This window comes from Perognathus longimembris, chromosome 1 (assembly GCF_023159225.1).
Source record: "Perognathus longimembris pacificus isolate PPM17 chromosome 1, ASM2315922v1, whole genome shotgun sequence".
NCBI lineage: Eukaryota > Metazoa > Chordata > Mammalia > Rodentia > Heteromyidae > Perognathus > Perognathus longimembris.
The window spans coordinates 145,294,736-145,366,824 of record NC_063161.1 but is presented as its reverse complement, the minus strand read 5'-3'; the positions used below and the strand labels follow the sequence as shown (position 1 = coordinate 145,366,824).

Below are 72,089 nucleotides of genomic sequence, written 5' to 3'. Positions count from 1 at the left end.
CTCAAGTTCTCGTTTCTATTTGGCACCAACTGAGCCTCATGAGACGGCAGGGTCATGATCTTCCTCCACAGCTCTTAAGATCTGGTGACTTGCCAAGAGCCTCAAAGACATCATCAGCTCTGAGAGGGAGGTAAAGCATCACCCAAGAAGACTGGGGGGCCTCCCTGAGCCGCACAGGTGACTCCCCCGCCAGACTCTGACCTGAGTGTTACAGCAGAACGTGGGGGCAGGATGCCCATCCGACAGGACAGCCTGCAGGGTGCGGCCTTATAATGTCTCTTTCATCACTTCAGTTATTTGTGCAAAACCACTCTATTAAAAGATGTCTACTCCACTGGGGAAAATTATGAGCACATTGACTTTCTACTTCCAGAAAGTTCTTGCTTAGGGCTTCCTCGGCATTGATGACTTTTCCCCTTTTATTACCACGTCATTAATTTCTCACAACCTGCAATTTGGAGATGAAATCTGCCTTTCCTCCCAATTTAAAAATCAAATGCCAGGTAACAACTCAGAAAAGAAAAGAATCTTACCTCATACTGTTAAGTCAAAATAAATCCCATTTTCATTAAAAAAATAAAATAAAGTGTGAGGGTAAAGTAAACCAGAAAAGCGGTGAGAAAAATTATCAGTGAATATTTGTAACATTTTGTGTAGTGATGCACTGTCTAAACATGGCACTGGAGGTACATGCCACAGAGGGGGAAAAATGGATGGATTTGGCTATAAAAACATTTCTACAGAGGGGAAAAAAATGGATGGATTTGGCTATAAAAACACTTCTAACTTCTGGAGTAGAAAACTGGAGCTAGAGAGCCAAGAGTAAAGTCATGAATAATTTGTCGTGGTGGGTCTTCATGTGCTGTTTTAGTATGTGTCGATTATCTTTTGAAATAGTACTAAAATGTAAATTTCCATAGTCAGCACCTAAATAAAAGGCAAAGAGAAAATGTACTTGTGACATCCTATCTATCAGAACATAGGTTATTTATTTAATATATGGTAAATACTTTTAAAGCTCACACAGGCCTTTGTACAGAAAAAGGATGTGCAGACAGACAGACAGACCAAGGCTGCTCAGTGCCCTTTCTTGACAATGCCAGGACGTGGATCATGTCTTCTCCTTGCCTCAGTTTCCTTCTCTGCAAAATGAAAACAATGCTTTTTTTTTCCCAAGGAGTGAAACTGAAAAAGATTATACACAAGTTTGTTGTCGGGAGAAAATAAAAACTTACCTCCTCACACAGTTACATGAAGTATTGGGTAAGAGAATTTAACAAATAGCAGCTCCTGGAAGTACTAGTGCTATCACTGCTGCTAGCCTAAAAGACACACACCCACCAGTTAAAACAAGGGCAAAGACAATTAATAAGCCTGTCACAAGAAGGAAAGGAAATGGTTAATCAACAGGTAGGACACTCAATCTCATTAAGGCATCTTTAAAAAAAAAAAGATCTTACTTTCTACTACATAACTGCCAAATATTTCAAATAATAGCAAGATGTTGACAAGGAGTCACTTGGATGGGTGCAAAAATGGCATTACCTTCCTCAATGGTCAAGAGGTAATGTGCACCCAAAGTCCTAATGCTTTTTGAGGCCACTGCCCATGGTCCCGAATGAATGTGGTTCAAAGGGGAATTTTTGAACCCTGCAAAGGTACAAAGGTGAAGCCGTACAGTTGTCCCTCTGTATCCATTAGTTCTCCAACAGTACACTCAAGCAACCCCAGATCAAAAATGTTTGGAATGTTCATCTAAACATATGTAGACTTATTTCTGTCATTATCCCATAAAAATATAGTATTTAGATTGTTTTAGGTATTGTAAGAAAGCTAGGGATGCTTTAAAGTACATGGAGAAAGGTGTTTGGTCCTAAATTACTTTATTTAAGGGTCTTAAAAACCTGGCTGATTTGGAATCTTTTCCTGGGATACTAATAGCCAACCCACTGATCCCAATCATAAACAATCCCAAGGCTTAACATCAATATGTGCCGCTTGGGAGATAAGACGTCTTAGATGCATTTTCAACTTAGGAGATTTCCAACTTATGGTGGGTTTACCAGGATATCACCTACCAGAAGCCCAAGAAGACCTGTGTTTTATATCTGGGAATGTGTTCCAAAGAGGGAAAGAAAACCATAAATATTCACACACTCTGCAAAAGATGTCCATCAGAACACAAGGAAAAAAAATAGCAGCCATCTAAAAGGCTAGCCTCCGGGAAAATCATTAAACACAGACAACCTGGTTATGATTCATCTTCAGTTGACACTGTACAATGATCAAAAAACAAAAATATTTAATGGCACAAGAGATTTTCATGATATTATTAGTGATTAGAGGGAGGTTATAAAACAGTTTACACAATCATTGAAATGTTAGATAAAACAGAAAGGTATGTACCAAAATGTTCTGCGTAGGTTATCTCCAGATGGCAAAATTATAGAAGGTTGTACTTTGTGCCTTATTTATCTAAAGGACTTCAGACAAATGCAGATTTTAGTGGTTGTTAAAGCAATAAAGTTTTAAGGCAATTGCTTTATGAAGAGGAAAAAAAAATCTCACCAGAAAAATCTCCTTTAACTGCCCCTCAGACACAAAGGACTTCTCAATCTCCTCTCGGTTTTTTTATTCATTGATTCACTTCTTGATGGTCATAATCCTTATTTACCATGGCTAGGAGAGCTACAGAAAGTAGACTTCACTGAGAGCTATTTAGATGTTTTTCTTCAGTTGTAAGAAAGCCATGCAGAATTCCTGCTCCCCTCTTCACGTGTGTGGATACGGAGGGACGGAGGACCCTTTCCAAGCTGTCTGGCCCCACTGTCCTGAGAGGATGGCAACCAAGACCTAAGCAGGAGCTGGAGAGGCAGCTTTCCTTCCTCCATGGGCTCCTTCTCTCAGGCAGAGGTTAAAGGCATAGAGTTGCTTGCATTTTCAAACATTCTACACCCTGTGTCAAGGGCTCAAGTGAGAAACTGAAAGTCACATATGGAAATTTTGGGCAGAGCACTGAATGAAAATATATTGCCCAACATGCCTCCCTACCCTTTCTCCACCCAAACATAAGCAACTTTTATTTCAGAAAAAAAAAAGAAAAAAGACACTGGGACCGGTAGGTGGGGGAGGGGGAGGGGATGATGGACATAAAATTGGAACAAGAACCAGGAGTAGAATGCAAAGAGAAAACATCTGTCTGCAGTTTCCTAGTACAGAGTGGGGAACACATAATCCCTCCCCTTTCTTGCTTTTCTGGCCTGTTGAATTGCTATGTGACATTCTATGTAGAATAACTTTTGTTTCATTAAGCCTCTCATGACACAAAGCATTAAAACTTCCAAATCAAAAGGTGGAAGACGGCTCCTATTGGTGGAGAACTCCATCGGTGGAGAACTCCATCAGTGGAGAACTCCAGCTGAGTCAGGACAGGATCCATCACTGTGCCTGGAACCCAAACAGCAACCTCCCTTTCCTCATCCATCTAGCTCAAAACCAAGATGTGCCCAGCACAGAGCACTCAAAGTCTCTCCAGTGAGCACCTGGGAAATCCAGAGAACTCCCAAAATGTCCAGTGGATAGATTAATCAACACACTAACTCAGACATAATAAATGATAATCAACTAGACGCCAGCACAAAGACCTCTATTATCCTCCCCACTTAAAAAATAAGAATTAAATTAAAAAAAAAAAAAAAACCTGAGGCCGCTATGTTAATGAACTCCTTCAGGGCTGATTAGTGAAAGGCAGCTACCTGGTACTGTTGACATCTCCCCACCTGTCCTGTCACCCTGCTTGCCATTCCTCACTCCCACCTACCTAAGCTATGCGTTGTTTTCTGAAGGCACCAGGCCTCTCCTCCTTCCTCCTTGGTGCCTTTTCTTTCCCCCTCTCTGCCCCTTTGTTCAGGCTGTTGTCTCTACTCAGATCACCTTACCCTTGCCTGGCTGTCTGGTTGTCTCTTGCAGTGTCACCATCAGCTCAATAGTCATTCTCCCAGGAAGCCCTCCTCCACCCCAAACTCCTCAGATGAAATTAAACCCAGGCCTTTTCTCAGTGTGCCACAACCAAGCTCCTCTCTAGGTTTAGTGAATACAGTTCTCCTCCATCTGAAATGATCTTGACTCACATGTCCTCACACATACACACATGCCTACATGCACACTCACAAGCATGTGTGTACACAAACTGCTCTTCCCCTAACCCTACTCTTCCTTGCGTAGCCTAAAAGACAACAACTCCAGAAAACTTTCCCTGACTCATCCCCATGGCCCAAGAAAACAGTCCCTCTGCTGGGAGGCCTCAAGAAGATGCAGGAGATGGGGCGCCTGCTTCACACCACACCCGAGTACTGCTTCTCCTTCTTTCCACATCCAGCCAAATGCTTTCTGGATAGAAACGGCCTCAGCCCTGGCTCACAGCCTGGCTCACAGCCTGGCTGTGCTTAGTAAATGTTTGTTGAGTAAGTGAACGCTGTCCCTGCCCACTTCCTTCTAGCCTGCCTAGAATGTGGAAATTAGGCACCAATGTCTGAAATTGCCATTGAAACTAGAGTCCTCATGCTCTTCTGGCAGGAAATGAAGCATCTGGAGAGAAGTAAAAGAAATTCTTGCCATAAGCGCTTTTGAAAATGGGTATCACTTGTGGGGACACTCGGCTCCGAGCACTTCTCCCGCCGGCAGGAGGAGCAGGAAGCGTATCCGGGGTGGGGGGCAAAGCCGAGATGAGGTAGAGCCGCGAAACCGCCTGCCGAGCCCCCCCTTAAGTTTAAAGCAGGACTCAGGACACACAGGCGATTTCGGGGAGGCGTCTGGGGAGCTTTCCGTTTAATAAAGGGGAGGGGAATTACATTTATAGCAGTGATGACGGTGGGAAGGGGAGGGACTTGGATTGCCTAACTAAGTATCGATTGGCTGATGAGCTGTCCGACCAGGGCTAACGTCATGTCCCATAGGACCGTCCCCCCTGGGCTCGGAGGCGCCATTGTGGCACACGTGCTTACAGACGGAAGGCGGGGCTGGTTTAGCCACCTCTTCGGGTTCTGGACCCGGCAGAGGGTAGGAGTGGCTAACAGCCACGCTGCCCCAGGGCGGGCGAAAGGGGGCAGTCTCTCAGGACCGCTCCCCTCAATGCCAAGCCGATGTCCCAACAATCACTGACATAGATAATACCATTTTTACAAAACTAAGAAGTAGCCTTGGTGGTGAGGCGGGAAAGCATTCGTAGGGAAAGAACAATAGGAATGAAAATCAGAGCTCCAATCTTTTCTATTCAGTCATCGTGGAACAGAGTAATTCACTTATAGGGAACTCTTTCAAGACAGAGCCTTTAACTACAGTGGTTTACAGTCATGTATTCCTTACTGTGACCATATGGTATCTGTTTTTGTTATTACTGTTTGCCTTGGAGAATTATATTTAATCACTTCATATTTGCAGTGAGAAACAAACCTTATTTGCCATTCTTACAATAGCCCATTTTGAAATCTTAAAGACTTCGCCATATAATTTAATCCAATTAGGCATCATGCTTCCTTTGGAAGATATTTGTAAGTTTGTTCTTCCTGGATGCATTGTACTTACAAATTGATTTATTGAAAGGTAGAACCTCTTGGTACAATTACTTAAAGAGAATATCATTTTAAAATAAATAAATAAAAATATTATATAAATTCAGACTTTAGGATTGCCACACCAAAAAGGGGGGGGGGGGAGGAAGAAAGAAAAGAGAGACAAGGACATTCTCAAAAAGAACAATGAGTTCTGTTGCCACTGGAGGACCTGCTTAGCAATAATGTTAAATACATACTTGAGAAGCAAAAACTACAGCTCAGAAGGCTGAGTCTACATAAAGAAATTTACAGTGTTCAAAATGAATAAGTTAGAGGAAAAAACATTACTATGTAAGACATCAACGAACTCAATGCAATGATCAGTCATGTTAATAGCATGTCTCCTCGAATGAGGGAATGAAAATGACACTTTAGCACTTTCCCAAGGTCCCAAACTCTGATGGGAACATAAGAAAACCATCAGACAAGTCCAAACGCAGGATTTCTACAACATCCCTGACCAGGACATCTCAAAACTGCCCATGTCATTGAAAGTAAGAAAAGTCTAGGAAACTGTCAGAGCCAACAAGAACCTCAGAAGCCATCATGACTAAAGGTTAGTAATACTATATGCTGCACAGGATTTTGGAACCCCCCCCCCAACCCAAAGTCATTAAGTAAAAACCAAGTAGTCCTGGATGCCATTTAGATTCCCACCCCCACTCCCATTCTACTTGAGGTCACTTTAATCACCCAAGGGTTAGCCTTGGCCCCAGAGGGTGACATTAGCCAAGATGAATGTGCTTCTTTGCTGGTTCAAAGGTTCATGATCAACTCTAGCCTTGACTGAATTCTCACTCTCTCCTGAGCTGAATAAAATATTTTATGGCTGGTTGCTACACAGAACTTTTGCAGCCATGGAAAACTGAAGCCCAAAATTATGGGTTCATTCCATCTGGAAAGATGTTTCATGGAGGAACCAAGAAGGATAAACTGACATGTTGACCTGAAATCCCTTTATACAACTACTGAAAGATAATAAACTTGTAATGAAAAGGAAAAGAATCATGAAAGAAAGGAATCCAGGAATGACTTTTCCCCAGATAGGAGGAGCAAAGGGATTCCATCACCCAGCCTTTAACAATCACCTCCAGCTTAATGTACCCTTGATATGATGGAATGGAACCTTATCACTTCTAGTACTTATCTTTGTTTGTCATTCTTCCCTGTCCTAGTGTGGAAAGCTAGTCCAGGGTAGTAATCAAGCTTTTGGGACCCTGGCACTAGTCTTTCAGAACCCTCTGCCTCTACTTACTTGGTCTTGTGACCTTGAGCAAGCCACCCAACCAGCTCTTACACAGACTGGCCACATAGTGAGAATAACAGTGCTTATCCCAGAGGGTTATGGTGTTCAAGAAGGTTGTAGGTAGACATTTCTTACAACCGTTCCTCCTGTACATAGTATATACTCAATAGATGTTTTGTAGGAGTAGTACCGTTAGGAGTATTTATAACCCTCAGGTGAATTGGCCAACCCAGAATGTTTTCCCTGTTCTGCTTTGCCTGAATAATTTCTTTTTTTTTTTAATGTCACCATCTAAAGTCAGACATTGGTGGCTCATGCCTGTAATCCTAGCTACCCAGAAGGCTGAAACCAGAGAATCATGGTTCACAACCAGCCCAAGCAGAAAAATCCTTGAAAATACTACCATCATTTAGTCAGCAAAAGAGCCAGAAGTGGAGGCAGATCTTGGGGACAGAGCGTCAACCTTGAATGAAAAAGCTAAGGGACAGCACCCTGGCCCTGAGTTCAAGCCTCAGTAACAACACAAATACCCCCCACCAAAGTAACTATTTACTTCGATTTAACAGATTTTATACAAAAGAACGTAACTCATTCACACACTGAAGTCCGCATTACCTAAGCCAGTCGTTTCTACCCCATCTATGATATGTATCAACAATTTGACTGTCATTGCTTTGTTTAATCTGTTCCACAACACTAACAAGTTCTGGGATACAAAAACAAGAGGGAAGATTCCGAAGCATTGACTAGATATTTTATTCTAAGTATTTTACTCTAAGTATTTTATTCTGGTCATTTGCCACATTACTGAAAACATAATCAAAGGGGAGAAAGGCACACCTGGACATTTTTCCCATGATAAATATATGCCCAGAAAAAATTCAAAAACACACACACAAAAGAAACATTACTTCAAAGGCCCTTCTCATTCTCCCTTGCTAATAAGGTTATTGAGTGTGAAAATCTGTCAGGTACCACACAAAGCTTTAGGTCATTCAGTTCACCTACAGAAAGCTTCAAAAGAAATAGCCAGGATCCTAAGAAGAAAATAGGAAACACTAGAAAAGATAGGAGCATTGCTCATCCTTTGGAGAGTAGAGGGCCAAGCCAAGAAGAACTGCTTTGTTGAATGGCAAATCCTTTGTACACCTACTTAAGGATAAATAATTTAAAAAGAAGAAATACCAAAAAAATGGAACAGAGCTAAGGGTAGGATTAAAAATTGTTGAGCGCTTTCCTCTTATCTTAGTAAATTGTAAAAGCTTTCCCATGTCCTTTTTGTCAATCCAGTACATGAATTATCTATGCCCCAGTGTTGTCTGGAGAGGACATAACAGTTCAGCCTGCAATGCATGTCATTAGCATGTCATTTGCATGTCATTTTGCTACCATATCTCAGTCCTGAATCTGTCAGGCACTGGTGTCTATTTTTAAGTTATTGAAAAACTAGCTAACTGATCCAAATCAAGCTAGTTGTAGCCCTCAAAGATGATCTAAAGGCAATCATTTTAATCTCTGACACCTCAAATGAACGCACAGGTCACCCCAATATACTCATGACTCCAGCCTTCAGCCTAAGCTGACCTCCTCAACTTGGGAGCAGACAGGACATGTGCAGTTCGTTCTCAAGTCTTAATTTTAAGAACAGTCAGAATGGCACTGTCTCCCCTCAGCTGCCACCATCTAAACAGAATACAAGGAGCTTAGATCCAAAATATGTTCAAAATAAACTCCTCCCCCCCCCCCAGACTTGACACAACATTTCCTGCACCTCACATAGGGATAAGTCAAGGTAACCAAAAATGTGGCATATTGTGATCTCAGGGTTTTACATCTCATGTTTAAAAATCCAGATTGCAGTGCAAAACCATGGGCAAAAGGAGTAAACCCTTTCCTAAAGCCTGATGTTGAAAAACGAAGTGTGCAGACCTGTGAGCACAATGCTTACTTGAGTTGTGCTGCTGCTATTGTTGTTGTTGTTGGTGGTGGTCGTGGGGCTTGAACTCAGCCTGGGTGCTGTCCCTGAGCTTTTTGCTCAAGGCAACCACTCTTACCATTCTGAGCCATAGTGCCACTTCAGGTTTTCAGATGGTTAATTGTAAGTGAAGAGTGGCACATACTTTCCTGCCCAGGCTGGCTTCCAACCACGATCCTCAGATCTCAGCCTCCTGAGTAGCTAGGATTAAAGGTGTGAGCCACAGGCACTCGGCTTCATGCTTCTTCTTTCAGCTGGAGGTGAAGCAGAATTAGGGACACACTTTCACAGGGCCACAGACCCTGGGTGAGGCTGATCCTGTTCTTTTTACCCATGAATCAACGCTCACTCTTCATGGTTTTCTAAGCCAACACTGGTTGTTCAATGGGGCACAACCTCCTCTATAAAGAGGCCAGGTCCTCAAGCTCTTCCTTTCACCTGGATCATTTCCGATCTTCCATAAAGATGCTTGTTAACTCCTCCTAAGAGCCTTTTCCTTTGTGTTCATCTTTGGCACTCACATAAGATGCAGTATTTTTCCTTTGCCCAACAGCTTGGGACATGATTTTGGTACCATCTCTTTGTATAGTTACTTGTCTTTCACACTAGGTTATAAATTCCTATAGGAAATATCTAACCCAAAGATCCAATATATAACCCAAATATCAAAGTCACAACTACAAACACTATGCCCCGCTCAAGATCTAGCTGAGATAAAGCTTGAACCCCTGTCACTCCTCTAAAGGCAAGGCCCATTCTCAGGAAACAGATAGTGCCATTATGCCCATTAGGACATATGACTGCAGATTTCCACTGCCTGAATCAATTTCCTTTGCAACTTATCTTTCTGGCACACATTTTCTCTCTTCCTTAAACATTGATGCAGACGTAGAGCTTGATTTATTTGTAGTAATGTGCTCACAGGCTGGCATTAAAATCTAGAGACTGCATTCCTAGAGATATGGTAAAGCATGGAAGATTTCCTGAGTATTTGAGGCCTGAGAGAAACAGAGTAGTCATGACCTTCAGTAGTCAAAGTGTCTTACATCTGCATACCTGACTTTCCCTTAGGGTTTCTTTCCTATCAGAAAACCACAACAAGGTGCCAGAAGGAGGAGGCCCAGCTTCAGGAAAGGCCCAACGTATGGGATTTCTTTTTAACCTTGATCATAGTTATAGTTATATATCACAGACTGGTGTTGTTGGTCTTGAAAGAAGGCATCCATTATCCAACTTTCAGCTTCCATATACAATCATTTTCCACAGAGCTCAATCCATGGCATGCATGTCTAAATATAAGTCCACCCTACATGTAACAAGAAGTAGCAATTTCCCTATCAGAAGACCAATTTCAAAAAAAAAAGACTAAACTGAATATATACACTTCTATGAGTACATATGAGCTAGTCATATTTCTGTTCACAATACTTGGCCATTAAATAATACAAACACATCTAAGATAACAGTATATAACCCGCTACCAATACACAAGTATTACACAAGTACTGCTACCAATACACAAGTACCAATACATAAGTACTTGTCAAAGTCTTTTTGTTTGTGCCAGTCCTGGGGCTTGAACTCTGGGCCTTGGGCACTATCCCTGAGCTTCTTTTGCTCCAAGCTAGTGCTCTACCACTTGAGCCAGATGCTAGTTCTGGCTTTTTCTGAGAGTCTCATGGCCTTTCTTGCATGGGGTGGCTTCAAACCATGATCCTCAGATCTCAGCTTCCCAAGTACATAAGATCACAGGTGTGAGCCACCAATGCCCAGCTGTCAAAGTCATAGATAGATAGATAGATAGCGATTTTTTTTTTTTTTGCCAGTCCTGGGCCTTGGACTCAGGGCCTGAGCACTGTCCCTGGCTTCTTCCCACTCAAGGCTAGCACTCTGCCACTTGAGCCACAGCGCCGCTTCTGGCCGTTTTCTGTATACGTGGTGCTGGGGAATCGAACCTAGGGCCTCGTGTATCCGAGGCAGGCACTCTTGCCGCTAGGCTATATCCCCAGCCCCAGATAGCGATTATTTTACTAAAATCTTTAGCATCTTTGTCATCTCTAGAGCCAGTTTGCCTACCAGTCTTGCAGAGTGTCTCATAAACATTTCTGCATGAAGTGTATGAACTAATTTATGAATTACTTACACAGACTGAGTTTTCACTTGCCTTCTTGTAGATATTGGTAATCTTCAAAGCATAAACATTTACTGTTATTGTTTTATGAAGCCATCTGTTAAAATTGATAAAGGGAAGTACAAACGGGACTACAGTTCAGGCTGACCCAGGACATAGGGATAATAACCAATGCAAAGAGAGGCTAACAGAGTGGCTGAAGGGGCCGAGCACCTGTCTAGCAAGTACAACACTCTGAGTTCCTACCCAATTGTCATGAGGAAGACCAATAACTTCCAAGAGAATTCAAATAAACAAATAAATGAATGAAGTCCATCTGACACCCGCATAAGAAAGTCAACAACTTTGACCAAAAAAAAAAATTCAACAAAAAAAATCCATTTTGTCCTGAAAAGAACATGGAAACCTTGGAGCTGAAAATCACACATATATACATATGCATTTTTTTTAAATTTAGTGGATATCATCACTAGACTAGACCATGGAGAAAAAAATAATATTAAACAAGCATAGAAGACATAGTTAAGGAATTATTACACTCAGAGAACAACATAGAAAAAAATGAACAATTATGATCACAACATAACACTCCTGGGACACGAGACCCAAACTATGAAACTAAAGAGAAGACCAAGATGTAGACTAAAGGCACAAAAATTATACTCAAAGTGAAGTGAGCCAGACCCAAAGAAACATGGACTCTATGGTCTCCCTTATTGGGAATAATTAGTACAGGTTTAGGCAAGTCATAGCAGAGCATCACAGAGCCCAATAGCTATACCCTTATGAACACATAAGATGATGCTAAGTGAAATAAACTCCATGTTATGGAAAAGATTGTTATATCACAGTTGTAACTACTTTCAACATCCCATCTGTATCTGTAGCTTCTATTATTGATAATGTTCTTGTATCACCTTCCTGTGGTTGTACCTACACTATCTCTGTAATCTTATCTGAGTATATTGGAAACTGTGTATACTGGTATTGGAATTAGGAAATTGAAAAGGAATACCAAAATTGAGAGACACAGGGTAAAAAAAGAGAAACAACTACAAAAGCAATACTTGCAAAACTGTTTGGTGTAAGCGAACTGAACACCTCAGGGGGGGAAAGGGTAAGGGGGAGGGGGAAGGGGGGTATGAGGGACAAGGTAACAAACAGTACAAGAAATGTATCCAATGGCTAACGTATGAAACTGTACCCTCTCTGTACATCAGTTTGATAATAAAAATTTGAAAAAAATTATACTCAATGAAATTATAACCAAAAATTATCATATTTGTGGAAATAAATGTACATCCACTTTTGAGTAGCCAGTGGTCTTTAAAGAAATCAGGGAAGAGCTGGGTATGGTGGCTCATGTCTGTAATCCTAGCTACTCAAGAGGCTGAGATGTAAGGATCATGGTTTGAAGTCAGCTCTCAGTAGGAAAATCTATGAAACTCTTATCTCCAACTATCAAAAAAAAAAAAGCCAGAATGGAGTCATGGCTCAAGTGATAGGGTGCCAGCCTTGAGCCCAAAAGCTTAGAGATAGCACCCAGGCCTTGTATTCAAGCTCCAGAACAAGCACAAGAAGAAAAAAAGAAAAGAAAAAGTCAAGGAGGAGGAATTAACACATTTCCAGAATCAAATGAAAATGATACTATAACTTACCAAAGCTTTTGGAATTAAGCAAAGGGATTACTGAAATTTTTGTTTGTTTGTTTGTTTTTTGGCCAGTCCTGGGGCTTGAACTCAGAGCCTGAGCACTGTCCCTGGCTTCTTTTTACTCAATATTTTTCTCTATATATGTGGTGCTGAGGAATCAAACCCAGGGCTTCATGTATATGAGGCAAGCACTCTTGTCACTATGCCATATTCCCAGCCCCTGAAGGAAATTTATAGCTATAAGTGACTATATTAAAAAAATCAGAAATTGCAAATCTACCACAATGCATCACAATATATTAAACAAAGAACAAGTCAAACCCTAAATTAGAGAACACAAAGAAATAATAAAGAACAGACATAAGTTAATGAAAAGGAGACTAACAGGATGATACAAAGGATCAAAGAAACAAAGAGTTGGTTCTTTGACAGATAAACATTGAGAAACCATTAGCCATTCAAATATACATACACATATACACACATACACAGATATAGACACATACACATATGGATATAGATATATAACCAGCAAAAAATAGACTAGAGGCTTGATGCAAGTGGGAGAGTTCCAGCAAACAAGCAAGAATAAGGCCCTGTGTTCAAACCCTGGTACTGGTAAAAAAAAAAGTATACTGATGTCAAGTTGCCACAAGCCAGTTACACAGAGTTCAATTCAAAACCATTTCATAAATGTGATAATACCTTTCCATCTAATTAGAAGTCAAACCTATCGCATTTTATTTTATTTTTTATAATTTATGAAAGGCGATGTTAGGCACTGGCAGACTTCTGATTGGCTTCTTCAAATCCAGTGTTTTAAATTCACCAGTCTGTTGGAATTTTATTGTTGAAATTCTTTTTGTATATATACCTGTTAACTAATCTGTAAATTGTAATAAATATATTTGTAAATTGCAATAAATATATTTTGTAATAAATATATATATGTAATAAATATATTTATATCATTAAAAAATTCATACTACTTATCACTTTCATTAAACTTTTTCTTATTCAAATGTAAAGAGTGTTGAGTGGCTTCTCTTGCTCTCTAAAATGAGTTAACTTCATGTAATCAGTCTCCTGACTTTTCAGACAGTTCTCAACATGACCAACATTTGAAAAGCTAAATTAACCAAACATTGAAGGGGAGCTCAGAAGCCTGGCCTGGCCCAAGCAGCAAGTTTATGCTGGAATGTGGACAGAGAGAATTTAACAGGACAGCTTGAAGAGGTTTGTGGACATTTGGGCATTTCCTTTTAGGCAATGGGTAGCCACCAAATATAGTTTTTAGCTAGTAGCTCCAAAATTAATATTGAAATTTTACTCCCAATGCAACTGTGCACACGAGTGAGGCCTTTGGGAAATGACTAAATTATGAGGGCCCCACCCTCACTGATGCAGTTAGTGGGCAATTTCAGCCCCTCCCATCTCAGGATACAGTGAGTACTGAGGATCCAGTATTTATCTCTAGCAAAGGACTTGACACAGAAGGCACTGCCTTAGAAGCAAAGACTGAGCTCTCAGCTGCCAGTGCTTTGATCTTGGACTTCCCAGTCTTTAGAACTTCAGAAATGCACCAAAAAGGAACCCTACTACATTGTTGGTGGGAATGGAAACTTGTTCAACCACTCTGGAAAGCAGTGTGGAGGTTCCTCAGAAAGCTAAACATAGAGCTCCCCTACAACCCAGCAGCCCCACTTTTGGGCATCTACCCAAAAGATTACAAACAAGATCACACTAAAGCCACCAGCACAACTATGTTCATTGAAGAACAATTTGCCATTGCTAAAAAATAGAACCAACCCAGATGCCCCTCAGTAGACAAGTGGATCAGGAAAACGTAATACATATACACAATGGAATTCTATGCCGCTATCAGAAAGAATGACATTGCCCCATTCGTAAGGAAATGAAAAGACTTGGAAAAAAATCATACTAAGTGAAGTGATCCAGACCCAAAGATACATGGACTCTATGGTTTCCCTCATAGGGAATAAGTAGTACATATCTAGGATAGACATAGTAGAAGATCACAATATCTCAATAGCAATGCCCATATGAACACATAAGATAATTCTAAGTGAAATGAACCCCCAAGTTATGGAAATAAGTGGTATATCATTGTTGTAGTTATTTTCAACATGCCATGTGAAACCATACCTTTTTTTTTTCTTGTATTTCCTTTCTGTAGTTTTACCCCTGCTATTACTGTAACTGATCTTAGTACCCCAGATACTGTATATATGTGTATTGGAACTGGGGAAAGGAAAGGGAATACCAAAATCAAGAGACGAAGGATAAAAAAACAAATCATTGAAATAGCAATACTTACAAAACCAATTGGAGTGAACCAACTGTACAACTCATGGAGGGGGTGGGAAGAAGGGATCGGGGAGATGAGGGAAAAATGAGGGAAGAGGTAACAAGTTGGATGAGAAATATACTTGCCTTCCATATGAAACTGTAATCCCTCTGTACTTCACTTTGACAATGAAGAAGAAGAAAAAGAAGGAGGAGGAGGAGGAGGAGGAGGAGGAGAAGGAGGAGGAGGAGGAGGAGGAAGGGGAGGAGGGGGAGGGAGGGGGAGGAAGAAGAAGAAGAAGAAGAAGAAGAAGAAGAAGAAGAAGAAGAAGAAGAAGAAGAAGAAGAAGAAGAAGAAGAAGAAGAAAGAAAGAAAGAAAGAAAGAAAGAAAGAAAGAAAGAAAGAAAGAAAGAAAGAAAGAAAGAAAGAAAGAAAGAAAGAAAGAAAGAAAGAACTTCAGAAATCCATTTCTGTTCACTGGTATTTTGTGACAGCAGCAGGAAGTAACTGAGCCAATTAACACTAGAAAAGGCTGCAAGGGACTTAATTTCATATCATGTTTAAGCACACAGTCCTTGGAATCATGAAGCACTTAATCCAAGTCTGTCAGTGAATAATAAATATCTCGAGTATCTCTTCTTGCATTATATTATACACCTCAAAGATTTGTTGAGATTTTTTTTAATCTATAAAATGCTTCACACAGAGTCTAGAGAAAAATTAGTACTTAATCCTAGTGACTGGCAAGTCCTCTCATGAAGTTGTGTTTGGGCATGCATGGTGAGTTAGAGGAAAGCCACAGCCTTGATATCTATGTCTCTCCAAAATATGTATATCTAAAATCTAACCCTATTGGTAATGGCTTGAGGAGGTGGAGCTTTGAGGAATGATTGGGTCACCAGGGTAGAGCCTTCATGAATAAGATTAGTAACCTTATTTTAAAACAAAACAACTCTAACTCAGGCCAGGCATAGTAGTTTATACCTGTAATTCCAGTACTTTCAAGAGACTAGGGCAGGAACAGCCAGCATTTGAAGCCATCCTGGGTTACATATCAAAAACTTCTCTCAAAAACTAAAATAAAATTTTAAATATTCAAACAAAAAGAAAGGGAGGGAAGGCCTCAGAGAGCCAGTTCACCCCTTGTACCAAATGAGAAGCCATCATGCAGAAAGCAGAGAGTGGACAGATTCTCCCTCACAGGACCTTGCTGCAATCCTGAACCTGGACTTCGTGCCCTCCACAGCAAAGTTGCCCCCCAGATGATGATGTTTTGTTATAGCAACCTGAATAGCCTCAGAGAAGGAGCAAGTTAGTGGCAGAAAGATGGTTGTCATATACCGGAAGGTTGAAGCAACTGATAACTTGAAATCCTACAAAGTTTGATAACAAAGAACAGAGAGGACAAGACAGAGGAGCCACGAAAGATGGCCCAGATGGCCAGCTCAGCTAATCGGGGAAGGACAGGAACACGGGTGCCATTTACAACGAGAGAGTAAAAGAATAGACTTGCTTTTAGGCACTATGAATTAAAACTGATGGAGGTATATTCCAGAGACTTAAAATCATGGAAACCTGAGATTTTCATGGCACCATGAGAAAAGACATTTCGAAAAAACTTTCATAAAACATGAGTTAAGTGGGGGAGTAGACACAGAATTCTCTGCCATGGAAAGTGAATGAGCCAGGTGGCCTTACCACACTGGCTTTATTCTAATTTGATGTTCTTCCCTGTTCAATTGGAAGCTCTAGAAAAAAAAATCGAAGCTCTGTTCAAGGATGCTCTATCTCCAAAGGTATTGCATTTCCCCCAAAATATTTGTCTGAAGGACTTGCTCTGAACTCTCTGGCTATCTCTTATAATTTGGAGGCTCTTCTCATCTCTTTTCAAGTATTTGGTTTACGATTTATGATTTAATTAGTTAGGAAGACTAATTGCTGGTGGAAAGCATAGAGTTTGGGAAGCAAGGACAATGGCATGGTCTCTAATGGAAGAGAGTCAGAAGCTGCTTGTGGGAGTTAGAGAAGAGAGGTTCCAAAGAGAAAGGAGAATGTGGTACAGAGACTGGAGAATAATGTAAAGGTCCGAGAACTCTCAAGAACGGAAATGCTATCATGTGCTGCATGGAATTCCAGCTTGGGGAAACAGCCAAGTTAGCCTGCATGACTGAAATAGAACCCTTTTGACAAATCCTGTCCAGGAAGGTGAAGCCTTTCCCCTGAAGGGAGAGAGAGGAATGTGGGCTGAGGAGGACTCGGGCCCAGGTTGGCTCAGGCCACACCTTTTCTGCAGCCCCTCCCTGCCAGGTGGGGACTCTCCCAGTGTATACCTCACCAGCCCTCCTGGGTAATTTCCCTCTGTTTTATTTCTAGGCTTCCCAGTCTGGCATTTCCTACTGCCAACATAGCATCCTCTCTTACCACCGCATTGGAATGAAAGCTATCTGCTAGACATACTTTCCAAGTGCCATCAGGTCTCACACTATGCCTTTACAAATGGCAAGAGGAAGAGAGAAGGCTGGCGAGAGAAAGCCCATCTTCAGATAACTAAAAACCAATCGGCTCTGAAAAGTCTAGGATCAGACACAGTTGATAACCAGGTTGATAACCTGGGGGACATTCCTTTGCAGGCTTGCAGACTTCTCAAGAGCATTCTACTCCCATCGTGATAGAATAAGTAACTGTACTAGCCTCAGGAAATCAACCTTACATACATTAATAGTAATAGTTGTACCCCATTTACTTACCTTCCAGCTTAGGGAAATGTCAATATTAGGCAGTCTCCGTGTGACCCAGTAAATGGTTCTAAAATGGTTTGACCTACCCCTTGTGGGGGAAAATTCACCACTAGCCTTCTTTTCACTCACCAGGACAAAGATCAAATGAGATAGCTCATGAAGTACCAAAAGCCATTCCCGAGGGGTGAAAGAGACACACACACACACACACACACACACACACACACACACACACACGACTGGCTGGTCTACAATTAAGGCACTTGCCAAATCTATGGATTTAAGCCGTAGAGACGAAAGGAAAAAGAAAACCAGGTGCACACCTCTTTCCCTCTCTTTGCCCCAGAAAAGGGAAGACAATCCATGGAGAATGTCTAATGCCATTTTCCCTTTTGTGTAGTTTTGACCTGGACAACTGATGACCAACCTGGTTGAAAGAGGGAAGAGAAAAGGAGTTTTGTTAACCCCAGAAGCATAGCTCACGACGCCCAAGCAAGGTGTGGTGGTGACAGGAGAGGGCATGATAGGCCCTCCCTGCCAAGTGGATCACCCACTGAGCTGACCTTTGAGTATGCTCTGAGGTCATCAGCATTGAGAAGTTGTCATATGTCTGGATCTCTCACCAGGCTTAAGACACCCTGCTAGTCCACCAGGAACTACAAAGCAGGGATCCTGCCTGTATAGTCCAGTGATGGACCCCATGCCATTTAATAGAGCACTGTACACATATGCACTTGGAAATGTTTGTATAAATACTGGAACCAAGGCCTCAAATTTAGCTTCTATTGAGAACTCATGACTGATTTTTAACAAAAGCTACCCAGCTCATCAACCATCCACAGACACACAATGAGCTCCTAGAGATGAGAAGGGAAGAATAGCTGATGCTTCTTGGTGTTCCAATGTCTTCCTTCCACCAGCAATTCATAAAGAACACTGATCTGGGGCCAGGAGAGTTTGGTCCCAGATGTTGGCCCTTCTACTTTCTCTTTGAGTGAATTCAAGTCAGTCAATCTCCTTCCTTCTCACTTTCACATTTCCATTTGGTAAAGGAGGAAGCGGTAATGTTTACCTTATTTGGTTTTCAGAGGAATTGAGCCAAGAATTTATAATGCCCAGTGAAAGTCTTGGCTCACGATGGTGGTAAATGTTATATGCCATTGCTGGTGTTGTCATCACCACTAACATGGAAGTAAGGAGTATGGTGGTGACATAATGTCTGTTATTTCCATGCTTCTCCTCTAGAGCCCATGGTATCTTCTGCTCAAATTCATACTTACAGGAGAGGGATTCCAGCTGACCACTGAGGCCCAGTATGTCCTTAAGCTACTGATAGACAGATAAACATTTAATAACTGGTGAAGACAGAAGAGGACCTTAGCATTTGCCAATTTCCATAGTGTGAATACTTTTCCCACCCAAGCTACTAATGTGATCTCACTGAACACAGAGTTAAGGAAGAGCTAAGCAATCACATATCTCTGTTCAGCATTTTCACCATTCAGATACAATGCACAAAAATAACCTAGAGTATTCAAATCAAAACAAAATCAAAATGTACTAAAATCATCAAGAAATAGTGGATTTTTGACAATCCTTATCTGTGTTTTCAATCCATTTGATGATAAGCTGATTTCATTGTCAGTCATGGCTGTGTTTCACCACCCTCTCGCGAAATTGTTGAGAATGTAACAATGAACCTGTGTGAGCTGGCTCAAGGACCCTGGCTCACATTTTCGCACTGTTTACACCTCATTGGAATGGGATTTCAGGCATAAGCAATAAGCTTCAGCACTCAAAGACTCCAGTGACTTTCCAAGGGACTTCTCCAGAACTCAGTACAATTTGCAAAGGGACAAAAATCCCTTCAAGAGAAAGTCATCCTCCTGTTGGATCCTTACACACACACACACACACACACACACACACACACACACAATGATTCCCTATATTCAAGGCAAGTCATGAGGCTGGGGATCTGGCTCAGCGGAAGAGCGCCTGCCTGGCAAGCGCAAGGCCCTGAGTTCGGGCCCCAGCTCTGGAAAAAAAAAAAAACTATAAAAGTACAAGGCAAGTCAGAATACTGAGGCACTAGGGAACTGGCTTGTGGAGGTGGAGGGGTGAAGTGACAAAGAGAAAAGAATAGGAACTATCTTCCTGCCTCTGCCCCCACATGGCTATATGACTCCAAGCAAATGACTTCATCTTCCCTTGGCCTCATTTTCATCATCTGCAGAATGGGGACAGCACCGATCTACACGTGTGGTTGTGAGGTTAATGAGATAACATGTTCCATATGGCTTTGTGACCTGTGAAGAATCAGAAAAATGAAAGGCATTGCTTCTATGTAGAGAATGAGACAGAAACCTGGGATGAGAAAGAGCTGGGAGGGGAAGGAAGAAGAAGGCAGCCAAGTTAGATAAAGGACAATGGAAGAAACCAGGAAGAAGAGAGTCAAAGTGGGAGGAGGATAAGGGAAGTGGGGGGTGAGAAAGGGCAGTACACAAGCCACTACGTTTAGAGTCATTGCCTCAATATTTTTCCAGTCCTCTGGTCACACTTGCTGCAGAAGTTTCTTCCTTATCTTTCAGCAGTTCCTATGTGCATCCTATGGATATTAGGCAATCTGTACACTGGTCATGAGTTGACCTTGTGTTTATACTTTGACATCATACCTACCACCAAGAATGACTCCACCTTTCACAGTCTCTACTCTAGGCTCCCTTTCTGCCCCATCTGGACCACCCTTCTCCCCATGGATGGGGTCATCTCCAGGCTCTGTTGGCTCTAGAATTACTGCTGGGCTTTAGTTCAATGAGTTTTTGAGTTCGATCATGTTTCTGCCTCCGACATGCAGCTTGAAAATACTGTTGGGTCTCAAATGAGAGAAAAACAATGAAAATCAATTTCAATCAAGGCACTGGCTTGCTGTTGTAATGCCTTCATTAGTTAGTTATTTTTTTCTGCAGGAATTCTTGGACAATTCTTTTAAAGACATTCCTTTCTCTGGCCAAGGTAGGTTAGAAATGGGTCAGATGGATTGATGTTCAATGTTAAAACTTTTTGGCCAATGACAGACTGTTCAGGAAATGAATGTCTTCTCTTTATAGGAGTGATCCAAGTAGACACTGGGAAATCTCATAGCGAAACATTGTGATGGTATTGAGAGTACTTGACAAGTTGACACCCATCTTAGATCCTTCTGTGCTGCTATAGCAAAACACCAGATCCTGAGTAAATTATGAAGAATTTATTCTTCATATAGCTCTGAAGACTGAGAAGGCCAAGCCCGAGGCACTAGCAAAGTCATTTGTCTTGTGAAAGCTGTTGTCTGCTTTCTAAGATGGCACCTTGCCATTCATTACTTTTTCCAGAGAGGGCAACCTCCAGACCTTCACATGGCACAGGCAGAAAAGACTAAACTGAAATAAATAAAAAACTATGTGAAGTCGGGTGCTGGTGGCTCATGCCTGTAATCCTCGCTACTCAGGAAGCTGAGATCTGAGGATTAAGGTTCAAAGCCAGTTCAGACAGGAAAGTCCATGAGACTCTTATCTCCAATTAACCACCAGAAAACCAGAAGTGGTGCTATGACTCAAAGTGATAGAACACTAGTTTTGAGTAAAAGAGCTCAAAGACAGAGCACAAGCTCTCCCTGAGTTTAAGCCCCATGATGACAAAAAAAAAAATTGTGAAGCCTCTTTGATAAGAGATTTAATACTATCCATGAAGGAGAAGATCCAATGGGGGTACTCACCCCTTAAAGGCCCGCCTCTCACTGCTACCACACTGGACATTCAATTTTAACAACTAAATTTCGGAGGGGAAGCAGCCAGCATTCAGACCATAGCAACTCCCAGTTGTTTCCACTCATCCAAACCCCAGATCCTTTGGGCCATGATTCAGACGTAACCAACTTCAGATCCCATCCCTCAAGGACATCATTACTGTGACTGAGATATCCCCTTCTCCACTTGATTCTTATACATTTCTCACTGGAGCAGAGTAGAGCCCTCTCTGTTCATTCTATTCATTAATGCCACAATTATTTACCAATCATTTCTATAGGAAGTGTTCTGGACAATTAGTTGAAGTTGGGTCTGTTCTGAAGCCTCTCTTTCAGGACCTCAGAGAGGCAGAACACAGCCAGTGAATCACAGCCAAGGTGAAAGTGTTCAGTGGCTTGTCAAGATACAGCAAAGATGCCATGCAAGATCAGATCAGATGATCAGATCAGAGAAGAGAAGCCACTACGACTTAGTCAACATCTGCTTTGACCAAACTCTGCAGGGCTGAGGCTTCCTCAAGTCTTCAAAGCTACAGGGTTGTTCCCAGTTCACCAGGAACTCAGGCTCTGAGAGGTTCAGGATGACTTGGTGAAGATGAGAGAACTCATAATGGCTGGGATTTAGGCCTCGTCTGTGTCTCCTTCGCCCTTGCTTTCATACCACATGCAGTTTCCTATTATGTCACCAGGCAAATATCCAGACCTGAAGTTTGAAGACCATATTGGCCTACTACAGATACAAGCAGAAAACAAACTTTCAGTCTCATAATTTCTAGCCTGAAAAGTGGGACTACAATCTTGCTTACCCCTACACATCTGTAGACACATCTGGAGAAATGATTGGATCAAATGAAGTAGGGGATGGGTAAGACTTGGGTTGATAAGCAAAGAAGCCTATCTGGCTAATGGGCTCAGAGTGTCCAGGAAGCTGTGACTTCTGGGGCATGAAAATAGGGTGCACGGTATGAAAAATGCAGTGGGTTGTGTGCTGTAGAGAGCTTTAATTAGATCTCATTCCAATTCAACCAAAAATTAGCCTAAAGTCCCTGAAGCCACATTGGGCACCATGGAAGAGGGATGGATGTGAGTCTGAATTAGAAACTCACCAGGGATAAACAAGGATTGACTTCATTATCTTCAAAGCTTAATAGAGCTCAGATGGTTCTCAAGTCACCAGCCTCTGAAACAGGAAGAGATCAACTAATTAAAATGAAAATCTGGTTTATTTCCATTTATACAGGTACAAAGCCCACTCAGGGAATCACACGGGGTCATCTGAGAGATTCTGGAGCTCACTTGTGGCTTTCAGTCAGAGGGATGAGCAGAGTTTGGGGGAGAGGAAAATTGTGGAATCATCCAGGATTAAATGTAAATCCTGTTTGTGCCAGGTTTTCCCCATGTGCTATGTGAATTTAGACCATTCCCTTTCTCCTCCCTTTCCCACTCCCTCTTTCCTGATTTCTTCATGGAAAACATAAAGAAAACAATACTGACCTTGCTTAGTTTATGAAAAATTAAGTGGCAAGACATAAGCAAATCCATTTGGCAGTTTGCCTAGCACTTACTAATCACAGCTGATATTAAATGACAATTTGTCCTACAGGAAAGATGACTGGGTCTCTACCAAACACTCAGAGAGTTCCCTGGTGCCACACAAGAATTATTGTCATAACCTTCACAGCAGTTAATCTATCATTCCAACTCAGCAGACTCAGATCAAGAAAGTGAAGTTTAGGGGCTGGGGATATAGCCTAGTGGCAAGAGTGCCTGCCTCGGATACACGAGGCCCTAGGTTCGATTCCCCAGCACCACATATACAGAAAACGGCCAGAAGCGGCGCTGTGGCTCAAGTGGCAGAGTGCTAGCCTTGAGCGGGAAGAAGCCAGGGACAGTGCTCAGGCCCTGAGTCCAAGGCCCAGGACTGGCCAAAAAAAAAAAAAAAGAAAGTGAAGTTTAGGCAAGTGTGGTGGCTCACATCTAATCCCAGTGTCTGAGAAGGTGGATCTATATCAGCCCATGCAAAGTTAGCAGGAGATCCTGAGACGGAGAAGGTCTAAAAGCAAAAGGACTGAGGGTGTGACACAAATGATAGAGCAGTTGCCTAGACAGTGTTAAGTCCTGAGTTCAATCCCAAGTATGAAAAAGGGAAGGGGGGAAAGAAGAGGGAAGGGAGAGGCAGAGGAGAAAGGAAGGGAAGGGAAGAGTGAGGAAAGAAGGGAAAGGAAAGAAGAGGAGAGCAGCTGAAATTTAATGAGGTTAGGTCACACCTAATCTTTTTCTTTCAATTTTGTCTTCTATAATTGGGAGCCAAATTGCCTTGTGCAACTCCTGACTCTGCTACTCCTAACTTTGTTACTTAATATCTCTTTACACAACTTGATTTCCTTATCTATGAACTGGTAGCCCTTCTTTCCCTACCTGTAGGAACTGGTAAATATCTTTAACAACAGCCAGTCTACAAGACTCATTCAAAAATGGCATTAACCTTATGGTAAATAGCCACAGCTATGAAGAAATAGAGCTGAAATTTGAACCAAAGTCCAAAACCAGCTTTTTTTCTTCTAAAGCATATGATTAGAAATAATCCTAGTGCTAAACTCTGCGTAATAGTAGACCCAACATCCCCCAAAGAATTTCCCCCAAAGGGCCTAGCTACTCCGAAAATCTAAGTCCCTCAAATTCCTCCCATTTGTTTCATTTCATTGAGCTAGAGATCATTTAATAGTCAAATGTTACACTTGGGAGGAGATAGGGGCAATGATACTTGTGCTATTGCATTAGCTAGCAATCACCCAGCAGGAGGCAGGAACTGTAAAACTGAAGGCACGTAAGTTTTAATGAAACAAAAAGATATACTAGTAAACATCTACAATAGAGTTCTACCAAAGACTCAGCCAATGGGAGGATGAGAGCTCTGAGGTAGAAGAAAGCGTACTAGAAACTACTATCAGTCAGGGCCAAATCTTAAAGTAATCCACTATGTGACCTTCAGTTGAGTCTTTTCCTTTTTTAGTGCTTCTGTTTCTCCAATAACGAAGTCTCAGATAAATGTCCAGATCTGATCATCTGAGCTTCTCAAGAATGGGACAGCTAAGAAGAGACTGAATGGAAAAAAATCTTCCCTGGAATAGCTGTAGAAGACCAAAAGATAAAGCAGTATTGATCTGTGGACATAAGTTATCTTGAGTAAGGGAAAACTTGAATGTTATCACCCAACTGTAGTTACTAAGCCCTGGTCCCCATGCAAAGGTATGAGCTCATTCATCCTCCGGACCATTCCTAAGACCAAAATTCTAGGCCTGTATTATTCTACTACCTAGGATAAGAAGGCTGCAGTTCAGGAAGACGAAGCTTATTTTTCTAAAGTCAAATTCAGATAGGACTTACAAAAATCCTCATGAAATGGCAGAATCAGAATTGGCCATGGACTTCAAACCCAACTCCCTTCCTGTGCTCCTTTGGATCCATCAGATAGGCCTCCCTTCTAATTCCTCTAAGATAGTGATTCCCAACCAGGACCAACTCCATACCTTTTACAGAAGACATCTGGGAATATCCAGGGAGGGACCTCTGTGATTGTCACAAATGGAGGAGAGAAGATACTACTGGCACCTAGCAGTCAACAGCCAGGGAAACGCCCTGCAACAAGGAATTACCTGCCCAAATGGCCTCATGGCCAAGGTTGGGAAAACCTCCTCTAAAATATTTCAAGCACTCACCTGATTAGTCAAGTTGCCTCATCACATTGACTTGTCGATCTCTAACGGCTAGGCTAGGCATGAATCATAGGTCAAAGTGGCTCTTGGCTGCTCCCCCATCTGACATTTAGACCTCCTTGTCAGGTACAAAGTTAGTTTCTTCTCTAACTTAATGTCAAAGGTAAGTAGACTGAGTCACATTTCCACTGAACAAGATCATCTTCCAGATGAGTTGCTAGATACTGGAGGGTGTGAAGAAGGGACTGGAGCCAATTCCAAGACTCATGCTAATCTTCCAATTGGTTAGAGTTTCTATCCCCCATCTTCCTTCCTTTCTACATACCCTTTAAATCATGTAACACCAGCTACTAGTATTATAAACACTATAACAATGCCTGAGCATTGGTGACTATTACACACACACGTGGGGCCTAAATCCCACGTCCCCCCCCCTTTTCCCGGGGAGACGCCAAGCCCCAAATTGTGAGGGGCAGTCGGCTCCACTTCTCCCGCCAGCAAGAGAGACAGAGCGTGCCCCTATCGGGCTAAGCCAAGCTGAGGTAGGATGCCAAGACCTCCCCTGTCTCCCTCACGGACATGGGATGAAGATCTCGGGGAGCTGGTCCGATGGACTGCCAGCCTCAAAAGATTTTATTCAAGGGAGGGGTTTATATAACAGTAATGGCGGGCAGGAAGAGGAGGGACTAACTGGGATTGGCTAATGGGCTGTCCATCAGGTGATGTCACGGAGCTTCCTTTATGGGCAGAGACCACAGACCTCCAAGGACTGGGCCTCTAGGGTCTCCGGCACCATGATGGCACACACGTGCTCGCCCCCAGGGGCAGGGGCTTCTCTTCCGGTTGAAGCCGGAAAGAGGCGGGACGGGCTAACTAGGCCATCCCCTTTTAAAGGCACAGCCATCCCCGACACACACACACACACACACACACACACACACACACTAAATGTTCTCCACAAAACAAATCTCAAGCATGGGGGAGGGGGAAAGGCATGCCAACAGCACAGAGGAGAAAGTGCTTAAATGAGGGAACCTAAGGAGGTACTTGACCCAGGTTTAGAAATCAAGCAAGGTTCCAAAGGAGAAATGAATACTAAGCTGAAGCCCCTAAAAAGTATTTAGGCGAAAGTGAATAGAAGAAAGGTATTCTAGACTGGCCAAGAGCATATTTAGATGACCAAAGAGCATAGGGGTTTGGTGTCTGAAAGAAACTATGAGGCATCCTATACAACAAAACCAAGACAAGAAAAAGAGAGAGAGAGAGAGGGAGGGAGAGAGAGAGAGAGAAAGTGAGGATGATGGGTAAATGAAGCCAGGATGAGAAGTGTTAGATGAAGTAGCTTGATGATCTGAGCCTTGTCCCAAGAACAGGAGATGGATACCCAGTCAGAGCACAGCAAGAAGGATTTTTCTAGATGTACCTGCAGGATGGATGGTGAAGGCAAAAGTCATCCTGTCAGAAGGCCAAGTGAGGAGCATGCTGATCTTGCCCAAAGGAAAGGCACTGAGGATAAGAGAGGCTGAATAATGCCAGGGAGACAAAGTCAGGGCCTGGTTGACTATGGGCAGTGAGGATCCAGGAAAAGATGAGGATAACTTCTAGAATCAAGCGTTAGGACCACCCTGGTGGTCACTGAGAAAGGAGACACAAGAAGACATGCAAATTAATAGCCACATGACTATTCCAAGTCTACTGGGTCTGCAATTTGCTAGCAGATCATTGTCTATTTTGGTCTGAAGCTCAAAAGAAAGCCCAGACACCAAAGGGAGGGCAGCATCAGAGATGAGGTGATACAGGACGTCACGAGGACTTCATCTACCAAGAAGCACTGATGCCACACCCGCAGGGTTAGGGGAAGGAATGAAAGCTATGTTCCAGTTGTCTTTGCCTCAGTCCATCCTCCAATAACCTGCATGACTGGTTTTACCCTAAATTTAACACTAGCAGAAATGGGGCCACTGTGGAGGCAAGCCCACAGTCTCAGGCATGGAGTTGAGATTCGAAATCAGGTTTGCCTAGTCTCAAAGCCAATTCTCTTCCTAAATGAGCTGGATTGCTTTGCTCTTCTAAAGGCCCACCCCCTTCATATTTACATTTGTCAAAGTGGTAAAGCACAGCAGGCTCTGAAATGGGGAAACTTGGGTTCGAATCCCAGCGTCATCATTTATTAACGAAGTAGAAGGTAAGAATGCCCAATTTATAGGGACTTTATGGGGCTGATTACAATTAGAATATGGGCATTTCTTAGCAAGTTGATTGGCGTTAATGATAGCCCTGTTAGGGTAAAGAGATCTTATGCCATCCTTCTCAACCAGGGCAGTTTTGCTCCCCCAGAGGACATTTGGCAATGCCTGGAGATATTTTGGGGTGGTCACAACTTGTGGAAGAGGTGCTACTGGTGTCTAGTGGAAAAAGAAACTCTGGACATAATAGTAGACAACCTACAGTGCACAGAATAAGAAAGAATTGTCGGACTTGCCTCACAGAAGAATTCGATGGAAAGAGGACCCTGCAGATTGAGCTGGCTACCTGGAAGCCTGGTTGAGGGCTGTGTCTGGAGTCTTCTCATCGTCCTGATTGGGAAGAGTGGTGAGAGCAGTTATTTTCTGACTTCATATAGTGACCATCAATGGGAAACAAGATGAAGGCACCCAGCCTCAGTACCCCCTGGTCCAGTGGTAGCTGGCCAAGTTGTGAGAATTGGTTAGGAATACACTTTGTACAATGAACCTAGGACATTATTTCAATATGTATGGTTCTGTTGCCATCATCTTATCATGGCCAATGAGGACATGAGGTTACGGAGGCCTTCGTGATATGGCCCAAGTCACACAACTAAGGGATGGAAATCAGTGGTATCCCATTTTATACTTTAATCCACTTCTCAAGACTTCCACCTGCAAGACACCAGGCTGGGCCTCAAACCCAGCACTTCTCTGTGATGATAGGAAGCTGCGCCAACTTCTTCTGAACGTGAGATTTGGCTGTCACTAAAATCCCATGTAGCCAACATCACCAGAAATCACATTTCAATAGAACAGCCCACACCCCTGACACACACATCAACACCAGGGAACAGGGTGACTTTCTGAAGACCACAGAGAGGATATGCAGATAGCCTGAAGTCACACAGCAAGTCTGTGACTGATCTTCTCACTCCTTGCCCTCTATTTCAGATTTGGAAACCCAAAAGCAAAAGTTAAAAAAAAAAAACACACCTCATTCTGCATATTATCTTCTTGAGACTAAAACAAAGGACTCTCCTCAGGAAGTTCCCTCCTGAGACAGAAATATTTACATTAATATCCCCCCCCCCCCCCGCCCGCCAAAAAAAAAGACCTTGGAGAAAAAGTTTTCTTATGTCCTTCCTCTTCCAGAAAAGCAAGTAGAGCTCTGGGTTGCCAAAATGGCAACTTGAAAAGGGTAACTAAAAGTATGGGATGGGAGGCAGGGAAGTTATCTGAAGGGCTCGAACCCCAAACAAGTTTCAGTTCTGTAAATTTTTAAGCTGAGAATCAAAACCCCACTTTCCTTTTTAAAGGAAAGGGACGCTTGATGGTTCCTTGATTTCTTTTTCACAGAAACTATCTGCCTGCCAGAATGCTTTTGATTCCTTCAGTTCACAGCCCACCTCATCCCAATGGTATTAAAGCAGCAGGCAAGAGTATGCGCACTGAGCCAGGCACTGGTGGCTCACACCTATGGTCCTAGCTATTCAGCAGGCTGAGATCAGAGGATTATGGCTCACAATCACCCAGGCAGGAAATCTTGTGAGAGTCTTATCTCCACTAATCACCAAAAAAGCCAGGAGTGAAGGTGTGATCCAAGTGGTAGTATGCCAGTCTTGAGCAAAAGCAAAGCTAAAGTACAGTGCCCAGACCCTGAGTTCAAGCCCCAGTACCAGCACACACACAGCGAAAAGACTATGAACAGTCCAGTAAGGAGAAGGCATCTGATCTGAGTCATGGGTGAAGGAGCATCAGGAAACACTAGCAAACAGCAATGAGTAGTTGTGTGAATGAGCTACCTAGCAGGTTCATCAATGAAGAAAATCAACTCATGACCAAGCTTCCAATATCCAATCTATTCATTGCCTGATCTGATCATCGGAAAGGAAACAGATGTTCTCAGATATGATGTGAAAACTAAACCTTCATCGCTTAGGACACTGAGATTTGGGGAGATGATCTTAAGCAGCCATCAGCATTAATTACCCCGACAAGTCGCAGGTGCATGTTGAATGAAGGAATAACCCAGAGCCCCTTTGATTCAAAACCAATACCCACTAATCTGGCACCTTCTAAGACCAGAGTTTCTCAACCTGTGTAAGGTGAACATTTAGACAAGGGCAATTTCGTGTCATGTGTCCTGCACATTGCCAGGTGCTTGGGAGGCTGTCTAGCCTCCACCCTCTGGATCTCAATAGCATGGCCACCTCCAGTTGTGAGCACCAAAAATGCCCCCAGATATTGCCAAATATCCCAGGGGAAAAAATGGCTCCCAGTTGAGGATTACTACCCTGGAACTATGATCTAGAAGTACAGATTACATCTCCCTGTCTACCATCAACCCTTACCTCCCACATACTCCATGCATCTGAGATATGATAGTTGAACAAGGTCAGGAAAGTTTCAGCAGACACGCCTGCTGGAAAGCGTGGACACAGTGAAGTCACAGACACAGAGCCGTCCTAAAACCTGTGGGACAGAGTCCTGAGGTGGCCTGCTCTGGCAGAGGGCTGTGCACCTCAGGAGAGCTTGTTCTCCAGCACTATTCACAGGCCCCCTGAGGTGCAGGAGGGAATTATTAACACAATCTTCCTTGAACAAGCAGAAGTGAGATTTTAGGGGTTTTTATCTCCCATTTGGGATATGCATTTGTTTTCTTAATTCACTTTCTAGTCATGAAAGATTGATGTCCAAGGTTGTTAAATCTCAGATTGTCTAACCCAAGCTCTCAGCTTCTTTAGCAATGCATTCCACTTAGTAACTTAATGGACGGACAGTCTATTTCCAATGACCTCAGGCAAAGCTCTCCGTGATATGAAGTTCACAAATCAGCCTTCTCCCTTCCTTTTTTACCTGGTTTCTCAGCCCAACCTACCAGCTATCAGTGCATACTCTAAGGGAAAAAAATCAATGAGAAAGCCTCACTTTTAATTTGATCTTTATCCTGAGTCCTTTTTCCAGAAAAGAGGTTTTGCTCAGCCTTTGGTTTTTGTGGGGGTTTGTTTGTTTGGTTTGTTTGTTGGGGTTTTGTGGATTTTTTTTTGAGATAGAGTTTTGCTATGTAGCCCAGGCTGGCCTTCTTGAATTCATGATCCTTTCTGCCTCAATCTCCTGAGTGCTGGGATTACAGGTATGCACTACCGTTCTCAGTGCCAGTTAAATTCGTCTTAAATCTTGTCTCTCACCTCTGCCAGTACCTCCAGCCTTTGATTTAAAAGAGTAAAACCCAGAGACAAAGGTTCAATTTGGCCTTATTGTTTGGTATCTAGAAGTAGTCTGCTGGTGCAACTCCAAGACCTCACGCTTACCCAGGATTCCTCTTAATTCAACTAAAATTTATGCGCTTATGCAATACCTTGCCTGATACAGCCTTGGCATTGCTGCTCTATTTTTCTATCCCTTCTCCAAGGTGAAAGAGGACCATTCATAGATATGATCACTTGCTTCCCTTTGATATCACTGACAGCAAGCTTCTTACCCAGTACTGATCCCCAGCATCCAAAGAACACCAGGTTGGGGATGGCAGTGCACACCTGTAAACCCAGCACTAAGGAGGCTGAGGCAGGGGAATGAGCAGTTTAAGACCAGCCTAGGGTAGACCCTGGCAGAAAGAAGAAAGAAAAGGGCAGGTGAGGAGGGAAGGAAAAGGGAGGGAAGGGGAAGGAAGGGGAGGGGAGGGGAGGGAAGAGAAGGGGAGAGGAGGGAAGGGAGGAGAAGAGTGAGATCAGTAAACTCCAGAGCCTCATAAACAGGGAAGTGGTTTCAATAGAGCTGGAAACTCTGGGATGGGAAGAGCTAGTTGTGATTGGCCATATGATCATTCACAAATGTTCTCTGTATCTTCCTGAGTGTAAATTTCTTCCCTACCTTGACACAGGCTTTGGTCAAGGCAACACAAATGAAGATGATTGTGTCACTTCTATAGAAATTTCCAGAACTGGGAAATGAAGACTCACTCATCATGATCAGCAATGCTTTAGAGATACTACCCAACCAGCCTGGATCTAGGAATTCACACAAATTGAAGCAACATTGTTCTGGTCCTCAGTGAAAGAGTATGAGCAGGAAATAAACTTTTGTTCCTGAGAGATCTTGGGATGATGTTACCCTGGCATAAACCAGCCTGTCCTCACTAATGACACCAGTGAAGGAATTACAGAAGATGGTCCCGGAGAAGAGCGAGCATGGTGGGAACAGTACTGAGAGGAAATGCAATGTTAGATTTGCGCCTGTACTCCACTACACTGTACAAATCGCAGGGAAGTAGTCACGGAATGTGCTGGGTTCTTCTAAGACTTCCCAGCCTCTGGAACAATGGCCAACACATTTCTGTTGGTTATAAATAATCTGGCCCAAGAATTCTTCCTAAGGAAGAATCTTTGGAGAATGAAGACCAACCAAGCTAATCGCCATTGGAGGGAACTGCAGAAGTGTCAGATGGGAGGCATCTCCAAGGTCTCTCTCAGCCCCTTGGAGGCTAGGATGACATGGAAAGTCCCTGCGTAGGTGACCTTCAACTCAGATGTTTCCATATGCATGGGTGTTATGACTGGAATGTTTGTGTTTACTTCCTCCCAAGAAATTGATATGTTGGGGCCTCCCCCTGAATGTAGTAGCACTGAAAGCTCTGTGACTAGGTTATCTAATCTCTACCTTCACGAATGGGATCAGCACCCTCATCACAGAGCCATGAGTATAGGACATGGTGGCACATGCCTATCATCTCAGTTATTCAGGAGACCGGGGCAAGAGAATCATAAGTTCAAGGCCTGTACTGAGATACTATCTTTACTTATGTTTTGAATCACTCAAAACATAAAAGAGTTAGGGTAGAGGGCTTGCCTAATTTGCCCCCATTCATCAAGTGCCAACTCTGAAGCAGAGTGAGCAATGTCTGGTGAGGACCACACACTGAATACATTAGGGCCCTCATCTAGGACTTGTCAGCCTCCTATGGCCAGTAAACTTCAGTTGTTTGTTAGCAACCCACTTCAAGGTATTTTGTGATAGCAATCTGAGTGAACTGAAAGAGTGAAGGAAGCACAGACTTAAGGCTGACCTCCTAACCTTTCTGCTAACTCATTCTGCCAGGGAAGCCAAAAGTCCAGGATGAAGCCCAAGGTAGGAAGCTCCTACATGTATCTCCACTTAGACACAGCTATGTATTGGTCATCTGTGTCTCTGTCCCCCTACTTTCTTGCTGTCTCTCTAACTCTCTCCACCCTGGTTTCCACTTCCCCTGGATCTCTACCTTCTCTTTTCTCTACATGTTTCTGTGTGTCTGTATTTGTATTTCTTTTGTCTCTGTGCATTTCTGGCTCCTTCTGTTAGTCGGTCTCTGTTCCTGATCCTCTTTATTTTTTTCATTTCTTATTGTCAAAGTGATGTACAAAGGGGTTACAGTTATATATGTAAGGTAGTGTTGTGATGAAAACTGGCACCCAATAAACTAGTCCTTGGCTTCTCACTCACCATACCGTTACTAACCTCAAATTACTTATTAAACTGTGTCTCCGGTTTCTGGTCTTTTCTTCTTTTTCCTTTTTCAAACCACTTTCTGTTCATCTTCGCTCCTCGCCAGCCCCATCTGCTGAAGGCTGGTGCTCTGCCTCTCCCTGCAAACTGCCCCCAAATTATTGTTTCAGATTCTAAAGCATCACTTTTTCTTCCACACATTGTGCTGTGTGTCCAGTTCCAGAACATTCCCCAGAGGGGCCATAACAAACATGAAGCCACTGCAAATTTTCTTGGATAAAAAGGGTAAGAAGTTTCAGGCTCCAAAACAGAATGCCTCTCTGAACATGGATAGTCTAATAGAGAGCGTTTCCCACCCCAGACCTAAGGAGCTGCCCTCCCTCCATTAGCCTTGCATCCTGCTCTACCTCCACACTCTCATGCACATAGCTCACAAGTGGCTGGCTCTTGCCCCAATCTGTATCCTGACCCTCACAGGCCTTACACTCCAGAAGGCCCAGCAATTTGGAGACCTGAGGATTCCATTTCAGCTCCAGCTGAGCCACTGCTCACTTTTTGGACAATTCTGAAAACATAGCACGATCTCTCTATATCTGTTTCCTACTCTTCACAATTGCACTCTCACTGATACTTTCCAAGGCCTTGTGAGAATCCAAGAACAATCACACACAACAAGATCCCACTAGAGAGCCAGGAAAGGCATAGTGATAGCGAATCCTCATTCCTGTTCTGCCTCTGCCCGCCTCAACAAATACGAAGTTCTGGTTGTTGACTGTGAGGAACACCACCTCACATATACTACTAACCATCTCGTTGTCCTCCACGTCTCCATCCACGAAATCTGCTTCAAAGCCCAAACTAAACTACCCTCCCCTTTCCACACACTCCCAACCATTGTTAAATGAAGTGTCCTCACCCTGAAGTGCCTTCCATTCGCAGGGCCCCAACCACAAGGTGTAATGCAAGTTACACAACCATGATTTATCATCTACCAATGTCCTGAACGTGGGAGAGTTGTCAGCGGAAAAGACAGAGCCACCTTGGTAGAGTTCACAGACCAGTGGGTTGGGAGGACTGCCTAAAGACACCATAACAATACAAGGTGTTAAGGCTGTGGTAATTGAAGTGTAGGTTGGAACCACTCAGAGGTGGGAATTCTAACTTTGTTCAGGGCTGCCAATGTGGATGCGCTCCATGGCATAGCTCTCTATTCCTCACAAGCAAGATCCACTCAACTCAACGCAGTTCTAAGAGACAGAGCAGTTCAGCATGGAAGTAATGCTACACTCACAGATGAGAGAGTAGTGGTAGCCAAACTCAAAGGTGGGTCATAGTTATATATTCAGTTTGGTGCAGTGTCTAGGCCTTCTTCTATATACCCAAGGAATAAGAAAATGCCCATACCTAATGATGTGGCCAGAAGGGAGAAGAGGTCCAATAAAATGGTCTGGTTGCTTGGAAAAGACTTCTCAGGCCCTATTTCTTTCTTTCGTTCATTCATTCTTCTTTCCTTCCTTCCTTTCTTCTTTTCTTCTTTTCTTCCTTCTTTCCACCCTTCCTTCCATCTGCAGAACTAGAGTTTGAATGCAGGGCTTCTTACTTGTTATGCAACTGCTTTACCACTTGCATCACTGCTCCAGTCCTTTTGCTTTTTTTAGTGTTTGCTTTTAAAATAGGGTCTCAAGTGGCTGGGAATATGGCCTGGTGGTAGAGTGCTTGCCTCGTAAAATAGGGTCTCAAGCTAAACACAAGCCAAACACTAGTAGCTCATGTCCATAGGCCTAGCTGCTCAGAAGGCTGAGATCTGAGAATTGTAGTTCAAAGTAAGCCCAGGCAAGGAAAGCCTGTGAGATTCTTATCTCCACTAACCTATATATATATATATATATATATATATATATATATATATATATATATATATATATATATTTTAATCTGGAAGTGGTGTTGTGGCTCAAGTGGTAGAGCACTCACCTTGAGCAAAAGCAGCTCAAGGATAGAGCCTAGGACCTGACTTTAAACCATAGGACAAGAACAAAAATAATTTTTTTAAAGAGTCTCAAGCTCAAGCTTTTGGCTCAGGCTAGCCTTGGATCATGACTCTCCTAGTCCTGTTACATTTCCTGAATAGCCACCATACCTGATTTCTTGGACACCATCTTGATTTCTCAGAACTTATAGATGCTTGGATCCCACCTGCTATCTCCCTACCTCTGGGTAGTCCATTCTATGCCTCTTTGTATGTATTGGTCAGGATTTTGTTGTAACAAAATACCTAAGTAACACAACTTAAGAAAGATTCATTTTTAACTCAAAATTTCAGAGGCACCATCCTGAGTGGAAGGGCATGATGAGGTAGAACAATTTATATCTCAGAGGCCAGGGGACAGAGAGAGAGAAAAAAAATCCTGAATTAGCAAGATTTCTTCTTTTTATACTTTTATTCCACCCATGTCCCTAGCCACTTAAGATAGCTCTTCCCTCTGTGTTAATCCTCTCTGGAAATGCCCTTACACACACACACACACACACACACACACACACACACACACACACACACACACACACACACACCCCAGAGTTGATCTCCTTTTCAGAAACAGAGCTCCACATATATTCAGACCAGAACCATACCATCAACACTTCCGGCTCTCCAAAGGGAATGTTTGTCAGTTTAACACTGGGGCCAGGCTCATCAAGACCTTGTATATTTGGCAATGTCCTATGTCTAGACCACAGTTAAGAACTAAGAAGAGAAAGTGGCACTGTGGCTCAAAATGGTAGTATGCCAGCCTTGAGCAGAAAAGCTCAAAGACAGCACCTAGGCTTTGAGTTCAAGCTCCACAACCGAGAAAAGGGGGCAAAAAAAAAACCTAAGAAGAAAATTTTAAAGTTCCTCTGGGAACTCAGAGCCCCAAAATCCACGATCATTCTTTGGAAATCCTTTTCAGATCACACATAGAAACCTCTGACTCATTCCTTTTCTGTTTTTGAACTGCAGATAAACAGAATTGGAATCATCATCAATTTTGGATAGCATTATCAAGGCCCATGCTTGGATTAATTTTTTTTGCCTAGTCAGTCAGTTAATTGAGTATAATATTAAAAATACCTGTTAACCTATGACATGGAATGAAGGCTAGCACCTTGACAAGTACAATATGGCACCATGTAATAACCAACACCCCCAATTTACCCACTCTAATTCCACCATCCTGCATCCCAAGCTCATTTTTTTCTCTAACTATTGTATTTCTATGTCTCTCAGTGTGTGACATGTGTACATTGTGGTTTGTGACTTATATTGTGCATGCTATGCTATATATATATATACTTTTTGGGAATTTCCGTCCTTCTTAATATTCCATTGGAATGACTGCTCAACACCATGCTATGTAGCTCTTTACCACACTGTCTTCTATCTCTCCTCAAAGCCACAAGTAGCCAGTTTCTGCTCTCAGAACACCTACTCCTATGAAGATCCTTGTTTCTTGTACACATGTACAACTGTTGAATGTTCCCAAGAGTTTCCACTATGCTCTGGAGAGGAATCATTGGTTCTGATCCATCTAAGAACTGGGTAGCTATATGTAAACAAAATGCAAAGAAAGGTAGCGATTGGAGCCAAGCACTAGTAACTCATGCCTCTAATTCTCTTAACCCAGGAGGTTGAAAGTAGGGAGGAATCTTGGTTTGAAGCCAGATTGAGCAGAAAAGTTTGGTGAGATTCTCCTCTCAATCAACAAAAAGCAAAGTGTCATGGTATATGGCTGCCATTCCAGTTACATGAAAGGCAGAGACTGTGAGTGCCCTGGCATCTGAACAGCCGGGGCAGAGAAGTCTGTGAAATCCATCTCGACAAAAGGGAAGCAGGATACGTGCCTGCCATCCCGAAGATGATGGGAAGCCCACCATAGACAGGGAGCCACAACAGAATGCACTTGTTCAAGAAGCAAGACCATACACTGAAAGTGACCAGTTTAAAAAAAGATGGCTCAACATGATCATGTCAGGCTCACAAGAGTGATGAGGCCCTGAGTTCAAAAAGAAGAAGGAAGAGGGGCTGGGGATATGGCCTAGTGGCAAGAGTGCTTGCCTCCTATACATGAGGCCCTGGGTTCAATTCCCCAGCACCACATATACAGAAAATGGCCAGAGGGGGCGCTGTGGCTCAAGTGGCAGAGTGCTAGCCTTGAGCAAAAAGAAGCCAGGGACAGTGCTCAGGCCCTGAGTCCAAGCCCCAGGACTGGCCACAAAAAAAAAGAAGAAGAAGAAGGAAGAGAAGGAAGAGGAGGAGGAGGATTGGGAAGCAAAAGGAAGAAAACATGAAATTAAAAAACCATTTTTTGAAGCTAGGATTCTGGAACCAGAAGGGGAAAATAGAAAAGAAAGAAGAAAAAAATCTAAAAGCCAGATTTTCAAGGGACCTGTAGCCCAAAAGCAATATTTCTCTGTGTGGTTCAGTAGCTACAGCAGACTGGTAGACACCGGTTCCTTTCTCATTGTCTATTGCTCTGTGTCATTTGCTAAAGTCAAACCATATTACTTTTATAATATATTGTTTAGTGCCAGGATTAAACCCTGGGCATCACATATGCTATGCAAACACTCTACCACTATACTATACCTCTGACCCCTATGATCATTTTTTTAAGCTTTAGAGGCTTAAACTATCATTCAGAAAGGTTTGTATTCAAAATGGTTGCATTTATGACCGCCACTGTGCTCAGCCATTTAAAAGTTATCTTTAATTGCATAGTTTATCTCCCAAAAGAATCGAAGAGAAGAGGCTTGGCTACCAACCATGCCATTCCAAGAAAACAGCACTATACCCTGCACTGTTTGCAGGAAGGCTGGAAAATGACACAACTCAAAATATGACTTTTTTTGATTCCAGAAGCAACAGGGAAAAAAACATCTACTGGCCCTTCCAACTGCCCAGGCTGATTAATTCGTCATTGCACATCACAGAGAGCCAGCTGTAGTATTTCCCTGGATGACAGGAGAACCTCTGAAAACAAGGACATAAGGAAAGACATTCAGGGATAGCTCTGGGCAAAAAGAAGACTGGGAAACATAGAGACCCTGGAAATATGAATATATCTTTAGCCATCACCAAGTTCAAGTCCCAGGTTCATTTTACAGATGGACAGCATAGGGCCTGAAGAGCAGAAGTGACTTCAAGCAGCCACATCTCTGAGAGATTCAAAGCTATAAAAGGCATCCATGCCAATCACCAACTCTTATCATTGAATTTCCTCCAAAATATCCCCAGACATATTCAGGTTGTTTTTCAGGTCTTGCCCTTGTCTTTGAAGCAGAGATTGCCTATCTCTGGGAGTTATGTGATTTATCTTTGAATAACATTAGCACAGGCTTCAACTGAGCTGCAATATGCTTAGTTCAGTGTCCCAGATAACCAAGCAGACAGTAAATAACAATTAGGATCATAGTAACACATAACCCAAAAATCTCTAAAAATGAAAAGCTTTTATAACTCATTTGGCAGCAAAGTTGACCTGAAAGCATGTTCTGTTTCCAACACTATTCACCACTTCATAGGAACACATATATCGGGCTACAGAAGTATTTCTGTTTTTTGACCACTGGAAGCTGCTTCAGACCTGCTGAGATCACCATATTCTATCAGGTGTGTTGCTATATTGAGTGAGCCACACCCATGAAAATATTATCCTCACAAGTGAACAATGTCACAATTGGAGGTTTTATTTCTAAATTGCATTTATAAATCCTGCCATCTGTAAGACATAAGTAAATAGGAGTGTTTTGGGTGGTTTTGTTTGTTTGTTTTGTTTGTTGCCAATCCTGGGGCTTGGGACCTAGGGCCTGAGCACTGTCCCTGGCTTCTTTTTGCTCAAGGCTAGCACTCTGCCACTTGAGCCACAGCGCCACGTCTAGCTTTTTCTATATATATGGTGTTGAAGAATTGAACCCAGGGCTTCATGTGTACAAGGTGAGCACTTAACCACTAGGCCATATTCCCAGCCCAAATTGGAATGTTTTTAAAACATGGAACTCTCTTCATCCTGAGCACTCGTGGGTTTTCCTAGATGCTGGTCTCCTGGAATCATATACATACCCCCAGACACCAAAGGTCTACTGTGCCCCTTATCATTATGGATCTCTTACTTGACTCATTTATAAATTAATCTTTGTCATTGAAAAATATACCAGAAAATAGGAGTACTAATATGGAATCACCCATTTCAGATGATTTGGCTTTTAACCATTTTCAACCTCATCATTATAGAAAAGCAATGCACACTCAATAAAATGATACTTTTTTTGTAATTTTGATCTTTTCCCAGCTAGCAACATATAGTATGCAAAGGATCATATCTGGAGCTCCAACTTGCACAAAAATGTCAGCTAGACCTTGTCTCTAAAATAACCAGCAAGAAGCTGGACTGGAGTCGTGATTCTATGGGTTGATCACTGGCTGAGAAAAGATGACGAGTCAGTGTTCAGCCCCGAGAAACCCCAGTGCCCACAAAAGCATTTTAAAATCCATAGTTTCTCTGTAGGAAGGCAGCGTGCAGAAACTAAGTGAAAGTATTGAGCAAGGCCTTGGCTTATGGGACAAAGAGAGTCATCGATGAAGTTACTTTAACCAATCTATACTATATAGACATGTATATTACCATTGTAAACCATTTTCATCATTAATGTACACTTAAAGAATCATGGAAAAGTAAAAGAGACTATGCTGGGGAGGTGGATACCAAGAGGAAAGGAGAGGCCAACGGAGACCGTAAATGCATATAGTTGAAGTACTTTAGATGCTTGTATGAAAATACAACAATGAAGGGCTGGGGATATGGCCTAGTGGCAAGAGTGCTTGCCTCGTCTACATGAAGCCCTGGGTTCAATTCCCCAACACCACATATACAGAAAACGGCCAGAAGTGGCGCTGTGGCTCAAGTGGCAGAGTGCTAGCCTTAAGCAAAAAGAAGCCAGGGGGGCTGAGGATATAGCCTAGTGGCAAGAGTGCCTGCCTCGGATACACGAGGCCCTAGGTTCGATTCCCCAGCACCACATATACAGAAAACGGCCAGAAGCGGCGCTGTGGCTCAAGTGGCAGAGTGCTAGCCTTGAGCAGGAAGAAGCCAGGGACAGTGCTCAGGCCCTGAGTCCAAGCCCAGGACTGGCAAAAAAAAAAAAAAAAAAAAAAAAAAAAAAAAGAAGCCAGGGACAGTGCTCAGGCCCTGAGTTCAAGGCCCAGGACTGGCCAAAAAAAAAAAGAAAGAAAAAGAAAGAAAGAAAATACAACAACAAAACTTGGAACTCTCTTCATCCTGAGCACTCGTGGGTTTTCCTAGACGCTGGTCTCCCTGGAATCATATACATACCCCCAGACGCAGAAGGTCTACTGTACCCCTTATCATTATTGAAATTGTTGGAAGAAGGAGAAAGAGGGAGGGACACAGAGAAAGTGGGTCTGATCTGGGTACATTATGGGATTATCACAATGAAATTATCTCTTATGTAATTAATGTATTCTAATAAAATGTTTTTAAAATCAGAAAACAATACATCTATAGCATGATATTCTCTGGTTCTTCTGGACAGCAACTGGACTGCAGTGTGAGGGAGCCATTGGATCACCTGGGTAACCATCTGGTATGCTACAGTATGTATGGTATTGCTAAGTCATGGTGGGATGTTTATACGGTGTTGCTAAGCTATGGTGTTTGTAAACTTACAATAAGTTCGTCACAATGGGATCCTGTCACAAACCTCATTGTAAGGTAAAGAATTTTGGGGTGGTATTTGAGTTCAAGGAAGGCCTTGGGCTTGCTAGGCAGGTGTTGTACCACTTGAGCCATGCCCCCATCTCTTAAGAAGTTTCTTTGTAGGGTTATCTGTGGTTCTAGTCACCTACTGGGGAACTTTAGAACATATTCCCCTCTGTGTCTAATGAAAGCAGTCTGGCCTATTTTTTTTAATTCTTTTATCCCCAGTGCCTAGAATACTTTTTTACACAAAATATTCACTCAAGTGCAATAACTCTCAATATTTGCCTGTAGGTGGTTTACCTTCTGCTTTTGGATCCATCAAAAACCTAGAAGGAAGGAAGAAGTACTCGTAGCAGCCAATATCTATGTCTTTCCCACCAAAGAAGACATGCAGGTGGCAAGTAACCACATAAAAAGATGTAAACTATTTTTAGCCTTTAAGGAGATGCAAATTAAAAACACTGTGAAATATTACGGATACTGCTGTCAAAATAGCTAAAATAAAAAGTAAGAGGACCAGGTATAATGATTCGCAGCTATCATCCAGATACTCTGGAGGCAGGGGAAAGAAGACTGTTACCAATGTCAGTCTGTGAAAAAGCATGAGACTCTATCTAAACACACAAACTAAAAGCAAAATGATTGAGTGTGTGACTCAAATGAAAGAGCACTTGCCCTAGCAAGCATCAGACCCTGAATGTAATCCCAAGTACTCGTAAACATCAACAACAATAATAGTAGTAAATAGTGATGACCAAATGCTAGAGAAGAGGATATAGCATATTTTATGCATTGCAACTGAGAGTAGAATGATATAATACCTCTGGAATAGAGTACAACAGTTGCCTGCACACCATCACTTTGGGGCTTTTATGCTATAGAAATAAAAATGTGTTTGCCCAAAGACTTATATGTGAATATTATTAAAATCCTTATTCCGAGATGAACTAAAGTCCCCCAATCATAAATGGCTAACCTAGGATACATCCATATAACATTGTATACCACTCAGTCATCAAATGAAATACTAAGTTTCAGGCCAAGCACCGGGGACTCATGCCTGTAGTCAGAAGGCTGAAATCTGAGCATCACAGTTCAAAACCAGCCCAGGAAGAAAAATCTCTGTGTGACTCTTATCTCCAATTATCCACTCAAAAACCAGAAGTGGAATTGTGGCTCAAAGGAATAGAGCACTAGTTTTGAGCAAAAGAGCTCAGGGACAGCACTCAGGCCTTGAGTTCAAGTCCCACAATCACAAAAAACTGGTTGGGGGTGGGGGGAGAGAAGGGGAGAAGAAAAGAAAAATAAATATTAAGTTTCAATGGCAAAGGTTTAGGATTGTCTCTCCTATGGGGTGACCACTCCTGATACTACCTAGAGCCAGAAGTTCCAATGCCCCACTCTTTCCCCAGAAGGCCATCCTAACACCCTTACTGGAGAAAATTAGCTTCTCCAGGTAGAATGCAGGTAGCGCTGTGTTCACACCAAACCTTAGCACACACAGTGAGTGCCAATCCCATCCTCACTACTTATTCTCTACATTTCAGTTGCCCAATCTATAAACTGGAGATGACGGCAAGACTCCTCAAAAGATTATCTCAGGATTGGATAATGCCACTGATACATTTTTGACTCAGAACAGTGCCTGCTGACACAAGTAAGGGCTTCATTAAGTCACACTTTATAACCTGCCGTGGCCCTCCTGCATGCACAGCCAACATTAGGAGGAAGGCCTGTCTGGTGACAAAGTGAGTGGATACACAATTAACTTGGGATTGATCAGGCATAGGAGTCAATGCCCTTCTCTCATCAATAGTCACCTCTAGCTATGACCTCATGCTCTCTGCTTGCACAGTGGAGAGCACAGTCTGGAAATACCCTTGCCTGTGTAGTAAAAGGCAGAACTCCAATCCATGATTTGGAAGGGCTACATGAGCGTCCTCACTCCTCGGCCCTAATCTCCCGCCTTCACCTTTGCAAAATGCCAGCATTCCCATTCCCCATCTGTAAAATGGTAATGAGTTGCTACCAGACTGAAAAAGCCAGTAAGGGGCCAGTGCCAGTAGCTCACATCTGTGATCCTACTTACCCAGGAGGCAGCCCAGGGAGGAAAGTCCTGAGCCTATTTCCAATTAACAACGAAAAAGCGGGAAGTGGAGTTGTGGTTCCAGCCTTGAGTGAACACTTTTAAGTTCAAGCCCTAATACTAGCACAGAGAGAGAGAGAGAGAGAGAGAGAGAGAGAGAGACAGAGACAGAGACAGAGACAGAGACAGAGAGACAGAGACAGACAGAGAGACAGAGACAGAGAGACAGAGAAAGAGACAGAGACAGACAGAGAGACAGAGAAAGAGACAGAGACAGACAGAGAGACAGAGACAGACAGAGACAGACAGAGAGAGAAGAAAGAAGAAGAGGAGAGGAGAGGAGAGGAGAAGAGAGAAGAGGAGAGGAGACCGAAGGCGTGGTGCATTGCTGGTCCTCGGGCAAGGGTGCAAACGTGACTTCCATTTCCTGTCTGCAAGCCACACACCTCCCTCCTCCCCATCCCTCACTTTCACTTCCAGAAGTGTCATCACACTCCCTCCGGAGCCTGCCCTCCCTGGCTGGCCTCCAGAGGCAGGGAGCAGGTAGGTCTTAATTTGCCCCGCCCATTGACTTGATGAATTCTATTTCTCCTCCTCCAGGGACTTTCCTAACTTCCTTCTGAAAATGAAGGATGGCACATGAGTGTACTGTATATAAATATGCTTGAGAAAGCATTCTCCTTCTCCTTCTTCTTCTTCTTCTTCTTTTTTTCTTAAGCCAAACTTGGTTTCTGCTGTGGGCGGTACATTCCCTGGCAGGGCAGGGCCAGCTACACAGGACTCTCCAGGGGGAGGGGAGGCGGTGAGGAAAGGGGAGGAGAAGGCGCCTTGATGAACTCACCCAGGATGAGAACCGCTGGCTGCTCTTCTATTTAATGCGGCGTCTCTGGCCAGGAAGAATCAGATGCACCTCCAACTCAGCGAGAGCATGGCTGAGGAGTTGGGGCTGGGCTTCGGAGACGCAGCCAGTGTGGACATGCTGCCTAAAGGAGGAAGCGGAGGCTGCGACCGCGACAGCAGCGGGCCCAAGGCCAGAGCTGGGCTAGAAGCCAGGAGCCACAGGCGGCCCTGGGCTCTCACCTGCTGCCTGCTCTTGCTCCCCATCCTTGCAGGACTCACCGCCTACCTGCTCATGGGCCAGCTCTGGGCCCAAGGAGAAGACTGCGTTCTGGACCAGGTAAGCACTCACTACCACCTGGGGGATCCGAAGCCTTGGGCCAGCAGCGACCACCACTTTTGACAGAGCACAGAACCGGTATAGAGCACATTCCTTGCTTGGTCTAGCAAAGGGCTTACAGAACTAGAAGGTTGGAGATGTCCCATCTGGGTTCCCTCAGGATTTCCAGGAGAAAAGACATCTCCCTTCTTACATTTACATGGAAGAACCTTTAAAAACAATAATTACAATCTTTCTATAATGATCATTTGAGTGTATTCCTTTTCTTAAAGAAAAAGAGAGAAGCAGCTTTTAAACATGTAATCATTGAAAAAATTAGAGATCACAGATAAGGAAATGGGAGAAAATGATCATTACTCATAAATACTTAGAAATGACAGTTATGAACCTCCTTGGGGTCAATAATTCTGTGTCATGCCTAATAAGAACAGATTGATATGTTTCCCCAATGTGACGTGATTTTTATGCGTGTGTTGATGAATGAAGAACAGCATAAGGACACACGTGACAGTCTTCTGACAGCACATGCGTGCTCTGATTCATCTAAATGACTCTCTTTCTGGGGCTTGGAAACGTTATTAGTCGGTATTCAACAAAGAACCTTCTATTTGATTCTAAAATCTTACTGGGTCTGGGAGCGACTGGGTCATAAGTAAGAATGAGGAGCTCTTTCTTGGCAAACAACAGTGATGAGCCAGGACCAGGCAGGTGTCAGGAGAAAACTCGTGATTCAGAAAATACCCAAAAGCCTAAAGAATGTTATTTAACTCATGTCCTTCTGGGCGAGAAAACATTCCTGCAGAAATCTGATTTCATTTAAGCTTAAAGAACTCAATTGTAAAGGAGAAAATATGTGGTTTAATTGGAAACCTATCTCTCAGCTATCTTGGTCAACTTCCAAGCTGAAGGCTACCATGGCTAATGTGTAACACCCACCACCCTGCTGGGGTCAACAAACACAGCGTGACTCAATCAACAGAGATCTTGGCCACAGGCCAGGGCTATAAAATGCAGAAATATGCCCACAACCCGGAAAGACTGTTCCTGTTGGAGGTGAAGGTCTGAGCACGAGAGATGCGGCTGTGACCCCAAAACCCTTCCCCAGCCTGGTTCCTATGGAAGCCCAACCCACAAGGGCCTGGATAATGAAAGCCCCACATCTCTCCCCAGCCAGAAGGGGACAGCTGTTCTGGAATGAGGCATTGAATCACACACACACACACACACACACACACACACACACACACACACACACACACACCGGAACAGCCTTTCCCTGGGCTCTAGAGAGAATCCCAGAGCATGATGGGCCCCACTACCCAAGACAATGTCCACAATCCCAGGCCACCAGAGAATGCATGATCAAAGGAAGCAAGTTGCTGGCAGAAGCGGTTGATAGGCTTGATAGGTTGATAGGTTGATAGGGAAGAAAAGTGGCAAGTGTCTTTGCTCAACTCCACACCCCAGAGCCCTCCCCTCAGCTGACCCATGGAGTCTCCCTGCACAGTGGACAAGAAGGGGTTGTTTCGGGCTCTTTTAATGAAGTTATGGAACTCTTTGACGTATCAGAAGAAAAGGAGGAGGCAGGCGTGAGGCTAAGGACACACGTAGTAACTGGGAGCCAGAAAGCAAGCCTCTGGCCACTCAAAGAAGACAGTTTAAAGGAGAGTGATTACAGAAAAGGTTAGAAATGGGGATTAAAGCATGGTTTCTTGTCAGAGGTATGCAGGTTGGTGGGAACTAGGAGATCTAGAGGCACTAGAAGCCAACAGCAGTGGGAAGCCAGCATTGTGCCATCTCTTGGCATAAAGGGTATATGAGGTGTTATAGCAACCCAAGAGGGCCAGGCTGAAGGATGTGAGGGCTGGATAGAGAAAGGCCATCACAGCATAGCATCAGGGAACATATAGAACCAGGCAAGGCACATGGGCTACTCTCTTCTATCAGCCTCTGATCTCATTGACCAGAATCAATGAGAAGCCAGGACTTTAAGGAAGTCAGCCTCATGACCCAAGAGGGACAACCAGTCCAGAGGACAAACAGAATAACTAGGTTGGAGGGTGAGTGGAAAGTGAGAGATTCAAGGAAAGAGAACCAAGCCAGAGTATATCTCTTAAATACCTGCATTTGAAACTGAGCTTAGACACTGACCATAGAAAAAGCAGGCTCCTAGCTATGTTTCTTTGAGCCCATTCCCTTTTCTACTCTGATAGCCTGACACATGTACAGGGACATGTCAGGTGCCTGGAAGTCACAGCTCCTGGGATGTGATCATCACTCAGTGCGCCAGGCACCAGACAACTACTAAGGAAATTAGCCTTGGCTCTGAGGAGCTTCCAGTCTGGTGCATGAGACAAATAAGGAAACAGATTGCCCAACATAGAGGTGCAATGGAATTCCAGATGCTCTCCTAGCCCAACCACAGGGGTGGAGGTAGTCTAGGGAAGGTTTCCTGGAAGAGGCAAAGGTAACTATCTTAGAAGGCTGTGCACAAGATCTAGGTCAAGGAACCCACTAAAAATGAAATCCACCCAACAACAGGCCACTGGAGTTACAGCAAGGCTTTTGGAGGGTATCTAGCCTATCCTCTCTTGTTTTATCGATAGGGAAACAGAGGCAGGGAGAATGAAGAGATTTGTCCAGGCCTGTATCTTTAGTCAGTGACAGAGCCAAGACTTGAAGCCTGACCACCTGCTCTGTGCATGCAGGTAGCAAGTTCATGCTGTGCTAGCTCCAGGCAGCCACACGACTTCCCCACACTTTGGAGGAAGGAAGGCAGCCAGGACGAACATCAGCCATCCTCCATGCCAGCCTCCCAGAGAGTGGCTTCCTATGTCAAATCTGTTACCCTCAGAGTTTCTCACCCAGAACTCCTGGCTTAGGGATAGAGTTGCCTATATCCTTCTAAAGAGGAATGGAAATTAGAGAAGAAGCCAAATACGCTCATATTGCAGAAATACAATTAAAAACAAAATTATCTCCCAACCAAGGTAGACAAGTATCGTGTGTGTGTGTGTGTGTGTGTGTGTGTGTGTGTGTATGTGCATTTGAACTCAGGGCCTCCTGCACTCAGTTTTTCCACTCAGGGCTGGCACTCATCATTTGAACCATAGCCCTACTGGCTTTTTGGTGGTTAATTGGAACTAAGAGTCTCACGGACTTTTCTGCCCAGGCTGGCTTTGGGCTTCCATCCTCAGATTTCAGCCTCCTGAATAGCTAGGATTATAAGTGTGAGCCACTCACCAGCACCAAGATTTGAAAAACATCACAGCTACTCGGAGATCGTAAAGACCCAAATCAATTCTCCTTCTATACAGGCAAGCAGGTACAACTCACACAAGTTAAGTAGAAAGTGCCAAATGCATCAAAGCATACACATCACACTCTCCATTTTATGAGTCATTCCTCTATATGAATGTGCTTAATAATGAAGGGAATCTCATAAAGAACTCAGAAGTTGGAAGTGGTGCTGTGGCTCAAGTGGTAGAGCACTAGCCTTGAGCAAAAGAAGCTCAGGGACAGTGCCCAGGCCCTGAGGTCAAGCTCCAGAACTAGCAAAAAAATAAATAATTTAGAAGTTACTAACTCTGCTAGCATCCGGGTGGGAGAGCTATGTGGCTGGCTATAATACAAGGAAAGATAGAGGGAAAGGACTTTTAAAACCCCATCTTCATTTTATAAAACATGTGACCCATGTTAAAAAAAAAAATACAGTAAGAGCCAGTGGCTCATGCCTGTAATCCTAGAGACTGAAGAGGCTGAGATCTGAGGAGCGCTGTTCAAAGCCAGCCTGGGCAGGAAAGCCCTTGAGACTCTTACCTCAAATTATCACCAGAAAATTGGCTGTGGCTCAAAGTAATAGAGCACTAGTCTTGAGCAAAAGAGCTCAGGGACTGCACCCCACAAACAACAACTACTACTACAGAAATACAGTGGAACCAAAATGGCGTTGGCTCTTTAGATTTGTAGGGGCTATGTGGCAGATACGCATCATGGAAAGCTCCTAATTCCAAAGTTCAAACTCAGTCTGAATCCTGGCCTGCCCATTTGTTAGCATGTTACCTCACCTCCAGGACCTTGGCTTGTTGATGTGTGGATTGAGATCATTAGGCAGAAGGTATTCAAGGTGTCTGGCAGGGGTGGGGATTAGTAAATGGGAGCAGTTACATCATTATGGCCAGGGAACTTCCCTGCTCAGGGAAAATTACATCACCAAGGATGACTTCTCCACCCACTCTGGAATCTTCCATCATCAGGCCAGAGCAGGTTTGGATACTTTCGGGCTGCTTTGTGTTTGGTGCCTCCTTTACCATTCCAGTCTTTCCCTTCTGCTACAACCCAACCCTCCCCCAGCACCCTTTACCCCATTTGCACGTGACCATGGCCTGGGCATCCTTGAGGCCATTCAGTGGTTTTCACTGCCCCCTCCCGTGAGCGCATAGCCATTCTGCCCTAGGAGCCTTTCTAAAGTTAGCCTCTCATTTTCAGTGTGGCTCCTACACCAGCATAGAGTGGTAATCCTTCTGTGCAGCCGATCAGAGGCTGCATAGGAGGGCTTCCTGCCCAGGACTACACCACTACTATTTTGTTTATTTGTTTGGTACCACTTCTGGGGCTTGAACTCAGGGCCTTGAACTCTCAGTCAGCTTTTCACTAACTCTTTGCTGCTTGACTCATACCTCCCTTCTGTTTTTTTTTCCTGGTTAATTGGTGGTAAGTGCAGGACTCCTGGCCTCTGGTCCCTGCACTCCTCTTCCCCCCACTCCTCTTCCCCCCTATTCCCCTCTCCATGTTCCTAAGACACCCCCTCCCCATCTCCATCCACATCAGAAAGACCCCATTGTGATGACAGCTCAGAGTCACAGACTCGGCCCAACCCACCATAACACAGCGGTGACCACTTCACAGTTATTTTCTACCAGTAAATGAAATCAGACCTATGAAGTGCTTAGTAGATATCTGGCATGCCTACATGCTTGTTAGTATCACTACCTGCATCTATCGTCTCAGTGAATGCTTGATATCACACAGCAAGTAACATGTTCTTATTCCCATTTTAGAGATAATGAAACTGAGGCCCAGAGGAGTTAAGCAGTTTGCCCAAGGTCACAGTACAAGAGTATGATGTTGGGATTCAACTCCAATCTATATTTTCTTTCTAACTATAAAGCTCATCTGTCCAACCTCTCGAGGGTGGTAAGGGGGATTTAACCCTGAAAATCTGGCACATAATTGATGCTAAAGAAATCCCAATTCTCTTTCCTTCCCCCAAAGACATCTTGTGCCTGATGCACAGAAGGTACTAGCTACATGTCTTCTGGATGGAGAAAGGGAGAAAGGGATGCAAAGGGCATCAGATTTCCCTGAGCCTTAGACTCTTTGTCCACAAAAAAAAAAAAAGAGGAATGAATGCACTTTGTTTATAGCACTGTGGGAAGAACTCTACAAGATATTCAGAAAGCTCTTGCCAAAGCATAGATGGTCTGCAGACCATGTTTCTCTACCCACGCCAGCTTGGACAAGACCCCCTCAAATCTCACTCAAGTTGTTTCCTCTTTCGGAAGGAAGACAGTAGCAGTCATCCTTTTCCAAAGTTTTCTAGAAACACAGCGAAAGCCTAGAGGAAAGCAGTCTGTTCACACTGTAGAATGTTGGTTTCCCAGTGAAGCAGCCCTGCTGTAACCTCAGGAAACCCCACACACCTGGAAGAGAAGCCAGCTCCTGCCCAGGTCTGGCTGTGAGCAAAGAACAGGGAGGCCAGGGGCAAGTGAGCTGAGGTGGGGACTCCAGACGCCCATAGCTGCAGGCCACATTTGGTCACTGCAGGATCCATGTGCTCACCTGTTAAGTGTTATTCGCACATCCCCCGGCGCTACCGCAGCTCACCACACCTCTGCATCCTCACCTGGCGGTGCCCAGCTGTGGCATCAAACTGGCTGCACAAAGTCTTCTCCCCTACCAGCCTCCCTTGTGAAACAGCAGCAGCAAGCTGGGATAGGAAAGGGTAGTTCCATTCTCTAGACCCTTGTATCGAGCATCCAGAAGCAAACCACAGGCAGCTGGGAATATGGCCTAGTGGTAAAGTGTTCACCTCGTATACATAAAGCCCTAGGTTCTATTCCTCAGCACCACATATATAGAAAAGGCCGGAAGTGGCTCTGTGGCTCAAGAGGTAGAGTGCTAGCCTTGAGCAAAAAGAAGCCAGGGACATTGCTCAGGCCCTGAGTTCAAGCCCCAGGACTGGCAAAAAAAACAAAAATTTAAAAAGAACAGAAGCAAACCACAAGGAGGGAGAGTGGGGTGGGGGTTGCAAAAATGGGGATGCCACTCAAAATGTCCAAGTAATCCTATAACCCATTGTTGTCTATCGAACAGAAATATAAGGAAGGCTTTGGTTTACAACTGAAGTTATAGGACCAAAGAGAGGAACGTGCTAACAGTACATTCCACAAGTGATTACTGGGCTCAAAAGAACCAAGGAAATGAATTGGAGAGCAGAGCCACTTTTTACGCGTGGACTTTCTGGAGTCCTCAGAGGGGTTTGGTTGATGGGCCAGAATCAGAGAATTGGGAAATAACAGAGCTGGGGTTTCCAAATTTGCTCTTCTCCAGGCCGGACTCAATGTAGCACAGAAAATCCAGGGCATCTCAAAAGATGATGAGATAAAATGACCTGGGAATAAAATAAATGCAGGTGGAATTCATCGGCAGGGAAAAGCAAAAGGAAGAAGCAAAGAGGCAAATGTCTACATGTTTCTTTTCAAAGTGCCAGAGGATATGATGGGCCATAAAACATTTATGCCCTGGCAATTGCAGGATTTATGACAGCAATACGTGAATCTGGCTTCCTGTTTATGAATAGACATAGTGGCTGACTAGAGAATGTGAGAAGAGAAAGGCTAAGTAGATCATTAGTTAAAATAGACTCGGGGTGGGGGGGATGTTCTGGGGAAATGCCAGAAAAATCTCAAGACAATCTCTCTTTCATCTGTTTTGCACCTTTTTTAAAATTGTTTAGGGAGCTCCTGATATGGCCAGCAACTCTATTTGGTCCAAAGGTTCAGATAACCTTGAGCAACAGCTTAATGTCTTTAAGTTCCTATGACAAGCTCTGATAAAATAAATTTTTTTTTAAATTTTATAAAGGGTGATACTGGTCCTCCTTTGAAGTGGCTGGAACAACAAATGAGGGTCATTTCTGGGCTGTCTCTCTACCCTCCCTCAAAAAAATAAAAAATCAGCAAAGTTGCTGATGTTGGGCAAGCATTCAGCAATGAAGTTTAGATTGTCCAGCCATTGGACTGTACCTAATGTCTTCATTCAGCAGCAGCGAATCTTACAGTTTTCCCCTGTTCTTCCAGGCTTCCTTACTCTTATACACGCTGTGGGCCTTTTGTAGAATAGTCATTACCTCTTTTGTCACCTGGCTAATATCTGTAAGACCAATGAGATTCCGTGCAGGGAAATTTCCCTGGATTGTCCCACTTCCAGGCCAGGCCTCTGTTCTCTGAACTTTGGGTTTGCTCCACTGTCCCTGTGTGTGGCACTGCATACTTATCTTCCGCCTCACCAGATCAGGGGCTTGTCCCAAAGTGATAAGGCACCATGGCTTACGAAGGCACAACGGCTTTGGCTTTGGTGTTCTGGAATTACCTGGCCTGAGTTACAAGCCACTATTACATAGGATCTGAAATGACCACAAACTTAGATTATAGGGAAACAAAGATTGCAACCCACAAACCTAGTTTGCATGGAAACAGGGGGAAAAATGGATTAATTGTTCCAACTTTCAAATCACAATGGGGAAAAAAATAAAATGGATCAGTTGTCTTTATTTGTTCAATCAGCAGATGCAATGACAAAACACTGAAGCCTCCTGGAATAGAACAGGAAAAGCTTTTGGTAAAGAGCTACAAAGCTGAGATTCTGAGATGAATGTAAGAGAAATAAAGGCCAGTAGGAGTTCTAGAAAAGGACGGTTGAGAGCTGAGCGCAAGATTCCCATAAAGCAATGTATTACCATGCCACTTCTCTCATCTCATGGCGAAGGGAGGGCCCAGGCTAGGTCGCAGGGCGGTGGGCAGCTTTGTGGTGTTGAGGTCAGAGATGACAGGTGGTCTGACCTGTATCTTTCTTTCTCAACAGATCCCAGAAGAAAAGGAGTTTCTACTTTCACATCAGCGAGCTTGTAAGTGAGTCTATCTTGGCCTCCTTTACTGTGGGAGAAAGACAATATTTTTAGTACTTATAAGAATTTTGGAAATAAAGTCTTTAATTACCCATGTTGCTGAGCCAGGGATTCAAACCTAGAGATGCATTATTAAACTAAACAAAATGGTGCCACAGCCAAGTCCATGGCGTTGGAGCTGATGGACTGAACCCAAACCCAGCTGTGGAACTGGTTGTCAGCATGACCTTTCAGCAAATACCTCCACCTCTGCCTGTGTCTCCATGTATTTACCTTTACTTTTTTTTTTTTTTTTTTTTTTTGCCAGTCCTGGGCCTTGGACTCAGGGCCTGAGCACTGTCCCTGGCTTCTTCCCGCTCAAGGCTAGCACTCTGCCACTTGAGCCACAGCGCCGCTTCTGGCCTTTTTCTGTATATGTGGTGCTGGGGAATCGAACCTAGGGCCTCATGTATCCGAGGCAGGCACTCTTGCCACTAGGCTATATCCCCAGCCCTCCATGTATTTACCTTTAAAGACTGGCCACCTACCAAGCCTCTTGCTAGGCACTCAAGTCAAGGTAGGGATTACTGTGCCCATTTTAGAGATGAGAAGACAGAGTCTCACACTGGATAATTTATCCAAACTCCTGGGGCAGAGATTCATTAATACTTAAGATTTTTTTTTCTCTGGAGTCTCCCCAGTTCCCAGGGGCTACACTACAGGCACCACATGCCATTCCAAAGTCCACACAGCGTGAGACTAGACCCAGCTGGAGGAGATCCATGTTTATCTCCCACCACAGGTGCCATCCAACTCCCCAAATGCTGTCTTCAGTCCAGTTGCCCCTTCACTCATACAAAGTGCATTTCTCCTTTGGTTTCAGACATGCCGCCGCCCAGAGCTGATGGAGGCAAGCCCAGGGCACACCTGACAGGTAAGCCTGCCTGGGTTTTCTTAGAAACCACAGGCCATAGGTGGGATGGTTCTTTCAGTACAGTAATCAAAACTCACTCTAGGGACTTCCAGCTGGTAGCAGACCTCACAATCAGGAATTTATTTTTTTTTTTATGTCTTCATCCACTAGGATGGCACCAATGGTCTCTTGGGCACTTTCTTCCTTGATTCTGTCAGCCTTCTTCCTTTCTCCCCTACCCATCTCTTGCATTCATACAACCAGTCAACCAGTCACTCCGGAATGACTTGGCCTTACTCTTGGAACTTCAAGTCATTCCGAATCTAGTTTCAGATGAAAGTGGTCCCTTGAGTCATCAATGTTTAACCAGTTTATCTGTGCCAAGGCAGAACAGCTCATTGGCTATTTGTAATCAGGAAGATGTTTCTAAAGAATTTCCATGTAGATGATGATATTAAAAGGAAAATCACAATGACACCAGTGTTCAGGTTTCCCTAGTCTAACTTGGAAGTTCTAGGCACCTCGCTTCTGGAGTTTGTTGATCTCTGAGACTCCAGAAGACATAGAAAGACAGTACAAGAATGTGTATAAAATTGATTGAAGAGAACTGAAGGTATGGCTCAAGTGACAGAGCACCAGCCAAGCAAGTAAGCCAAATGAGCATGGAGCCCTGAATATAAACCCCAGTACTATCAAAAAGAAAGACAGATATAAAGGGAAATAAAAGGAAGGAGAGGGAGGGGAGGGAAAGAGAGAGAAGGAGAGGTAAAGAAAGGGAAGAAGGGAGGAAAGGAGGAAGAAGGAAGGAAGGAAGGAAGGAAGGAAGGAAGGAAGGAAGGAAGGAAGGAAGGAAGGAAGGAAGGAAGGGAGGGAGGAAGGAAAAACCCATCAAAAAACTAGAAAGGTAAAAAGCCAGCTTGCTTACTTTCATGACCTTCATAACCTATACAAAAATTTATAATCTGCAGGGCGATGTCCTTGTAGTTCAAGGTATGTGTATTATTATTTGACTAAAACAAATTTATTAAGACTCAGGGAGATGCCAACTTAATTCACTTTCTCTCTGCCTATAAGAATGAGGTTTGAGCAGTGATGACCCACACCTGGAATCCTAGCTCCCCAGGAGGCTGAGATCTGAGGATAGTAGTTCAAAGACAGGCCAGACAGACAAATCCAAGAGACACGTATCTCCAATTAATCAGCAAAATGCTTGAAGTGGAGATGGGACTCAAGTTGTAGAGTACCAGCATTGAGCAAAAAAGGGGAAAGCATGAGGTATTGAGTTCAAGCCCGAGTACTAGCACACATCACACACACACACACACACACACACACACACACACACACACACACACACAAATAAAATGAAGGATTGACCAGATTAGACAAGAAAATCCTATGGAATTATCACTCATCTTTTTTTTTTTCAAATTTTTATTATCAAACTGATGTACAGAGAGGTTACAGTTTCATACGTTAGGCATTGGATACATTTCTTGTACTGTTTGTTACCTTGTCTTTTTATGAATAAGAGATATAAGAACCAGAGAACTGGGGCTGGGAGTATGGCCTAGTGGCAAGAGTGCTTGCTTTGTATTCATGAAGCCCTGGGTTCGGTTCCCCGGCACCACATATATAGAAAACGGCCAGAAGTGGTGCTGTGGCTCAAGTGGCAGAGTGCTAGCCTTGAGCAAAAAGAAGCCAGGGACAGTGCTCAGGCCCTGAGTTCAAGCCCCAGGACTGGCAAAAAAGAGAACTGGAGACCTTCTCCTAGCTCTCAATATAAGACAGCCACTGTAGCAAGCCTGTCTTTATTTCCATTGCATCATTTAGTCTGCATCAATACAATGAAATTAGAAGTGGAGTGTTCCATTATTGACAGAGAAACTGAGGCTTAGACAATTAAATTCACACATCCCCAGGGAGATGACTAGGAGGTGGGAGAGTTCAGATGTAAGCTTGCCTCTCCCAACTTCAGTTTCCATAGAAACCTTCCTCCTATCCAAACTCCTCTGCTGTGCAGTTCCACATCAATGCAATGAGGCTTGCCATGTCTCAATGGATTTTTTTTTTCATTATCTACAAAGAAACAAAGGGAAAAAACTCATGACAATAGCCACAAATAATGGGGTAGAGTCTACCAGAGGTGACTGATACTAATTCCTTAGATGGAAAGAGGCATCAGAGCTTCCCAGGGGCTTTAGGGTCATCTTTTGGGGTCAGAGGAGTCCCACATACATCTGGAACATGTACTCTATGAAAGAAACTATAGTCTAGTTGATAATAGGAAAGACACTGTAGAAAGCTCAGGAACTAGATTTGTGGTGGCCCACTGGGTGCGGGGACAGCGAAGTGTTTTCATTACACATAACCGGTCCCCAAGCTGTCGTGTCAGTTCATAACAGTGATTGCTGTAGGTTCCAAAGGCAGTCAGAGGAAATCAAAATATTTTTATTTTCCCTAAAAAGTATACATTCTATTGTAGATGGCCTTATGTTAAATCAGTAGTTTGAATCAAGCTTGCTTCTATTTGTTTTCTTTTCCTGTTGGTAGTTTTCATAGAAATATTCATGAATAAATTCTGTATAATGTAGACTTAGGGGCAATGCACACATATCAACATATAAACTATAAAATGAAATAGGCTTTTTTTTTAATCTGTCAAAATGAAAGCTGCTGGTATATTCAAAGGAATAAAAATTGAGTATAACTGAGCCCAGTCATTGTGATAAAAATTGACTGTGTCTATTCTATTCACTGAATCTTCATAACAAAACTCTAAAAGAGTTCTAACCATTTACAGACAGGAGACTTAGGCTCAGCGAAGAGAAAGAGCATACACCATTGATCAATGAGCTAGTGTGTTGTAAAATCAGAATTGATACTAGGCCCAAGTGGCCCAAAGCCAAGGTTCCTTCCGGTTCACAAGTCACTTGCACTAACTTACATGTGGACTCTAATGTGAGAGAAGAGTTGCCGAAATATTTCTGGGCCTCTGGTTCCAACATGTCCCACAAAGTAAGTCTTCATTGGTTACTGCCTGTTTCTGTGGCTTTGGACTACAGCATTGGAATTCAGTAATCTCTTCGTTCCTCACCTCCACCCCTTTGCCTTTCTCTCTCTTGCTCTCTGCCTCTGTCTCTGTCTGTCTGTCTGTCTGTCTCCCTTCCTCCCTTCCTCTCTCTTTCTCATAAATGTGAATGAAAGCTGGGCTCCAATGGCTCACACTCACAATACTAGCCACTCAGGAGGCTGAGATCTGAGGCGCATGGTTCAAAACCAGCCCAAGCAGGAAAGTCCATGAGACTCTTTTTTTTTTTTTTTTTTTTTGTGCCAGTCTCTGGGCTTGGACTCAGGGCCTGAGCACTGTCCCTGGCTTCTTTTTGCTCAAGGCTAGTGCTCTGCCACTTGAGCCACAGCGCCACTTCTGGCCATTTTCTATATACATGGTGCTGGGGAATCGAACCCAGGGCTTCATGTATACGAGGCAAGCCTCTTGCCACTAGGCCATATTCCGAGCCCCCATGAGACTCTTATCTCCAATTAACCACTAGAAATCTGGAAAGGGTGCTGTGACTCAACATAGCAAGAGCTCTAGTCTTCAGCATAAAAGCTCAGGGACAGTGCTCAAGCCCTGAACTCAAGCCCCATGACTTAAAAAGAAGAAGTAAATGTAGTTTAGGAGATATTCCTAATAGCTAGGGATTTTAAACACACCACAATATTATTTTGCTTTTCTAAAGGAAAGACATGTCAAGTTCAAACAAACATTAAGATATGATGTAGATTATTGCTAAAGGGAAAAGGAGTTAGAGACTAGAGTCACAAATTCTGCATTTGTGGGAAATTAATTCCAGGAACCCTACAGAGCCCCAAAGTCAAGGACATATGATAGAAAATTACGTAGTTTTTACATATAACCTATGCACATCTTCCTTTGTAGTTTAAATCATGGTAGATGACTTAAATACAAGGTAAATAGTTGTTATACTGTATTGGTCAGGGGGGAAATGAGAAGAAAAGCTCTGGAGCTGCTCAGTACAGGCATACATTTTTTCCTGATGTGTGAGGTCCTTTTTAGTTGATTGAGATTGTAGTTATGGAATGAAGGATAGAGATGATGCTGTATTGTACTTGGAAGAATGCTGTGACAATGAAGTCTACAGATTCTGCAAGAATTAGGCTTAGAAGGTAAAAAGAATCAGGTGAGAAACAAAAGGTAAATGGTTGGCATTATTGGATCAGAGACTATTTTATCCAAAAGCCAGCCTGGTCTCTGGAGTGGCTGTGCACTTCTAGGGCTGAGAGTGGTGTGAAAGAAGCAAAGGCAAATAGTGGGGGTTTCCAAATAGTAAAGATAGAATAGGAATTTGAAGGGTCTTGTACACAAATGCACACAAGTGAACATCTGGGAGAGTCTTTAAGTTATTTAGTGAGAGACCGCAACTGGCAATAAGCTGTTTTCTAGATCACAGAAGAGCAGATTTCTGTTTTTGTCTTTTCTTTTCTTTTTTTTGGTACTGGGGATTGAACCCAGGACATTGCACTTGCTAGGCAAGCTCATTGCCATTGAGCTACATCCTGGCCCGAGACCAGATTTCTGAACCTTCACTGTGTCCATGTAAAATAAGAACTCTGAATTTAAAAAAAGAAAGCTTATCTAGAGCCAAACCTGAATGACTATGCTCTAGAAACACAAACTCAATTACCATGAAACAAAGAAGCCCTCTGAGAACTTCCAGAGTCTTGATAGAAAGGAAGTGAGGGGAGGGGGTTGGGGTCGCCTGCTTGGCAGGTGGACAACAAAGGGGTAGTGAGATTTCTCCTGTAAGAGGCAGATGATATTATCGTTCACAAGGTGAAGAAGTCTTGCAGGATTTAGATGTGATCACATGCTTAGCTTTAGCAGTGGTAAAGGCCAGAGGCCCAGCAAGCTTAGCATGTATCCCAAGAGTTTTATCTACTAATCACACACACACACACACACACACACACACACACACACACACACACACACAAAACCACTGCCTTGGATTTAGCGGTTGATAGTAAAGGACAAGTAACAGGGACTAAAGATTGGCCTACAATCACTTCTTGATCTCCCATATTCCATGTCTCTGGAGTTACAATGTTCCATCAGGAAAGATAACATAATACACACCATGGATACAGGTGTCACTTAGGACTTCAATTCACTGTGGGGAGTTTTGCCTAGAATCAAAAGACTCAGGGAAGATTCAGCCATAGAGCTCTGCCTCAGAGAGGCTAAATCATTTTGTAGATTACACAAATGCCACTGTCTGAACTGACATGCATACCCCAAGTATCCTTCCTTCATTCCTCCCCTAATGCACAGGGTTATTTATTCATTTTTGAAAATAATACAACACTCTTTATTAAGGTCCGCAGGTTCTCCTAGGAGCCAATTAACCACTCTTTTATTTTTGCAGTTATAAAACAACCGCCCACACATCACTTGAAAACTCAGTTACAGGCTATGCATTGGGAACATGAGCTGGGCTTGGCCTTCACCAAAAACCGGATGAACTACACCAACAAATTCCTGGTGGTCCCAGAATCAGGAGACTACTTCATTTACACCCAGATCACATTCCGGGGGACCTCCGCTGAGTGTGGTAACATCTCTCAAAGAAAACAGCAGAATAAGCCAGATTCCATCATCGTAGTCATCACCAAAGTAACAGACAGGTACCCTGAGCCCTCCCAGCTCCTCATGGGGACCAAGTCTGTGTGTGAAATAAGCAGCAACTGGTTCCAGCCCCTCTACCTTGGGGCCATGTTCTCTTTGCAAGAAGGGGACAAACTGATGGTGAATGTCAGTGACATCTCTTTGGTGGATTACACGAGAGAAGATAAAACCTTCTTTGGAGCCTTCTTGTTATAGGGCCAAAGCAGACATCATTGTGAAAAGGCCCCCTGCCTTCTAGTCCCCAATTTTCTTACTGTATCTATAATTCTTGAAATTAAGGGTGTGGGGCATTCTATACAGTCAAGAGTTTAGCCATGAAATTTAAGACCCCAAAGATTGCCTTTCATGTGCCTTCCTGGTGAGAATATGGATTGGAAACAAAGAAGAAAAGAGCCAGTGTGGTGATTGCTGGAAGAGAGTTGGAGTTTCTCAACCCTGACACATTACTCACCTGAAGAACAGATGGTCGACTGAGGTCAGGATTTAAAAACTATTTCTATGCTTTCCAGATACATTCTTGTCACCAATAGTCCAGTCCTGATTGAATTTGATCACAAACTACTTTAGCTCAACAGCCTTGGACAACATCAGAAAGAAAATCCAAGGGGAAAAAATAAGCTCTTCAGAGGCCAGGTACTTAATCGGTATTTCCACATACTTTCATGCCAATTCTAAAAGAAAATGAAAACAGAGCTGCTATTTCTCATGATCGTAATCCCAGAGGGGAGTGTTTTTCATGCCATGTTTTTCCTATGAGAAAAGCCACCTTAGATTAAATATACAAGTACCAAAATAGGCAAGTGTGAGTTCCCCACAGTAATAACGCATTTGCCCTTGTCAGAACAGTGTTCCTGAATGCCTGTAATATCTTGGGCACTCTTTAACCTAGAAAACGCTACGAGGAACACATCAACCAACTCACAACTTAGATAAATACTATGAGATGCCTCCTGGTCAAATTCAATCAACATACTTCAAAGATAACTGGGAGTCCTGGAAAAAAATCATCCAAAAATGTTATTTTTGGCATTGCCTTTTGTAAAATGTCCAGATGAGTATGCCACTCAGAAAATTTGAAGACAGATTTCTAGCAAACTAGACTAACTATACAACAAAGCTGACTGATGCCAAGAGACAATGGACTTGTTCTCTGAGAAGGAAACAAAAATATCAATCATCTGAGTCAGAGACATTTATCCAGGTTGATTTGAAACTTTATATGCATAGTATTATGTGGGTATTTTTCCCTTAAAATATTCAAGGGGATTTAACTACAGGATTAGCTAATCTTCCCAGCCACGGCTTCTTTAAAGAAGACATCAAGGTCTGTCTTAGTGAGTGAATACCCTCGGTGGCACGATTTTCCTGTGTGCTTTTCCTATGTGCTGGGCAGGGAGGGACAGTTTTGTCCTCTCAACCCTTATTGGCTGATTTTCCAAGCAGGAATCTTCCAATTTGTTTTCCAGGGTCAGATGAGCTCATTGAAATGAAATGGCCTAACTTCCTGCATTCTGTGTAAGAAGTTAACTTTCTACCTTCCATGAGGGCCTTTGGGTATATCATGTCCAGTTACCCCAGCACCATGGCCTGTTTTATAAACACTCCTTATCATGAGGGAGCCTCACAGATATGTCTGAGATTGAACTTGGCTCCTAGATCACTGTTACACTAAGTTTCCAGGAAAACTATAAGCAGAGAGAGAGAGAAAGAGAGAGAGAGGGAGAGAGAGAGAGAGATGGGATGTGGATTTTGAACATAGTGACTGATAGAGTCAATATCTGTTGAATAATAATTCAGTGACAATGGATTTCCTGGTTGTCAGTGGAAAGGCTGACTGGAGACATACTTTGGAAGGTCTGCTAAAGTTAAATTACGCCAGGCCGCCTTGTTGCCTTCGCTTTCCACAAACAACACAGGCCTCTCTGAGAGCAGGGAGAATAAAGGGTGCAGCTACCTCTGCCTGGTTCAGTCTTCATGAAGGAAGTGAAGCCTGAAAGAAGGTGGGTGGCCCCCCAGATGACCACAGGGAAAGGGCACCCCAGAAGGAGGAATTGCCCTTTGCTTAAGAAGAACTGAAAGGCTTTTTCTGGTTTGACATGAGGACATTGCCTCCCCCGCTCCAGAGAACAGCATTGTCACCAACACTAGTCTGACTCCACCGTCAGAGCTAACATCCCAGTCAGTTAGAAAATCAAAGGTGCTATCTGCACCTGTCAGTCACCACAGTGCAAGGGAGCATCAAGCAACCTACACTTTCTAGGAAAGGATTTGCACAGAAAAAGCAAGGAGATGGGCACCCCTTCTCTACCATTAAAGGGAATCCTGGGTCACTAGCCTTCACACCAGCCCATGAGGAGCTCTGGTTGGTTGGCATGTTTATCCAACACAAGAATTTCCTACTACCTTGAAAAATGTAGCTGAAGTTTTCACTGCTGGTTTTTTTTTTTTCCAATCCTTAATAATATTCCCTTTACTATTCAGAAGAACACAGACAAACATTCCAAACAGGACTCAAAATAGAATTTCTGTTTCCAAGGCATTATTTTTCAGAGGCAAAATTAGTCCTATTGTAGAATTCATACTGCAAGCAATATGCAGACAGAGAGAGGTTCATAGTTTCTTGCCTCAGCTTCAAAGATGACCCAGACATACCTTGAAAAGTCTACATTTCTTGATCAAAATTCAGGGCTCATCAGAACCTTTATCCTCAGTATGCTTTATGTCTATCTGCAAAACAGAATTACTGAGCTACTAAAATTAGTATTTTTTCTTTACTAAGGAAAACTGAAAAATGTACCTTTTCATGTCCTGAAACATATCAGGTTTAGTTCTAAAACAGGACTGTTGCAGTTCTAATGCCAGAACCCTTAGCTGTATTTCAGTCTAAGTTATGCCATCCCAGAGGAAATTCAAGCTCTATGCTTATAAATACTCACCAGGATGGTAAAGTCCAACTAACTGCTGGACCTTGCCAATATCCCCTTGCAAGGTATTTTCTCAAATTCTTAATCATGTGTCCATGGTGGTGACATTGGGGGTGATTTTTAAGAGATCTATTCACAGCTATGCCTTACAAAATACAGAAAGGTGTCTCTTGCCTCAAAATTTCCTGCTTGTTTAGGGCCTAGAGTCTTGGAAGTGTTTTTCCATTTTTCGTAGGATTCTCTTTAAGCATAACATTATCCTGAATAGTGTTGCATTATATTGGTAGCTAAGTCTTTGGAAATTTCAGTGATTTTCGATCCTCAAATCTTTTCCCCAGTGCTAAGGAATGTAGGTTAAAGAAGTCAAAATCTTATCTTGTTCCACTCTGACAACCATATTTACATCGTCCTATGCTCTAAGACACCCCACCTCCACCTCTCTTCCATTCCCCTATTTTAAGAGGAAATGAAGCACGCTGGCAGACCCAGAGCTCAGATTCTGTCCTCTGAAACCACAAACCTTGCTACATCAATTTGTCTACTCTTGGCAAATAATATTCAATTTAATGATTAGAGGGGACATTCGGTGAAGATATATTTTCAAATATTTGTGGGCAATGTAGAGAGGCAACTAAGACTTCTTTGAAGTATACCAAAAGAAAAAGCTGGGACTAAAGAAGTACCATCTCTGGGTTCACACCCAAATGAACATTCTACCCCCAGACTGATCGTTTCCAGGTAGTGATTGCTCTCTCCCTGGAAATCCTCAAGCAAAAAACTTATTACAAGAGTTTTTTAGAAGTCATTGTTTCTTAGAAGTTAGGGAAGGGATCAACAAAAGAATTTCTGGATTTTTTTTTCAAATCTATGACCATGTTGCTTCTTTTTAGTTTACTTCCATGTGTTCTATTAGATCGTGATGAACCTGAAAACTCCAAGACTTCAATGGTTCCAAACCTAGTAGCTCCCTGGTTAAGAATGTATCCGACACCAAGTGACTCTGAGATCTTGCCAAGAGAGAAATTCATGTAATTTGACAACCAATTTGATTGTCGGGTTGCATTGGAGCATACAGACTTGAAATTCCTAGCCGGCAATCTTTTATTTTCACCCATGAATTGCTTATTCTTTTTAATATCTGTCCCATGACAGTACTTATTACCTAGATGCTGGCAAGCAGGAAAGAAAAATCCTGCTCTTATAGAGTACACTCTTATAGAGGCAGAAGACACACACATGCACAAAAACCAAGCTGACATAAATGATTTTATTCTTAAAGTCATTAAAAAATGTAACTTCCCCCTCATTTAACTTCAGGGGGTATATAGATTGAACAAATGTGTGGGATTTTAGGGAGAAGCCCAGGGGCTTTCATTGAGTTTGTTTTATGTTAAAACGTCACAACCCCAAGGTAAAATGCATATTGTATGTTGTTGAATATGTAATTACCTAGTATGGATCCCATGTCATCATTGCTGTATGAATTCTAACCTATATAAATGAAAGATTGTATGTGTTAATCTATTTAACAGATGTAACTTAATTAATTGGAATTAAAGGCTGCAGAAATACTGACAGTTGCTTTCATTGTTTCATTAATCATTAGTTTTCTTTCTAAATGAAGACCCAGAAGCAACCACTTGGGATTTTAATAAAGCATCTAGTTCTCCATATGTATTAATACAACTGACTTCAGGGGTTCTAACAAATCTCTTAGTTGTGTTCACAACTGTGAACATCACAGACTGTGCCAAGTGTATCCAATGAGAGGAAAGGAGAGTTTTATTTTTTTTTAAATCTATTTGGCTCCATCATACAAATTAGGGGAGGCATACTAAACAACCCTGAGAACAAGAAAAAGAAGGGAGGAATATATGGGCATACTTGATGAAGTGGCAATATGGGTCTAAGTCTGTTTGATGCTGGACCTGCCACTTCTTATACAAACAGCCATCAGAAGAAATCAAGAGGGTTCAACGCATCCATTTCTTAATGCTTTCCAAAGCAGTAGCTGGGTCACTGCTGGTACTCTGTCAAAACTAGTTCCAACTATATTAAATTGCAATTGCTGAGGGCCAGAATTATTTCATATCAGAAATATCATTTGTCCCCACCTATAGTTATAGGCAGAATCAAGCATTAAGGAAGCTGGAATAAAGCTCTCCTCCAAAATATCAGCCTCCCGGGGTGGGGCGAGAATTTATTGATATCTTTCTGAAATTTCTCCCATTAGTTCATACCCTTTCCTGAGAGTAATAAAGAACATTGTGTTGTTCAGATTTGTAGCAAGAAATGAACATTTTCCCTAAATGTATTAAAAATGAAGTATCTGTAATACACATAAACATATATATAATTATCATTATGTCAGTTCTCCAGATGAAAAATGTTGATAGCAGTCTAATTTAGGTCAGCAAAACCCCAAGTGTTTTAGCCATTTCTCAAAAGAACTTTCCATCCCTAGTAATCCCAGAGCAAAGAGATACACACACACACACACACACACACACACACACACACACACACACACACACACACAGAGCTCTCCTGATTTTGATTCGGCTGTCCACGTGGGATAGCTAGTGCCTACTAGGTTACACAGATGTGCTGTCTGCCCTGATTCGGTAGATATAATTTGAATAGGTGATATTTATACCACACTAATCAGTAGCTATTTTGACTATGACTCCCTGTTTGTTCTGCTTCTCCCCATCCAGCCCCTGAGGTACCATCACAACAATATTTCCCAATAATACTCAGGTTCCAGGATGGAAGGGACATTGAGTACAGAGTCAGAAAACCTGTATGCCAGGGCCACCATCTGTTAGTGTGAGGTCTTGAGCAAAACATTTCTGTAAGTTTCATTTGCCTCCTCTGATATACACTGTAGTTCTTCAGTTTCAAATGAACTTCCCCTTTTCAGGTACATGGAGAGAGACAAGAAAGTTGCTTTAAGAAAAGACAGCAAAGTTCCTATTTATGCTACAAAGCTCTCCGGCTGGCACAAAGGAGATGCGTCACCCATTCGGTGCAAGTTAGAGTTAGTGAGGGTTACTTCCTAGATTTGAATTCCAGGGTTCACTAATTCTATTCCTTGCTGACATCATTCTTCATCCCCCCCCCCCCCACTTTGCCACATGGCACCTCTGACCTTCAGTGTTGCTTCCTGGTCCACTGTCCTTCCCATATAACTAGAATACCATCCTGCCAGCCTAGCTCTGGGCCTTTCCACCAGTGCTTATAACTGACATATTCTGTGTTCTTGGCTATCAGGCACTGAGCTTAACTCCACCTAATTCATCTTGTTTCACAATTCAGTTAGATGAGTATTACCCTCTCACTTCACAGATGAGGGAAATGAGGCCTCGGCCATATGGTCACTTGTCCGAAATTACTCTCCCAAACCTAGATTCTACTCCCAAGAGGACAGAATTACTCATCACTGAGTTTATGTCCGTGATAAATAGCAGGGGGTAATCACTTATGAGTCTTAATTTTATAGGCATCATTTCAATTCTCAAAGTATGACTTCCTGACTTCATATCTTCTCCTCACAGAGGTTGGTATCTCCAGGAAGAAACTATCAGATCCTCACAGGATGACTGGGTCTTCCATTCAAAGCAATAAACAACCACTGTTTAGAGACTCCAATCTAAGGATGGTGTCCCATCCAAGGATGTCCTCCTTTCTTGAATGTCGAGTCCTACTTTTTACCCAACTCCTAGTACCTGTCAATCACTTTCCTGTCAACCTAGCCTTTCCCAAGCTGACAATCCCAACTTAGACCATATCTAGTGCTCAGACCAGCCCTAGTTAACAGCTACAGGAATACAGAGACTTCTTCTCCACCAGCTTCAAGGTCTTGTAAAATGTTATCCCCCACCCCAGATGAACTCTGAAGCCCTGTTGTCTCTCTCTCTCTCTCTCTCTCTCTCTCTCTCTCTCTCTCTCTCTCTCTCTCTCTCTCTCTCTCTCTCTCTCTCTCCAATCCTGGTGCTTGAAATCAGGGCCTAAGCACTGTCCCTGGCTTCTTTTTGCTCAAGGCTAGCACTCTACCACTTGAACCACAGTGCCATTTCTGACTTTTTCTATATGTGTGGTGCTGAGGAATCGAACCCAGGGCTTCATGTATGCGAGGCAAGCTCTCTACCACTAGGTCATATTCCCAGCCCCATGCTCTGTTGTTTTCTTTGTCTCTATTCTTACTGTGCTGCAGTCAACCACTGAAGGATCTAAGGACCAGTCCTAAGGACAGCACTGTGCTAAGCACCTTGCAAACACAATTTCCCTTCCCCATTCCAGAACCATTAGAAAAGGGCATAGTTGTCATCATGGCAGATGAGGAGTCCAGGACCCAAGGCGGCCCAGTGACTTGCTCAAGGCCACATACAAGGAATGATTTCTGTGGACTTGGCCCCACCAGTCAGTGCGACTCTAGCTTCTTACAAACTATCTTGTTCTGTTTCTCAGCTGGGCACCATCTCTACTAGGCCTTGTACACACCATCTCTGAATCTCAGTGAGGATCTCTAAATTCATCTCCAGCCCTAAAACTTAGAAGTTGTGCCAGCTTCTACTCATTTCCATACAACAAATGAGAAAGTCAAATTCTGTTTTTTGTTTTGTTTTGTTTTGTTTTTTTGGCCAGTCCTGGGGCTTGGACTCAGGGCCTGAGCACTGTCCCTGGCTTCTTCCCGCTCAAGGCTAGCACTCTGCCACCTGAGCCACAGCACCCCTTCTGGCCATTTTCCATATATGTGGTGCTGAGGAATCGAACCGAGAGCTTCATGTGTAGGAGGCAAGCGCTCTTGCCACTAGGCCATATTCCCAGCCCAAATTCTGTTTTTAACAGATTATCAGAGGCCTATTCCTCCTAGGGACCATGACATCCGGCCCTCAAGCCTGCTCCAGCAACCCTACATGCAGCTGCCTCTGAAGAAAGATACTTGACTGGCTCCCTATCTGTTCCAACGCCCCCACAGAGCAGTTTCTAATTGGTGAGAGTAAGAGCTAAGAATGGATTGAAAACCTCAATGCCCAGGCCATAGTCTAGACCAGTTAAAGCAGAATCTCCAATGGGGCAACAGGGGCCGTAGTGTTTTATTTTAAACTCTCAGGTCATTAATGTACAGCCAGAGCTGAGAACCACAGTTTTCAAAGTATTGGCAACTGAGGAATGAGCAGGATCCTGAAGCAAAATAGCTCTGCCCTGGGATTTCTACCCCAGCCTTTTCCATCTATAAAACCTCAGTTGAATGAGTCTACCTCAGCCTCACTGACCACACCTGTAATGGGAATGCTAGAGTACATGCCTCATGGTACCCATGAGAGGATCAAATGAGACAATGGCCCTCAAAGTACTTAGCAGCTCTGGACCACTAAACACAAGTTGTCACTCTATCACAAAATGATCTGGTAATTGTATGCTCTATATCTCTTCTCTTCTACACTTCAGAACATGGTACCAAACTGGGGATAATATGAAATCATAATGAAATGGTTAATGATGGTTTGGGGATCTGATTGTTCATTCATTCAACTGAGATTTAATAAGCATCTTCCATGTGTCAGGCGGGCCAGGTTTCATGGCTAAAATAGACCAGGCCATGGGGCTAACCAAACTTCTGTACTTTGGAGGTTGATGTTGGTGGAGGGATTACAATAAAGACATTGGTCAAGAATGAATAAGTCATTGCAATAAATGACTACTTTGTTGAATGGCAACTCCTTTGTACAACTTAAAGATTTAAGAAAAAGAAACAAACAAACAAATAGGGTGTGGGGATAGAAAAATGAAAAGGAGAGGCCTATATTACGCACAAGTGATTCAACCAAGTCTCCACATGTTGTATTTTGTTTAGCTACCATTTGGACTTGTGACTCCACAATGCAATCGCTACCGATAGCAAGCATGAGTCACTCGGTGGGTTCTGCTAATTACTAAGACCTTTGAGGCAAAGACCAAATAGAGACAGAGCACTGGCCAGCAGCCAGCTGTCCCTGAGCCAAAGCAAAGTCACGTCTTAGGCTCTGCCAATATATCTGGTGGCAACCACCCCCAACCACCCCTAGTTCACAGCACATACTCAGCAGGGGAAACGCTTCTCTTGCAGAAGCTGCAGGGAGATGCAACACTCCCCTGTCTCTGCTGCTTTTCAAGAATGACATCCAACTGTGCATCCCTTTCCGGTGTGCCAGGGAGCTCTCCCACTTTTGCCATTGTGCTAGGAAACACAACCTGACATCTGAAGACCTATGTCCCTTCCTCCTAGAGCTCTATGGGTGAGGAGACTAGGGAGTGAAGGAAAATGCCTATTTTAGAGAAAAGTAAAACGAGGCTCAAAGAGGAAGAACCTCAGGATTCATAAGAACAAAGGGGTAAAGCCAAGTCTAACCTCTCTCAAAACTGTGGTACCAACCCTTTCATACCTCTCTAGGGGAAAACAGTCCATTGGCAAGATGGCTAGCAAGGCCCCTTCTCTGGATTCTACACTGCAAGCACACAGAAGAAAAGTTTCTGGGTGTGCCACAGGCAGGAGCAGGGGAGGAATGTCCCAGTGCTCCAAGACCTGCCCATCTCTGCAGAAGGCTCACCCTCTGCTCATGGAAATGTGCCCTTCAGAGATATCTCCATTTCCCTTCAAGTGTCTAAGACAGAAACGAGGGCTGTCCTAGGCTGATCACCTGCCACTCCACCCCACATTTAACCACTCACTAGGACTGAGTTCTGAGTCTCAAGTGAGAGCACTACAACAGTGTCCCCATTGGCCTTCTTAACATCCATCAAGTTCCTCTACAAATAGCAGCCAAAGTGGACTTTCATATATGTGTGTGTATCTATTTATGTATATGTATATGCCTAGATCATACATATAGGCCTATACATATTTTATATGTGTGCTTATTTATATAGATATATTTTATGCATATATATGCCTAGATCATACAGTTCTTTTGTTAGTAGGCTTTCCACCACTGTAATAATAAAGTTTAAAAAATTAACTTGAGGGTTTATCTTGGCTAGTGGTTTCAGGGTTTTAATTTAGGGTCACTGTCCCATCACTGTGGACTTGTTTTAAGACAAACTATCATAGGATAGACTCCAGTAGGAGCCTGTAGCAGAGGAGAAAGCCAAAAGACAGAAAAGGGACTGCTCCCCCAACATGATAAACATGTCCTTGTGACCTGTTTCTTCCAGCTCAGCCCCATTTTCTAATAGCCCATTCAACAATGAATTCATCAATGGGCTGATCCATTGAGGACATTAGCATTTTTATGATCCAATTGCCTCTCAATAATTCCACCAAGTAGGAATCAAGAAGTCATCATGTAAGCCTTTGGGGACATTTTATACCCAAACCATAGCAGCTCTCCTACTTTGAAATGTGATGGTAGTTTCTTATCAGCTTTAAAGTAAAAGTCAAAGCTCCTGAACTTGACACCCACATCCCTTCCTGTTTCAATGTCTCAGCATCATCAGGTGCCCCAACCCCTTGTGCTGCAGGCTGGCATATGTTCATAGATGCCTTCAAACTGCTTTCCAAAACAAAGTGTACCATTAAATAACATTTCCATCAAACAGGCACAGTAGAAATAAATAGTCTCAAGGAGATAGATAACAGTACTACACACTTTTCACAGCAATAGAACCCAGCTCCAGAGGCCTAGTTTGCATTCTGACGTAACACAATCTTCGAAGCGCTCTTCTCAGTCTTTCCCAGAAAATGGCTTAAATAGAAATGAATATTTCAGCATCACTAGAAAAAAATATATAAGAGAATAAATAATTTTTCTAGGAAGACCAGGAATCATTAGGATTATTCAAGAAAACAGGAAAGTGACTACAAAGTTGTGGCTTTGATAACTGAAAAGGGAAAGGAAGAAGTCAGTACTGAAAATGCCTGGATATTTCCCTGTGCTTCCCCCGCTGTCCTTCAGAGTGAATCCCAAAAGGTCAATGTGGTTTCGTCACAACTGTGGGTGTCAATTTCATAAAGGAGGGAAGAAAACGTAGTTCATGGGGACCTTGAGCCTTCTATCTGTAAGAGTGAACTCTGACCCCCAGGGGAAAAATGAAGCCCCACCTAACACAGAAGTGAAAACTCGAGACCAAGATACTCAGGCTCTACATTTTGTTCTGTGTCATTGGCCACAGCATGTAACAAAACGATTGTGCACTCATTCAACTAACCTAAAGCACCTACTTCGAGCACTATTTTACATTAGGAGACTAAAAATAAAGAAGGCACTGGGACTAACAGTTAGACTTTACCTCCCTGTTGTATGTAACAGCCATAAAGCTGGACAATGTTATATGATAAAAGTGTTTGGGGTCATTAAATAGTAAAACACATAGGGGAATCTTTGAGAGGAGAAACCCATGACATGTGTTCCACACTCACCTCAGTTTCCTGCCTATGTAATATCCAAATGGTGGCCTGGGAAAGTGGAGCCCAGAGAGAGAGAGAGAGAGAAGAACCTTTGTCGCGTAGAGAAAACAGGTCTGCGTGTGGGGGATGCTGTTGAGGAGCTAGAATTTGTGGGAAAGGGGACAGGAAAGCATACTGTGCAGAGGTCTTCATGCAGGTCCCTTTGGATGAATGCTAAGTTCAACCAAAGTACGGAATTATCAAATGGCTCCTGGGGGTAGAAGATCTCCATAGAGATTACAGAAGCCTATTGCAGGCAGCGTGCGCCCAGATCCCTGTAGCCCCAGGCACCCCTTGGAGACCTAGAAAGGCCACGTTGAGGAGCATCTCCCACGCTGCTCCATTAGTCCCATTCCAACAAGCTCTTAAGGCAAGCATTGACAGGCTCCCACCTGCCAGAAAAACAGAAATCTCAACACCTTCAAGAAAGACAACAAAATTAAGGTCTGCCAAGAGCATAACTTCCACAATATCCAGCACAATATTTTTTAAAGCCCAACACATGGAAAGAATCATGGGTGGGCGGGGTGGGGGGGAGGAAGGTGAAATACCTAAGATAAAAAAAATCACTAGCAAGCATACTTGGTGTTGGCAAAGCCATTGGAATTGGAGGACACTTTTAAACAGTGATCATAAACTAGTGGGGCACTGCATGCTTGTAATCCCAGCTACTGGCGGTGCAGGTAGACGGAGAATCGTGTCCAAGGTAGCCTCAGCAAAGCATGAAGCTCATATGAAAGTAAGTAAGTAGATAAATAAATAAATAAATAAATAAATAAATAAATAAATAAATAAATAGATAGATAGATAGATAGATAGATAGATAGATAGATAGATAAATAAATAAATAAATAAAATGTCCTGAGGGTATGGTTCAAGTGGTAAGCACCTGTCTGCCAAATACAAGGCCATCAGTTCAAAGTCCAGTACCACCAAAGAAGAGAAGGGGTTTAGAAGGGGAGGGAGGGAGGGAGGAAAGGAGGAAGGAAGGAAGGAAGGAAGAAAGGAAGGAAGGAAGGAAGGAAGGAAGGAAGGAAGGAAGGAAGGAAGGAAGGAAGGAAGGAAGGAAGGAAGGGAGGGAGGGAGGGAGGGAGGGAGGGAGGGAGGGAGGGAGGGAGGGAGGGAGGGAGGGAGGAGGGAAGAAGGAAGGAAGGAGGGAGGGAGGGAGGGAGGAAAGAAGGAAGGAAGGAAGGAAGGAAGGAAGGAAGGAAGGAAGGAAGGAAGGGAGGGAGGGAAGGAAGGAAGGGCTATAATGTAGTTATAAATTAAAAATAACATAAGTAACATCTGGGAAAACTCAGAAAATAAATAGAACCTCTAAAAACAATCCAAATAAAAGTTTAGTGATGAAAAGCACCATGCAGAAATTTTAAAAATCACCAGATAGATTTAGCAATGTCATGTATATTATAGGGCACAAAGAGGGGGAAAACAAGATTGATGAACTTGAAACAGGTTAACAGAAATTATCCTAACTGGGGCTGGCAATGTGGCTTAACGGTAGAGTGCTTGCCTAGCATTCATGAAGCTCTGGGTTCAATTCCTTAGCACCACATAAACAGAAAAGGCTGGAAGTGGCCCTACGGCTCAAGTGGTAGACTGCCAGCATTGAGCAAAAATAAGCCAGTGGCAGTGCTCAGGCTCTGAGTTTAAGCCCCAGGACTGGCCAAAAAAAAAAAGAAAAGAAAAGAAAAAGAAATTATTATCCACACTAAGACATAAAGACAAAAATTGACAGAGCCTCAATGATCTGTGGGACAAAGCCAAGTCTAGCATACATTTAATTACCTTTTCATAAAGAGAGAAACAAGAAATGTACGCAGAAAAATATTGAATAAAGAAGTAATGGAGGGGGCTGGGAATATGGCCTAGTGGCAAGAGTGCTTGCCTCCTATACATGAAGCCCTGGGTTTGAGTCCTCAGCACCACATGTATAGAAAACGGCCAGAAGTGGCACTGTGGCTCAAGTGGCCGAGTGCTAGCCTTGAGCAAAGAGAAGCCAGGGACAGTGCTCAGGCCCTGAGTTCAAGCCCCAGGACTGGCAAGAAAAGAAAAG

The 72,089-nt window shown here is 43.1% G+C and overlaps 1 protein-coding gene across 1 annotated transcript; it reads left to right on the top strand.

Annotated features, from left to right (window-relative positions):
• The first annotated feature begins 43,454 nt into the window (after nucleotides 1–43,454).
• On the top strand, nucleotides 43,455–63,218 carry Tnfsf15 (TNF superfamily member 15). The gene is made up of 4 exons (XM_048340252.1): nucleotides 43,455–43,891; nucleotides 52,037–52,079; nucleotides 52,942–52,992; nucleotides 58,422–63,218. The coding sequence occupies exons 1-4, from the start codon at nucleotides 43,619–43,621 to the stop codon at nucleotides 58,874–58,876; spliced, it is 822 nt and encodes a 273-aa protein (XP_048196209.1). The 5' UTR covers nucleotides 43,455–43,618; the 3' UTR covers nucleotides 58,877–63,218.
• The last annotated feature ends 8,871 nt before the right edge of the window (nucleotides 63,219–72,089 follow it).

What these genes read in the sequence shown, in the direction of transcription:
- Tnfsf15 (XM_048340252.1), top strand. Translation starts at nt 43,619, where the DNA reads ATGCACCTCCAACTCAGCGAGAGCATGGCTGAGGAGTTGGGGCTGGGC. An exon ending in ACTTTCACATCAGCGAGCTT is followed by an intron (nt 52,080 to 52,941) that starts GTAAGTGAGTCT and finishes CTTTGGTTTCAG; the next exon opens with ACATGCCGCCGCCCAGAGCT. An exon ending in GCCCAGGGCACACCTGACAG is followed by an intron (nt 52,993 to 58,421) that starts GTAAGCCTGCCT and finishes TTATTTTTGCAG; the next exon opens with TTATAAAACAACCGCCCACA.